At 43.5% G+C, this 72089-nt stretch overlaps 1 long non-coding RNA gene across 1 annotated transcript; it reads left to right on the top strand.

Moving 5' to 3' along the window:
• Positions 1-24224: 24224 nt before the first annotated feature.
• Positions 24225-60942, top strand: LOC123386576. The gene is made up of 3 exons (XR_006600653.1): positions 24225-25561; positions 59292-59349; positions 60308-60942. It is a non-coding gene; the product is annotated as an uncharacterized LOC123386576 (long non-coding RNA).
• Positions 60943-72089: the final 11147 nt, after the last annotated feature.

Below are 72089 nucleotides of genomic sequence, written 5' to 3'. Positions count from 1 at the left end.
ACATATATGTGTTCAGCTTGAATAATCCACTATGGCAGCTTAGACTAAGACTTGGTAGACTAAAGCTGATAAAATCAGAAACAGAGGCTAAGAGTGGCCCTTGGCATAGCAAGAAGGAGTCGGTCCGAAGGAGGAACTTGAGCTGGTGTTGATGTAGAGATGGGGTGTGGCCATCAGATCAGGCTCAAATGAGGGAAGATGAGTAGTCAGGTAAGGCCATAGCTTGGACACAACTGAAGACCATAACCAAGATCATTCCGTTTGCTTCCAAAGGGGCATATGATGCTGATGGAGGCTTCGCATTTACCAATATGTGGCTTAGAGTTTCTCTTGCCATCTCCACTATAGGGCAATCAATCTGTTTCTCTCTAAAAACCAGTTCAAGGTGCACCAAGACAGGGAAATGAGGATTTTGATTCCAGTGGGACAAAAGCTGAATATTCTTCGGGCCAGGGCCACTGCAACTTTTCAGATAAGCAGTTCTGTTCCCTGAGCTGAAATATGATGCAAAGACTAGGATTTTCTCTGTGTTCATAGGGCATGGATAAAATGGAGAAATGTATATGCTTTAGGCAAAGTGTTTTTTAACTTCTATCTGTGTCCATGTAAAAGTGATATCTTTGGTGACTTTCAAGAAATACATCATTTGGCTAGTTCTCCCGTCAAGGAAACCCATCTATTGCGTGAATGCTTACTTGACTGTAAGCATTTCTATTTATGATACCCCAGAAATGACACAAATTTTGGTTAACAAAAGTAGGTATCACTGCCACAGATTATAAATAATTGTAAAACCCCTTGAGATGCCTTAAATAATTTGTCAGCCCAGACCTGGAGTGTTTTTGTTTTTGTTTTTGTTTTTTGACCTGTGCTTGGTCCCTCAACCTGGTCAGGAGCTTATAAAACCCTAGGGATTGGCATACAGTGGGGTAGGGATAGGAGAGGAGGTGAATGATGAGGAGCTACTCCCATGAGATCTCTGGTCCTCTTTTGCTGGGGTATCTGTCTCTCAGGGCTTTCTATACCTTTCAGAACTTTTTCCAGAACTCCTGCAAGTGTCCTACATCTTCTAGTGAAATATCCTTGGGCTAGACAGCCAGTGAGGTCCTGCCTTGTAGAAATATGAAATCAAGAAACTTTTATTACCTCTTTAGTAGTGATGTTCACACACAAAATGAGCACTGTGGGTCTGCAGGAATCAGGATCCCTCTGCCCTGGAAGAGTGCCATATCTTTCCTTAGAGCTTTCGTCTATCCCTACCCTACGGCAGCCATTACTGACCCAACACCCTGTGACCCAGCCTCGTTTTAACCAGGTGCCTTTCCAGAGGGAGAGGCAGCCTTCCCAAATGACCACACCCTATTTCTCTAAGGCTGCCATGCCACTTGGATTTTCCCTGATTAACTTTCATGAGACTCTAGAACACATTATATACACTAAGTACAGAAATTCAAAGTCTGCCTATGATAGTTTCTTCATTGGCAAATGAAGCCTCAGTCCTAGATACAGGAACAGTACCCCTGAAAGAAAGAAAGAAAGAAAGAAAGAAAGAAAGAAAGAAAGAAAGAAAGAAAGAAAGAAAGAAAGAAAGAAAGAAAGAACTAAAATAAACAAAAATCCTTGGCTTCTTCAGGGTTCACATATAAATACAGAGACCTTGAATTTTCAAGAGAAATGTCTTGGTACACATCAAAGCAAGGTAAAGTGCTTGAAGCTTGTAATGAATCCTGGAGTGTCTTCAGAATCTGAGGTAACATGCAGTGTAGGGTGAGGGGAAATTTTCACGTATCTCTAGCCCATGTGAAAATGATCTCATCTATCTGGATCCCGTCCACCTACAAAGCACTCCTTAGATTGAATTATCCAGGTGGTTGCTCTATCTCTCCAACATAGTATCCGTGCTTATAAATTAACACCAAGCATGATGCCGTTTTTAAAAATTGAACTTGAGCTTTTATAGTGTTTTGAAAATCTGCAGTTTGACTTCTATTTCCTGGAATTTTTCATTTTTGTAACATTGTTTTTTAAAAAAAATCTCTCAGTCGATTTGTGCGGCTAAGCTCCCCCGGGAATAGGCTGACCTCCAGCAACATCTCACTCCACCCCCAGTAGGAGCTTGAATAATGACTGAGTGACAAAGTGTCTCATTCAGTTATTATTCAACTATATTAAATTGCTAAAGTTGGTAATTGGAGCATATCTTATTACAAAGGCAAAAGTTCAACATTTTTCCCCAGGCACAATAGGCTTGCACATTTAAAAACTTCTGGTCTGGTAAGGAATAGATGTTAGGACATGGAGCATGCACAGATTAAAGAGGGAAAGATATATTAACCAAACCTGGGCAAAATTACCAGGCATTACCTTGAACATAGCATTCTCAAGCCTCATCTCAAGGGGTGAGAGAGGGAACGTAGAGGGGAATCTTGAAAATACATCAGTATTCTCAAGCTCTGTTAGGCTTACACAACTGAAAAGCTATCATTTAAAATAGTAGAGACTGAGGGGCGCCTGGGTGGCTCAGTCGGTTGAGCTTCCAACTCTTGATTTCAGCTCAGGTCATGATCCCAAGGTCGTGGGATTGAGCCTCATGTTGGGCTCTGTGCTGAGGTACTACTGGAAGTAGTAGTGTCTGGAGTCTGGCTGATAGGTCTAATTTGCACTAAAATGGTCCTCCAGTGAAGGAGCCATTTCCGTAAGACAATAAGAGCTCGGATGCGGTCACCCCAAGTCTCTGCTTCAAAGGACAAACAGTAAGTGTTGGGGACATGACAGAATTCATAGTATATGATAGTATTCCTCAAAGGGGCCTCATCAGAAGATTCATTTGGGGCACCTATTTAAGAATCTAGATTCCCAGAAGCCTTCTCTGGAAATCGTGAATACTAGGTCTGGGGTAGGCCTAGGAATCAGTATTTTTAATGAGTATCCCCATAATTCTTCTGGCAAGGCAAATGTGAGAGACACTATTCAACCAGTGATACTCATTCAAGATATATTTTTTCTTTTATTCAGTTATTTAGCACTTGCTATGTTATTTCTGAGAGCACTATCCTAGATCCCCTACATCAAAATCATCTGGAGTGTTTGATTAGAATCCAGATATTGGGTCCCATCCCAAGCCTACTAAATCAGAATCTCCAGGGATAGGACCTAGAAATCTGCATTTGAAATGGGCATTCCAGGGACGCCTGGGTGGCTCAGTCGGTTAAGAGTCCGACTTCAGCTCAGGTCATGATCTCTTGGTCCGTGAGTTTGAGTCCCACATCAGGCTCTGTACTGACAGCTCAGAGCCTAGAGCTTGCTTTGTATCTGTGTCTCCCTCTCTGACTCTTCCCTGGTCACACTCTGTCTCTCTCTCTCAAAAATGAACGTTAAAAAAAAAGAAGAAGAACATTCCAAGTGATTGTTATGTAATACAATTTGAGAATATCTACTGTGTGTCAGGTACATAGCCTGTCTCTTCAAGTTACCTAAGTCATCTATTCCCAGGTAAGAGGTATCGAATGCAAAATCAAAGATTTACTTAGACAGGGTTCAGTAAACAATGGATGTAGGAGCAGTGGAAAGGGTGAGGGGAGACAGGCAGCTCTTCCTGCTTTAAATTACAGGTGTGCAAGTCCTGTAGGAGCAAGAAAGGAAACTGCCCTGCAGACGGAGTGGCCAGGTTTTGGGGAACATGGGAAATGTAAGGGAGGCCCAGGCCCCTCCAGCCTCTGGAGCCTGTGGGCTAACCACATGCCTGGTTGGAGTTGACCGTGCAAAGGTTCCACAATCCCAGGGTCAACTGGTAGAGCACTGACGAGAACTCTCGCTTGGAATTTCCTGCCAAAGCTCCAGCCCTGCAGGACATAAATATACTTTACTTTTCTCCTTTCTTCTCCCATTTCCTTGGTTTTGTTTGTGCAACAGTAATGGAACTTGCCCAGGCATTGTTTCATTTCGACAGCATATCAAGGTCTGTTCTGAATTCACTTTCTCCACCAGAAGTCTATGGAGTGTTCATTGTTCCTATGGACTTTTACTGATGCACAATTGTTTTAAAAATAACTTGTCCAAAGCGTATCTGGAGAATAATAAATAAACTTATTTTAAGTGAATTTTGGCCAATGATACCAATTCTGATTTCTTTGCTTGCTCGTGAGCATGAAAGGTCAGGCAAATGCCCTTCTGATTTCGAAGGGTAAGAGTCATAAAAAAGAACACTAATAATGAAGTCCTCAGGAGTCTTGTGTAACTATAGCTCTAGCACAGAATTTGAAGTAAAAAAAATCTGAATGAACCTCATTTTCCTCATTTATGAAATGGGAATCATGAGACCTGCCTGCTTTAGCTACCTCACGAGGTTTGCTTAAAGTCCCATGACTTTTAGCTTTGCAACTTGGTAAACTATAAAACTTTATACCAACGTTGATTGTCGGTTTTAATAAATTTTTTTTCTTGTCACTGCGCCCTCCTCTAGCTTCAGATTTTATTGAAACATTTTTAGATAGTATGGATCAGCCTAAAATAAAGCACTAAAAAGACATAGGAGTTTGGGGAAAGGGTGCTTGCCGTTGAAATTGTCTTTATTACAGGCACAATTATTTGGACCAAAGTATTATATTTGCTAAGGTCTGGGAAGGAGGAAGTATAATCCAAATAGCAAAGGTCCCAGGGACAAATGAAAGGTACTTGGAAACTATGGTGCATTGTTTTATTCTTCTGGAAGGCAAAACATTGCCAGGGTGAAGACAGAGCCCTTCCAAGTGCGTGATGAAATTTACTTTATTGACATTATCAATAAGGATGTATTTATGGGAAACAAACATGAAATACAGCTCACACTTACAGACTTGGCAGGTAAACACAGGGAAGTGGGGTGTCTGATCATGAGGCTTAAACCTTTGGGCTTATTTGGCATGGGTCTCATGCCTGATTAGCTGTGTGATTTTTAGGTAATTATCTTCCCTCATAGGTCCTCAACTTCCTCATGCATAAAATGGGCATAAAACTGTCCATTAAACATAAGAGCATAGAGTATGTTTTTTACTGGAAGTAAAACAGTGTACGCAGTTAATTACCAGATAACGAACATTACTTCTTACATGTGGGTTGAAATCAAGAAAGATCTATGACAGAGTTTGCAAACCACAGAGTTGCACACAGTCCTCTGTTTAATATTTTGACTTGTGTGATACGAATATCTTACTTTTGATTTTCTGGGCTTTTTCTTCTTTCAAATACGGGCATGTATATCTACCGTGTTGTCAGATCATCAAAAGTTAAAATATGCCTCCCCCCCCCCCCCCCCCCCCCGTTCGGGACAGCAGATGGAAATGGAGCTTCATCATTCCGTATCACCTCCTCCTCACACTTCCTAGAATCTTGTGAGAAGAAAAGAGGAGTTCTGGTACATGTGATGCAAGTTCATAAAATTAATGGTCATGCCCTAAATTCATGCGTCTTACAAGCTGATGAATCATTGCTGGTGCCTGCAGAAGTTTTGTAACTGAGCAAAAAGATTAGTATATTGATTGTTAAAGTTGCCAAGTTGACAAATCCAGATGACGACGAACTTTTCTTTTAGGATTACTTAGGAGTCCTCGTGTGTTTGAAACCAGAAGGAACCTTCAAAACCAGCACCTGATGGATGAGATAGCTGGTGCACAGAGGTAAGTTGTGGCAGCAGTAGTAAGAAATGTTTATTGAGTGTTTGTACTCAATGCGTACCAGACATGATATGCATGTATTATTTCATTTCATGCCCAAAACAATCCTCAGAAGTGGGTGCTATTTTATCAATGCCATGGTAGAGAGGTTATGGGTCGTTTATACCACAATGAAATGAAACTGAGGTTTGGAGAAATTAAGCCATGTGCTCAAAACTACACAGCTTGTTGTCTGTCCTGAGCTGCCTTGCTGTCTTAGTTCAAGCTGCTCTAACAGAATGCCATAGACTGGATGGCTTAACCAACAGAAATTTATTTCTCACGGTTCCAGAGGTTGGGAAATCTGAAATCAAAGTGCCGGCCAATTTGGTGTCCAGTGAGAGGCCTCTTCCTGGTTTGCAGACAGATGCCTTCTTGCTATCACTTCACATGGTGGAGACAGATCTTTTCTTAAAAGGATATTCATCCCATTGCTGAAGGCTCCACCTTCATGACTTAATTGTCTCCCGGAGGCCTCACCTGTAAATACCATCATACTGGGGATGAGGCTTCAACATACAAATTTTGTGGGGAACACAAACATTCGGTTCATAGCACATGGTGAGAAAAAGTTTTGATTATTAACATTTATGGAGTACACGTTATGTGCCAAACACTGTACATGGCCCTGGGAACACAAAGGTAAAATAATGAGATACGGCCCATCTTTGTGGTACATACAGAGCAGTAGGGGACACAGGCACGAGTTAACGGTCACACGAACACATAATTACAAAGTAGGAAAAGTGGTTTTGGAGGGAAAGAGGAGGAGTTGTGAAAACAGAAAATTTTGTCTAGTCTGAGGAATCACGCTGGCTTCTCAGAGGATAGAACCACTGAGCTGCGCTTTGAAGGGTGAGCAAGAATTCACTAGAACAGTCGGGGGAATGTAAGAGTATTTCAGACTTGGAGAGTGCAAGTGTAAAGACCCTTGGCTGGAGCACAAAGAGCTGGGGTGAGGGTGGGAGGTGATGCAGAGACATGAGAAGTTGGCAGGGGCCAGATTACCCAGGGCCTTGAGATGTTTGGTCTTTACCATGAGAACAATGGCTTCTGGAATTCTCCTCAATAAAGGTCACCAGTGTCGTGGTAGTCACCTAGTTTTACAGCCTTTTGCCAGGTTCCTTCCTCCCCAAATGTATGGAGCACCTGAGAGCAGTAGACTTAGGTCCCATGGTCTTCTAGTTTTTGGTCCTCCAGGAACCTCTGGGATCTTTCTCTGCTCTACTCCTTTTCCATCCCCTTAATGTAAGACTGCATAGTAAACTCTTTAAAAATTTTTTTTTAATGTTTATTTATTTTTAAGACAGAGAGAGAGAGACAGAGCTTAAATGGGGAAGGGTCAGAGAGAGGGAGACACAGAATCCAAAGCAGGCTCCAGGCTCCGAGCTGTCAGCACAGAGCCCGACCCGGGGCTCGAACTCACAGACTGTGAGATCATGACCTGAGCCGAAGTCGGACGCTCAACCGACTGAGCCACCCAGGCGCCCCTATATAGTAAACTCTTTAAAAATGTGTGTGGGGAGCAGGTTCTCAGTATGTATTCTTGCTAATTTTTCCAAAACCCAAATGTCACATACTGTATTGACTACATTTAGTGAGGCCACTTACATTTTTGGAACACAACTATATTTTTAAAACTGGACTTGTCAAATATTTTGTTTTCTTCCACGTACATTAGTAGCTCCAAAACTTCTGTGCTATTAAGATCTCACTTGGGTTGAGGAGGCATTCCTCTATTGCTACTACGCTTATTGGCAAAAATCATTTTTCACCCATGGTCTGGCTGCTGAGTTTCCCATTAGGGCTTATTTCTTTAGACTAAAACGTTACACAGTATGTTAAAATAAGTGAATAATCTGAAAACATGTAACACTTAAATTATCAGTCATGTACACTGTAATGAAAATGACTTTCCAGATCTTTTCCAGTGGGCAGGTTTCCACGGGGAGAAATGGAGGGAAAGTTCAGAAGGTGGTTGAGTTCCTGGGTAAGGTGGGAAGAGGAGCTAAGAGGGGTCTGGAGGACGGAGGGAAGCCGTGGGGTAGAGATTCTGTTCTTGGAAGTTGGCAACTTCGAACAATGTCAACTCTTCTTTCTTCCCCCTTCATAAATGCTATTTATTTATTCTTTGGTAATTATCCAATACAGTGAGTACATTTCTGGTTAAAATGTTTACTGCGGTTTCCTTTAGGCTGTAATTATTTGAGAACTTTTGATTAAAAATAGTAACGTGAAATACAAACATTTAACCCTGGCTATATAGCCAATTGTCCAAATAGACTTAACATTTTTCCACATCTATTTTCTACTCAAATACGGTAGAGCATTTTAAAGGAACACTGTGCCTGAAGGCATCATTTGGCTTAATGGGAGACGCTACTTTGAAAAGCACATTAGCTAAATTCGACAGCAGCATGATTCAAGATGATTGACACTTGAGAGTCAGCATCCAAGTTTCTTTCATGAAGAGTAGGGGGAATTCGGCTTCAACCGAACATTTACTTATCAGTGTTTGTGCTACTGGTTTCCAGGCAGTGTATAAATTACTGCTTGCTTGCATGTGGTACAGAGAATCAAGGCAAATCCATCTTTTAGGAGGCAGCCGGGCTCTACCTGATTTATTAGTTATGGTACCATTAGGCCGACTAATGGGAGGACTCAAATGGAGACATGACAAAATGGCAGCTTTGTGCTAAGTCAGGAAGTCTCTGGAATTCCGCTGTACCGTGGGCTTATTGCTTGGCTGGAAGGAAATATGCTGAAGTGGTTAGAGCGACCCGGTCTTTCTGTTCGAAACTTGTATCTCCAGTGGCTCTGAGGTAGTTTCTCAAGTTTTCTATTTCGGGTTGGGCAGCATCATCCCAGGTGTTGAGCCAGAGGTAACTGCTTTGTGGAGTTTCCTTCAAAGCCTGTTCGAGGACTTTGAACAGTAAAAAGTGTCTGATGTTTGGGGATCGCTTGCATTGTTATGGATACAAAGTGATTCATCCCTCTCCCCGCCACAACAGCCACTTCTGAACAGACAGAGGTAAAATGGGTCACTATGTCACAGATAGCCTAGGAACAGAGAAAAACTCAGGGCAGAACTAGCCAGATGGAGGGCAGCTGGAACACAATGGTGGTCAGAAACTCACTTGAGCTCCGCTTGGTGGGTGCACAGGGCATCTAACGGAAAGTGGATAAGAGTCATGGGCACATGCAGGACGACCGGTGGAAACAGGCAACACGGATGCTTCTTTCTTAAATGGGAAATGGTAGCTACGAGGGAAGAGCGTGTCCTTCCTTTCTGCGGGAAGCTGACCAGTTGTCATATGTCTCGTGGAATGCAGAAGGGCAGCACCTAGCTCATGTGGTGCAGGGTGAGGTAGAGGAGGAATTGAGAGTAATTTCATGAGATAGTTATTTGGAAAGAAAGGTCACTTGGTTTATTTGATCAGATTGTAATGATGCCATTTCGAAATCATCTTGCTGTTTCCCCCGCTTATCAGCCTCCTTTTTCTCAACCCAAACCATATGATTCAACCAGAAATTCTACTCCACAAGCATTTGAAGAGGCCAGAGGTGAATGGCAGGGGAATGGTCTGAGGGCCCTCGGCGCCACCACTGCCCCTCTCCCTCTGCACTTTACAAAGCACAGAGTCCTCGGAGGGAAATCAGACTCCCATAAATCACCAACAACTTTTCTGAATTTGTTATACATACTGCTGTTTTCCAAGTACATCGGGTGTTTGCGGTGAGGGGAAGTAGTCCAGCACTGGCGGGGGCGAGTGGGGTGGGGAGGGCAGCCCACTGGGCTGCACAGGGTACAGTCACAGGAAGTAAGACAACTTCCGGCCCCACTTGCTCTCTAAGTACCACACTATGTTATGCCTGGGTAGCACGATTTCCCTCATGACTCTCAGTATCATGGCTTTCCTGCGTTGACTTACCCCTCTTCCCTGGAAGAAGAAAAAGGAGGTAAAATTTGGGGAAGAGGTGGAGGGAGATTCCCAGAAGTTCAGCGAAGCACCTCAGTAAAGAGGAGAGAGGGGGCAAGGTCAACATCAGGAGGGGCTTCCTGACTCCCTTCCCCCATGACCCTTAATGCTCTAGCTCAGTGCGCTCCAGCCTCCAAAGCTCCTTCTTCCTTCCTCTCGCACTTCCCCCTAGAGATCTCCTGTTGGCAGGAGCCAACTGTTAGATTTTACCCCGTTCTCATGATTTAAGGAGCCTGAATTCCTGCTTGGAATGAGACAGCTGAAGTTCAACCTCCCCTTCCTACTGTTAGGGAATTGGAAGTCTAGCCAACAGACAGAGCTGCCTTCAGATCAGTGTGGAAAGAAAGGCAACTGATTTGTCGTTTGAATATGCACAACGGAGCACATGCAGATAAGTAGCTCGCAAGACACCACAGCACATATGATTCGCGCAGCACGGCAGAAGCAGTAGCAATGGAATATCTGTCTCTTCAAGGGGCAGATAGGTGTATCTTGAGGTAGGCTCCCGGCTTAACTCCAGAGGCATGTGGTCACCCTTGAGGGATCGCGAGGGCCCTGACCTTGAAGAAATCTCTGCACTGTAAGACTGGAGACTGGGCTTATCTAGTCCCCCGAGAGACCCGTTTGCCTTCCAGAAGGTTAGCGCAAGGGTTCAGGCCCATTCCCTTTTCAAGGAGACCCTTACTACTACTAGTAACAGCACAAGGGCACTGACCCGCGGAGTAAACCTCTAATATGGCGCCTCTCACAATTAAAGATCATCCTCTTCTTTCCATACCTCCATCCCCGAGGCTGCATGCTGCCATTCATTGCTTTTCTCCTTCCACCTCACCCTTTATCTGAGTGCTTTATGTGGGGAGTCGGGCCACAGAGTAGTTTTGTCAAGGGACACCACTCTTGGGCAGAAACAGTTCCCGTAGACATGAAGATGCCCGTTTTCTGGGGGCCAGGGGCAGGAAAGCCATCAGATTAAAGGACCCCATACTACACTGACTGACTTTAATCTGCTCACTAGAGCTTCCAACGCGAAGAGGTAGGCAAAGATTCCCTTTTGTCCCTTAAACCAAATGTAAATCAGCTCCACAAACTTGGAGATCGAGAGCAAGAAGCAGGCGAGGCCTCTTTATCACTGCCAGCTTAAATTTAACTCCTAACACCTACCAGTGCATCTCAAACTTGAGTTGATGCTTGCAGTGCCTATTTAAAGTGCACACTTCTGACCCATTTGTCTAATTCAGCTTTGGGGTGGATCCAAGGAAGCTACATTTTTATAAAGCACTCTGGATGATTCTGATGCCAGTGGTACCCAGGAACACCGACTTCCATTGTGCTGGTAAAAGAAATATGCATAGAACTAACTATCTACCCAGCCTAGGGCTCCTAGAAGGTAGGGTAACACATGCCAACAGTGACCTAGACTCTCAAAAATTGCGCGCTTTGGGAATATTTATGAAGGTAATGGCTCTGGGAACCTTGTCTAATACTAGTAAGTATTAGAGGATATAACATGTCCCAGGTTAAACAGGTATTTTTACTGCAGGAATTCTTTTTTTTTTTTTTTAATTTTTTTTTCAACGTTTATTTATTTTTGGGACAGAGAGAGACAGAGCATGAACGGGGGAGGGTCAGAGAGAGAGGGAGACACAGAATCGGAAACAGGCTCCAGGCTCTGAGCCATCAGCCCAGAGCCTGACACGGGGCTCGAACTCACGGACCGCGAGATCATGACCTGGCTGAAGTCGGACGCTTAACCGACTGCGCCACCCAGGCGCCCCTACTGCAGGAATTCTTAAATCCTCTAATGTGTCAATATACTCTGACTCTCAAGGAGAAGCATAGAACATACAGAATGTTCCAAATTTATGACTATAGAATCCTCTGCTGAATTGGAACTCATATTAGGAAAACATGATCTAGGAGTCTTTTGAGATGCATCAGAGCAGTTTCCTTCGGTGTATGAATGGCTACTAAAGTGCTTGATTTGGCTGTCAAACAGTAATGCTAGATATGCCAGTGTATGTGGGCTGTACCGTGTAGACATCAAATAAATCATACACTGAGTGATACGCAGTCCTGGGTCCCTTAGTAACATACACTGTATGGTAGAGTCATATGTACTATTTCATTTAATCTCCATAATATACCGGTGAGGTGGGTATTATTATTGATTCCTACTTGACAATGAAGAAACTGGGGTCAGGAGAACTTAAGGAACTTGTCCAAGATGTCATCTAATGATAGCATCGCTGAGATTCAAATGCAGGATTCAAACCCAAATGAATCTGACTCCAAACCCACGTTCTTTTCCTTATACCCTCTGCACATTCTAGCAACATAATAATTTCAGTGGAATCTCATCTTCTGTGGGATTAGGTTCTAAAGCCAAGAGCAATCAGAGGTAAATTAGACAAGTATTTAAACCTCCCATAAAGTACAGTTATACAAAGTTCTGGGCATATAACCCTGTCCCGTATCGTGTTGGTATAAATATATAATGCATATGTGTAGGCAAAATATAATTTTACAGCATTTTTATTTTAAGTATGCAAGAGAAAACTTACATAATTGAATTAATGTAAATGCCTATGTGATAGGTCTCTGCATACACACACGTCAAAATGTGTGCCAAACCAACAATGGAGACATCTTATAGAATCATACAACTTAAGAACCAGAAAGGAATTCTATGATCAACTCATTTGTTTTAGAATTGACGGAACTGAGGCCCCAGGAGGCTGTCCTTTCCCAGCCTCACCATCTACCTTGGCTTCCCACATGCTTTGTGACCCTGAGTGTCTGCCCCCTGGGCGTCAGCTAAGAGGAAAGGAGCAGGGACGCCCCTTTCTTACGGGTGCCTGTTGTGGCCCTGCTGACTTGATGAACGGAATGCAGGGAGCTGCCAGGTGGTTTGAGGTGGCTGCGCCCTGGCCTTCCCATCTGACGGGGAGGCAGCTCCTTTCACAGGGCAAATGGCTGGAGCTTTGGCTCCGCCTTGGAATCATCTCCCCATAAGAGACAGGTTCCTGGCCTCTGCCTCTTATCTGTGCAGTTCCTAGGATGGTCCAAACTGGTGGACCCATGAAAGGGGCTAGGGGGCGTATAAAGGGAAGAAGTCTGTAATACACCTCCCGCATGCATGTACACACACACACACACACACACACACACACACACACACTCACACACACCATACACTTGCCTCACTTCTTTGAAAAAGGAAGAAGCCAGAATATGTGATGCGGTCAACTGTTTGGACTCTTTAATTAGAGTATTGAATCTAAGGAATGGGGCAATCTGGAGAGAGAGAGCTCATGGTTTTTGGTGGGAAGGATAGGGATAGTTCCACCTGTAATCATATGGATGAAGGGAGTGAACAAAACTGGCCTTTGTCATGGGAGAGCACACATACCCCCTTGAGGTGGCCTGTCTGGTCTCATTCACCCTCTCCCGTCCCATTGTCCATCTGATCCTTCCTTACCTGCCTTCATTCTCTCAGCTAACTGCCAGGGTATGTAAGCAATCCCTACCAAGATGGCAGATGACAAAGGGGGTAAGGCGTTTCTTCTCAGGCACTTTCATGTGGGTGATCTTACAGTTCCCAATGCCTCCAGAAGCAAAGGGAAACCATATATGGATAACGTGTCAGGCAGGTTGGAGAGAAATTTCTGGGCCACATGCCTTCATGATGTTTTTCATATCACAGCCCAGGTCAAGCCTGTTACTTCTGTAAGCAGGAGGGAGGCTGGGTGGGAAATTAAAGGAAGCACTTCCCCCTCTACCCTGAAAACCCCCCCATTTCTGAACTTGGATGTAGAAGCCACCCTCTGAGGCATAAATCCTTATAGGCCCTCCTTTTCCAGAGACTTGTTTTTATACCTGAAAATCTTTAGTTTTGCAGCACCATTGGGAAACGGCTCACCACAGCCCCCCCTCCAAAATGCAGCCCAGGCCACTCATACTTCCATATTCTTTTCCTGTGATTTTTCTTCAAAGCAACTGATGGCATCGCAGGTTGTTGCCCCACCCCCACTCCCTCTAAGAACGCTCACCTGCACTGGTTGTGAGCAAAGCATTTCAGTTCTGTTTCAAAAATAAAATGCCCTAGAAAGATACGGTGTTTAGCCAAGACACCAAAGCTGTTGGCTCTCGTTTGGCAGGGAAACTTTCAGTGTCCACTTTGCATGTTCTGTTTAACTGGGAAGACGACCTACATCGTGTGGCATGTAAGGCCCGAAGTGATGTTTCATGAAGAATAGTGTTAAGAGCTACTTACATCAAAACAGCCTGGGGAAATTGCTAGCATGCCAATTCCTGGGCTGCCAGTTTGATTTTAAGGGCACTGGTGCTTCAGACCTTTTGGACTAAAAGTTGCTGTCTCTCTTGAGAGCAACACCTCCAATGACAGGCTATCCTATCTGTCATTTCCTGGAGAGTTCTGTAGAAATGCCCTGCATAGCCGGAAGGTCCACCACGTTCAGGGCATTGAGGGAACAGAGCAGGTCTGTGTTCATCAAGTCTGTGTTCATCAAGAGGGCCCCTTGCCCTGTGCTACCTGGGGACTTCCACCCAGACCTGCTACTCAGCCAGGGACACTTTAACCGCATCCTACCCTGAGGGTGGGCCTTGGGACAGCCTGCCCTAGATGGATGGAGCCAATGTCTCTAAGCATTTAAGAGTCCACCATTTCCTGTTCACCCAACGGCCACATTAGGCTGACCAAGAGACTCCTGAGAACACAGCCTCAAAAGACATCCTCACTCCCCAAGACTTAAGTCGCCACCATCATCATCATCATGGTCAGGACTGAACAAAATCATACCAGGAGGGAGCAGGGCCTGTGTTCAAATTCCAAACGTGACACAAATAGCTGTATGTGGTGAGAGCAGATTGATCTACTCCTCTGTGCTTCCGTTTCCCCATCCACAAAACAAAGATACTAAAAGAATCTGCCTCTTAGGATTGTTGTAAAAATGAATTGTGACGATGTGCACCAGATTCTTAACACAGAGTTTGCCATATAGCCAGGGCTCAGCGAACAGACCACAGCTAGCGTGTAGGAGGTCTTTGTGTTAAAAAAAAAAAAAAAAAGCTGTCTTCCTTTGGGTAGACACATTGAGAACATATGCCTCTTCCTCTGGCCTGGCTCAGGCTGGTGCCTGGGTTCTTATCTTGGGGAGCAGAGTGTCTCCCTCAGCTGGCCACCACGCTTTGGCAGATCACAGCCCATAAAACTGACTGGGGAAGCTGTCACCAGATGTCAGCTCTAGTGATCACACGGGAGGGGGGGGGGATGATGTTGGCGGTGGGAGCTAGGCTGAACCAGGGTTCTCCCTCCCTGCAGGCCCTGCAGACGTTTGACTGCGGGGACCCAGGAACAGGGGGCGGCTGCATCTGGCTTCTCAGAATCGCCAGTGCTACGCTCAGCAGAGGCGCATCTTGATAAATTTCAGCGACAACAAAGGCATGAAGTCGCGCTGAATTTTCCTTTTCTGAGCTTGGTTCCAGCTGATCATGCTTCCTGTCTCTCTAAGAGCCTCCCTGACACAGGCGACTTGCTTCTTTCACATTTGGTCATCGCCCTCTTGCTTTCCTTTGTGAGTCAGCGTGGCTGCCCTTGTGCAGGAGTCAGTGCTCCCGGCCCCAGTGCCTGACCTCCCCAGGTGATCCCCGCCCCCCTCCCAGGGTGAGCGTCCCCGCCCACTCCGTGCCGCTTAGGAGACGTGCGCTGGGGACATGAGTCACAGCCCCATCCTCCCCAGCTGAAACTATTCGGGGAATGCCTCTGCACGCAGTGCACGCTCGCTTCCTGGAGCTCACAGTCCTGTGCTTAGGGATCAGCCGCTCATACTCCTCTGCCAGAGGTTCCACTTGGGTGATCACAAGGTGGTTGCGTCAAGTCAGGAAGCTTCCAAGAAAGGTGTGTTTAGGTCAGGCATCACGCATCCTAGGCTGAGCATCAACCGCGTGCACCTGGGGGGGGTTCAACCTGGAAGGAAGGAGGCAAAAGACTAAAAGAAGAGCCAAGGAGATGTACAGTTCCTGTGTCACTGTGACAGATGAGGACAGCGAGCGGGAGGAAGGTGAAGTCCTGAGCTCATGGTCTGTAGCCAGAAGACAGTGAAGTACATACCCAAGCCGGCTGCCTCGTTAGCATTAACTTCTGTGGCTGAGAGTCGATTTGATTTTTTATTTTTCAGGAGGATATTAGAAGGAAAGGGAGATTAATTTAGTTCATTGATCCTTCTGTGACGTCCTGATGTAGATCTCGCCTCGTATATGCTAGATCGTGACTTAGGCCATCTGGCAGGGATCTCAGGAAAGTTCTGGTGCTGGATGCAGGTTGGATAAGCTTGCAGACAAAGCATGGGTCTTGAGTTCAGGAGTTCTAATTCCATGTTGGTGTGGCACTGGCTGAGTTCCAGACAGAGGGAGAGAGAGCAGTTGACTTCCTGATGTTCCTTATTTGACAAAAACATGAGACCTTGAGCACGACAAAATAAACCTTTTGCTAGAGAATTTTCACATTCTGAGAAATAGAAACAGAAAGGAAAAAAGCAGCTCCAGGGACGACATGGCAGAGGATCCTGGAAGAGGTTTTGGGTGGGTTGTGTCAGAGATGCCTTGGCAGCAGGCGTACAAAACGAGAACAAGAGGGGCGCCTGGGTGGCGCAGTCGGTTAAGCGTCCGACTTCAGCCAGGTCACGATCTCGCGGTCCGTGAGTTCGAGCCCAGCGTCGGGCTCTGGGCTGATGGCTCAGAGCCTGGAGCCTGTTTCCGATTCTGTGTCTCCCTCTCTCTCTGCCCCTCCCCCGTTCATGCTCTGTCTCTCTCTCTGTCCCCAAAATAAATAAAAACGTTGAAAAAAAAATATTAAAAAAAAATTAAAAAAAAAAAAAAAAAAAAAAAACGAGAACAAGAGAGAGATGAGAAATCCCGTCTCAAGTTGCAAACACACACAGCATCCCAAGATGCCTGGCAGATCCCTGTCACTTCCTTCCCCTGATGACAAGGGGTGGGAAGGGGGCCTGTGACTCCCTTTACGTGGCAAGATTGGGCTGGTACAGGATGCTTCCATAAATAATGGCCAATTCATCTTATTCTGTTTCTAGATGCCAATCTTTTTTTTTTTTTTTATTAATGTTTATCTATTTATGCTGAGAGAAAAAGCACCCAAGTAGGGAAAGGGCAGAGAGAGAGAGAGAGCCAGAGAATCCCCAGCAGGCTCCACACTGTCATTGCAGAGCCTGATGCAGGGCTTGAACCCATGAACCATGAGATCATGACCTGAGCTGAAACCGAGTCCGAAGCTTAACCACCTGAGGCAGCCAGGGGCCCCTCTTGGTGCAAATCTTATCCCGAGCCTCTGACCTTCCCCATGAATGGCGACCTTATCAAAGTGAAAAGCCTGCTTTTTGTGTGCTGCTTTAATGCAGCTATTTGAATTAACATGGAGGAGGAGGCTTACGTTTCCCCCTCACGCTTTGGGCCAGTCTGGAGCTTGGGATTGGCAGAGAAGTGGAACATCGTTTTATTCCTCGATCTGAAAGGGAAAGCTTATCCTTTTCCAGTGAGGTCAAACCGAGGGAAACTGGAAGATACCCCGAAGGGTAGGTAACCATAAACTGGGTGACTGAATGCTGTCCCTGCCTCCTCTCAGAGTTGTCCAAGGAAGCACATCTCAGCATCTTCACGTACCCTCAACCTTAGTCCAGCAAGATCTTGGTCCAAAGAATGAAAGATGCCTGGCTGAATTTAGAACAGTCGCATCAGATAGTTTTTGAGCACCTAATAAGGGCTTTCCTGGAATCTTCTCATTATATTCTCTCAGCCTCCTTTGAGAGAGCTCTTGTTACTATCCCCATATTTTTTAGATGAGGAAACTGAGGCATAGAGAAGCCTTTGAAATCCATTCGATTTAAAAGCTATTTTAACAGGCTTCTAATGAATATACATCTTAAATGATTACATGAAATAATTTTAACAAAAATGAGGCAATTCAGTTAATGACAGTATCCAAACAACCAGCGCTAGTGGGGTGAAGACTAAAAGGAAAGGGAAGTTTCCCAGTAGGAGTGAGTGAGTGTGTGTGTGTGTGTGTGTGTGTGTGTGTGTGTGTTGAGGAAAGGCAAGAACCAAAGAGAAATACTGAACTGAGCGGGGTGGGGGGTGGGGGGGTGCGGGAAGATATTTAAAACCACCAGCAACAGTAAAAGAACTCAAAATTATCACACTTTTTTGCCAAGGTAATATCACCAGATAACTGTGCTAAAAAAATGACCATTTGGTCAAAGGTAGGGACACCCTGAAACAGAATCTCCTGTTTGCACATCTTTTCATTCTGCTCTTGAGGTTATCTGTCTCCAAGTTACGGAAGAAGTTTTGCTCACCTATGCTGGGGTATGTCAAACTTTTCGATGTGACCACCCTGGAATATTCCCTCACCAATCCCTCCAAAATAGAGAACCAGAAACTGCTTCGGCCGTATCAGTATGAAGTTTAGTTCACATCAGGTCAGAGGCCTTCAGAGAATGAAATGCTGTCATTTGGGCATAAAAACCATTGTAAAAAAAAAAATGATTTAGAAAACTAAAAAAAAAAAAAAAGGATCTGCAAGTTTTCAATACAAAGTGGACTGATAAACATTTCAGCTCATCTTGTTTAAATAATGTGAGAAGCCCTTTGTTTAGTATTTTTCACAAAAAAATTCTAGCATTCCTGAGGTTTTTTTTTTTTCTTTTGTTTTGCTTTTCTAAGACCTCCTTTATACTCTGAATATTTGTAGACCTTTTCAGAGCCTCAATAAAAAAGCACCATGAAAAAAAAATCCTTGACATGAACCCCAAATAAAACTGGGCAGCAATATATTTAACTGAATTTTGAAACAAATCACAATAGGTCCCTCCCCATAAAACTACCAGTACATTGTGCACAGTCAGAGCTGAAACTATATTTTTTCCCTAAATTGTTGAATTCGTTGAATTAGAATAAATGAGAACATCACTCTATTTCCTAAATTCATATTCTTGTTACTTCAAGTTTGTAAGTTTTTCTCCATTTCACATTAAACATGAAAAGTTGTCATTAGTTGGTAGCAAGAGTTTTGACATTTATACATCTGCTAAAGGACACAAGGCAAGGAAGATGATGAAATTGTACGGAGATGTCCCACCCAGTGTCCTACCCCATGAATGCTGTAGCTTATCATTTCAGACAAAAGAAAGGTGACCCGTGTGTTGGATTCTGCCCGCATACTTTTGGTCAGCTACATGTGAGAAAAGGAACGATAGTTTTTGTGATTATGGGCTTCTACAAATCCTGGAAGCAGAAGCAGCGTCTGAGCACAGCCGGGCAAGGGTCAAATTGTTTTGAGAAGAGTTTTAACCCTGAGCTGACCTCTTTTTCCCTTTCCTTCAACTTTCACCCAACTTTCAATCCAGGAACAGGTGAGCAGAGAAGGTAAAACAGGTGATCTTTCTTTCAGAAAGATCATCCATATTTTAAACAGTGCTGTGGATACAAGTTTAAGAATCAGAAGCCTTGGAAGTCTTCACTCACCATTCATTCATTCATTCATTTATTTTATTTAAAAAATTTTTTTTTATAAACAACGTTTATTTATTTTTTGGGGGACAGAGAGAGACAGAGCATGAACGGGGGAGGGGCAGAGAGAGAGGGAGACACAGAATCGGAAACAGGCTCCAGGCTCTGAGCCATCAGCCCAGAGCCCGACGCGGGGCTCGAACTCACGGACCGCGAGATCGTGACCTGGCTGAAGTCGGACGCTTAACCGACTGCGCCACCCAGGCGCCCCTCATTCATTTATTTTAGAGAGAGAGTGTACAAGTTGGGCAGAAGGAGAGAGAAAGAGAGGATCTTAAGCAGTCTCCATGCTTAGTGCAGAGTCCTACGTGGAGCTCAGTCCCATGACCTTGGGAACATGACCTGAGCTGAAAGCAAGAGTCAGACAGATACTCAACCAAATGCAGGTGCCCCTTCATTCACCCTTTAAATTGCCTTGACAGTTTGGGCAACTCAATCGTCTCACTAAGTCAGCATTCACGTCTGTAACGTGGGAATAATTGACATGTAGCCTGTCCATACAGAGCTCTACAAGGAACAAAAGGAGAGATGGCACAGTGAGAGATTGTGATTATCTGGACATAGCAGTCACCCCTCCAAATCTGGCGCCACCTACTTCAGGGCACAGGAGACCATATTAAATTGTATTTACTATTTCCTAAATTAATCTCTCATTCAGTTATGTAAAATTAATTAGTCTTGCTCCTCCCTTCATTATTGTTGTTAAGCCTTGAAACTCCAAACAAACTGTAATGCATCTATTTAGGAGTTGGATTTGGCTGTGCCACGGTATGAATATTAATAGAAAGTCCATATGTTTCATGTCTCTCTGTAAAATACGAAGAAAAGTCCTCTTAGCATTCTGTGTAAAGCTGTATTGTTAAATATATGTGTGCTAGCATTTAAAAAATGGGTGCAGAGATGAAAGACAGAGAGGGCATTTAAAGCAAGCACCACCCCCACTCCCAGTGGGACAGGGCTGACTCAAGAGAGAAATGAGAAAGACAAGTTGGGGTGGGGGAAGGGAGAGCGGCTGTAGTTTAAGCTCAGTTATATTTGGAAAGGTGAGCAGAGACATTTTCAGGATTTCAGAGGGCAGGATGGAGAAATGGGTAAACCACCAGAGTCAGACCTTTTGTTGTGTGCGTCTCCATGATTCAGGACATGCACATTCCAACTCAAGAAATGATATTCTAGAGGCGCCTGGGTGGCTCCTTCTGTTAAGTGTCGGACTCTTGGTTTCAGCTCAGGTCATGATCTCACAGTTTGTGGGTTTCAGCCCTGTGTCAGGCTCTACGCTGTCAGCGTGGAGCCTGCTTGGGATATTCTCTCTCTCCCCATCTCTGTGCCCCTCCCCTGCTCGTTCTCTCCCTCTCTCTCCGTCTCTCTCTCTGTGTCTCTTTCTCTCAAAATAAATAAACTTAAAAAAAAGAAAAGCATGATATTCTAAGGTGAAAAAATTTAGATCTGGGGGTTTTCCATTCTTCTGGATTTTTCAGGTCTCTGCTGGTCTCAGTCATCCCTGATAATGAGGAGGTCATGGGATCAGAGGAGGTCAGAGCAGTAAGGAGACCCTCCAGCCCAGCCTTTTCATTTCACTTATGAAGGGCTGAGGCCCAGAGACTTGGGAGAAGGGCCCGGATTAGGGAACGTACACTTTGGAAAATCTAAAAGGAATGTCTTCCCTGTAAATGACTGATAGGCCAGCTTGAAACCTGCCTGTCACTATCCTTTCCCCACCGCCCCCTCCAAGTCTCATTAAGGGTAACTGTTCTGTACCTTAGGGCAGAACCCCTAGAAGCTACTGCCCCAGAGCAGATATCCCCCCCTTCCCTGCCTACAGACTGGAAGGGAGCCTGGAGGTGAACTGTCAGCACCTTTGGAGGGAGCTGGGCTGTTGCTTCCTAGCCATAGTGAGTCCAGAGTTTGCTCGTATAAAAAGGACCAGAGATTGATGGGCCGTGTAGCTCTAGTTTTTGCATTTGGGGAAGAAAAATGTCTTGGTGAAAACAATACGAACAGGAGCTTGAAATGAAAGGAACAAACGGCCTCTAGTCAGTGGCGAGGTTCCCTTCCAGCCCCCAAGCCGCACACACAACCCTGCACACATTTCTTGCTTCTCAGCACTTGCCTGACGCACTGCCTCCAGCGCTTATTTCGAAATAGGGACTAAGAAAGTTCCATAGGACTCTGTCAAGTAGGCAAGCACTCCCTTCTGAAGCTTGAGGGGAGCCAGAAAGAAACCATGTTAAATTAGACAAGAGGAGAGAGGAAGAGGCCCCCCCCTAGGCCTTCACTCAGGTCCCTGAGGTATGCATCATGTCTGGCAGCCAGAAGCACAGGCATTGCCCCAAGGGAGGCCCTGGGCGGCCCACAGGCTTTCTGGGGTTCTCCTGCCCCATTAACAGTTTCTCCTTGCTCTTGCTGAAGCTGTCACAGGCTTCTGCAGCCTAGACATCTGGGTTCTGCACAATGTAGCTTCATGTTGGATTAAAAAGGAAGCTGGCCTCCTTCTCTCCTTCTTTTCTTCTGAGGCCTGTTTGGAGATAATCCTGGCACAGAAATGCACTACAGATCACAAGGGATGATTAAAAATCCTTTGACCCTTGCTCATTGCCTTAAGACCCACCGTCTTCTGTTTCCACACCCCCACATATTTTTTTTTTTGTAAAGATTAGAAGGAAATTAATTTGTACTTATAACTAAGAGGATAGAGTACTTATAAGTGTGCTGTCCAATCTCTTTTTGTTTCTTCTTTACCTTCTATTTGATACCTTTGAGGATGATCTGAGTTTTGTTTTTGTATTATAGAAAGCACATATTTATGTGTCTCAGAATTTCTTGATAAGTAATTGTGAAGCAAAGTGTACATTTCCACTTGGATAGGTAAATGTAAGGGGCCAGCATTTAGTATAACAAACATTTATTAAGCACCTGCTATTTGCTGGCATCTGTGCTCGAACTCTGAGGACACAGAGATGAAAAGGCATGCATAAGCTTAGATTATTCTTTCTTCCACTCTGTGAGAGAACACAAAGAATTGTCATCAGTGTTTAATTCCCAAACGACTTTTTAAAAAATAATGCTTACTATTTATTTTTGAGACAGAGTGTGAGCAGGGGAGGGGCAGAGGGAGAGGGAGACACAGAATCAGAAACAGACTCCAAGCTCTGAGCTGTCAGCACAGAGCCCGATGTGGGGCTGGAACTCATGGACCGTTGAGATCATGACCTGAATTTAAGTCAGATGCTTAACCAACTGAGCCACCGAGGCACCCCCCAAATGACTTTTTTTTTAATTAAAAAAAAATTTTTTTTTAATGTTTATTTATTTTTGAGAGAGAGACAGAGTGTGAGTGGGGAAGGGGCAGAGAGAGGGAAACACAGAATCTGAAGCAGGCTCCAGGCTGTCGGCACAGAGCCTGATGCGGGGCTTGAACTCATGAACTGTGAGATCATGACCTGAGCCAAAGTCAGACACTTAACCGACTGAGCCACCCGGGTGCCCCTGACTTTTTTTTTTAAAGATGGATGAGAGTACCTGAGATCTACTTAAAAACAGAAAAACAACAACAAAGCTACTTTACCCCACTATAAATCTTAAGCTTTGGCAATGCTCAGCTTTGGTACATACTGTATATATAATTTATATATTTATTTCTTAGAATACCTACTGTGAAATGTGGAACAAAGTCAAGCTGTATTAGATATCTGATACATCTCAGCAAATAAAGAGGATAAAAGAAGAAGCCAGATCTTGAAGTCATCTTGCAGGTACGTAGAAGAGGCCTGGATAGGGAATTAATGAGGAAACTCAAGAAAGCCATGATGAGACTAAAATGGAAGAATGATCTTCAGAGTGAAGCGTAAAAACATAGCGTAAGATCTCTGTTCATATTTTTGTTTATTAAAACTAAAAAGAAGACATTAAACTTAGCTAATATTTAACAAATAGATTGGAATGGAACATGCGTGTACTATATTTGCATATATATGTACATATATCTGAATTACTTGCTCAAGCATTTATTATTAATAGGCTACATAAGCAAAAAGAGGCCACTGATGGATAAGAAGAAACAGGATGAAAGTTAAGGCTCAGAACAGCATGCTCCTAACTGTGAGGTAAGGATAGCATCTAAGAGAGTAAGAATCGAAGTTAGTAGTTAGGAGAATAGAATCAAGTCAGTGTGCAAGGATGGCCACCAATCAATTCCTTCCCTCTCTGTGCACACTTCCTGTTCTCCCCTTCAAGAGGTACAGCCCATGTTTCCTCCTCTCCAATGCAACTTTCTCTGACCCGTAAAATATGGCAGAAGTGACATTCTGGGATTTGTTCCCTGGCAGGTTCTGCTTTCTCCCTCTGGGAAACCAGCCACAATGTGTGAGGTCCAACTACCTGAGACCGAACTGTGGGGAAGTCTAGGTTAGCGCATGGACAGAGAGATGCCATATGGAGAGGCACCAAAGTACCAGACGTAAGTGAAGTCCTTTGGAAGTCTGCCAGCCACTTACTGAATGTAGCTGAGTGACTCCACTGACACCACGGAGAGGAGAACATCCCAGCCCTTCCCTGAATTCCATGCCCACACAACTGAAAAAAAGGTAACGATTGTTCAAGTCACTAAGTTTTAGCGTGCAGCTTGTTCCACAGCAATAGATGATAAAAGTCAGGAATTAGTCCTGGAAATAAACATATTTACCGAGATTCCTCTTTTTACAGTTACCACCTTAGACAGGAAAAACAAAATTCTGATGGCCAAGAGTATGTAGTCAGTGAAATCCTAGGGGAAGGACAACCCAGAAGACAATGGGACAGCCACAGCAAATGAACAAAATATTGTTTTAAAAGAAAAAGTTGGGGGGGCCTGGGTGGCTCATTCGGTTAAGCATCTGACTGTTGATTTCAAATCAGGTCATGATGTCACGTTCATGAGATCAAGCCCCTCACTGGGGTCAGCACAGAGTGTAGAGCCTGCTTGGGATTCTCTCTCTCTCTTCCTCTTTGCCCCTCCGCCCTGCGTGAAGGCTTGCTTGCTCTCTCTCAAAATCAAGAAATAAAAAATAAAAACTTAAAAAAAAATTTTTTTTCACGTTGCAGCTGGGTATACATACTTAAGGATTCGGGTATCTTACGATAATAAAATCATGATTTTTCCTTTTCCGTTGGCAAAAGCTTTCTGCTTTCAATTCTTTTGAGTTCTGTTTCTTTAACTGTATCTGCTGTGCACTTCTTATTGTTAGGGCTGGAAGCCTGGGAACTACATTTCCCAGTGTCCCTTATGGGTAGTTTTCAAGCCCTATGCTGATGACCAGAAGTATTGGCAGGAGATTTTGAAGGGAGAAGAGAGGTAGAAGCCACGTTATTGCTCTTCGGTCAGGAGCGGGCAGGTGTGTGGGTGTCAGGAGATATCAGAGTTTGTATAGAATCCCACTCTCCTGTGAATCATCCTCCTCAGAGCTGGAAGCAGATGACATCACCAGCAGCAGTTTCCTTTAGTCCCTGAAACTTCCTGTCTCTTGAAGCTAGCCACATATTTGAAAGCTTGTGGCTTTCCCCACCCTTGCCTCTTCCAGCCCTCCCAGGAATTTTGTACGCATCCAATTCCTTGTATTAAATTTTTCCTCCCGCTTGAAATACCTAGAACAGCTTCTATTTTTCTTTACTAAATCCTATTATGTAAACCAGAACCTCATTTTGTAATGAAAGTTGAAATAAAGTAGAATTTCTCTTTACATAATTTTTGTTTTCAATTTGTCCCCGAATAGCTACAGACTTCTTTCATAAAATTTTGAACACAAACCCACCTACATAACACAGCGTGGAGGGAGATGCCTATGGAAGATTGCAAAATGGCAAGAATGCAAGGTGTAGTTGGGATTCTAGGGCTGGAGGAACTAAGCCATTCTTTCCCCAATCAATGAAAGGAAGTTTTACAGGTAGGGTCACGGTCACCAGATTTAGCAAACAACAGGACACCTAGCTAAATTAGAATTTCAGATCAACGATGTGGTAGGCGGAGCAAAGTCTACCCCCAAAAAGGTACATCTCCTAATCCTTGGAACCTGTGAGTGTATTACATGGCAGAAAGACTCTCAGCTGTGATTAAGCTTAGGCGCCTGGAAAGAGGAGTCTTCTCCATCATGCAGCTGGGCCCAATTATTCAGAGTCTTTAAAAGTGGAGAGACTGCCAGCTGTAATCAGAGCGAGCTATGACTAAGGGAGGCCGGGGCTGCAACGTTGCTGCCTTTCAAGATGGAGGAAGAAGGCGGCTTGCCAAGGAATGTGGGTGGGCCTCAGTTGCTGGAAAAGGTAAGAAAATGGATTGTTCCCTAGAGCCTGCGGCAGGAATGTAGCCTTGCTGATAGAGATTTTAGCCCAGCGAGAACCATGTCAGACTGCTGACCTTTGTAACTGTAAGATAATAAATTTGTGTTGTTCTAATCCACTCACTGTGGTGATTTGCTACAGCAGCAGAAGATTGATGCCAACAATAGGTAGGTTGTTAGTGTAAGAATGGCCTTGCAATATTTAAGACATGCTTATATTTAAAAGTGGGGGTTTTTTTGAAATTAAAATTTAGCTGTGAGTCTTGTATCTTACCTGGCAAACCTGTTGATAAGAAAGTGGGGTTCCAGATCTCTTCTGTAATACCAATGTTTGGCACTTCCAATGTGCCAGACGGTTAAAATAAGCGAGTTACCTACTCTCTTTCATTTGATTGTTGCAACTCTTTGGTGTAGGTGTAATTGTGGTATCTATTTATATGTTTATTTTTTTTTTAATGTTTATTAGAGAGAGAGAGAGATTGAGACCGTGCAAATGGGGGAGGGACAGAGAGAGGGCGACACAGAATCCGAAGCAGTCTCCAGGCTCTGAGCCGTCAGCACAGAGCCCGGACACGGGACTTGAACCCATGAACTGTGAGATCATGACCTGAACCAAAGTTGGACGCTTGACCGACTGAGCCACTCAGGCGCCCCTTTGTGTTTGTGTATTTTTGAGAGAGAGAGTGGGAGCAGCAGACAGAGGATCTGAAGCAGGCTCTGCGCGGACAGCACGGAGCCCAAAGCGGGGCTTGAATCCACGAACCTCGAGGTCGTGACCTGAGCCGAAGTCCGCCGCTCATCAGACTGAGCCACCCAGGTGCCCCTTGTGGCTATTTTTAAATGAGGTAACTGAGTCTACACAGAAGTAAACAATTTGCTTAATGCAGGTTTTAGGCAGTGGAGGAGCTGGGGTGGGGGCCGCCAGGTCTGTGTGACCCCGGAGTCCACTATGCAAAGTTACCTCCATCTGCTTTGCTAGGCTGTAACTCCATTTTTGGGCTTGCTGTCCTTGCCAGAGCCCCCAAAGCCAGCCTCTACTGCCGCTTGCACATCCTCTCACCCACTCCTTCCTGTAGCCCAGGAATCTGCTGCTCCCACCTCTTCTATACCATTGAAACTGCCTTCTCAAAGGTCACTGATAGATAACCTTTAACCAGCCATCATTTCTTAGTCTTCCTTCTCTTTGCCGTCTGTGCACCACGTGATGATGATGTGTTCTCCACCTTCCAAGCATGCTTTGCTTCCTCTACCCTCACGCTACCCCACCACCATGCTTTTATGTTACAATCCGGAAGCTCCTTCTACCACTCTGACTTTACCTTCTAGTGATGGCTAATTTTGTGTACAACTTGACTAAGAGATGCCTAGATACCCAGTAAACCATTATTTCGAGGTGTGCCTGGGAGGATATTTCTGGAAGAGGGGAGCGTTTGAATCCGAAAACTGAGCAAAGAAGGTAGCCGTCACTGATGCAGGCGGGCATCACCCAATCTGTTGGGGGGCCTGAGTGGAACAAAAACGAGAGAGGAGGGGTGAATTTGCTCTCTGCTTGGGCCAGGATCTCCATGGTCTTCTGCTCTTGGACGTGGGCTCCTCTGGTGCTCGGGCCTTTGGGTTTGGACTGGAGGCACACCACCCGCTTTCTGGGGCCTCCAGCTTGCAGACAGCCGGTCAGGGGACTTCTCAGCCTCCATAACTGTGTAAGCCAATGCTTTGTAATAAATATTTCTGTGTGTGTATATATCCTATTAGTTCTACTGGTCTAGAGAACCTAATGAATACACTTCTGTCTCCTCACTCTTCCCACTCTTGACGATTGTATGGGAGAGGCATGGTTCTGTTCTTCCACACTCCCATTTTTTTTCTTCTATTCAAAACTCCCTTGGAAATGTCTCTGTTGAACCTTCAACTTCCACCTCTGCTGATCATTGCCAAATCCTGTCTCCAGCCCTGCTTTCTCCTCAGTTCTCACTGCACATTTGTATGAGTACCTGAGCACAAGCCCACCCCGGTCACAGCCTGCCTGCCCTTCTTCCCCAGCCTCGGAAAGGCCTGGGTGCTCTGTGTACATAGGTTCTAAAGCTGACCCGTTTTTGATTCTTGCCTCTTTCCCTCCGTGTGGTAGCTCCATAGCCTATTAGATCCCAGCTGTTTTGTTCTTCACAATATCTTGAGCATTTCTTTCTTCCTCGCTCCAGCATGGTTCCTGCTCCAGGTCTTGGATACTGCCTCCTATTGCCTCAGAGGCTCTCAACTTAGCAGCCCACCAGGGAGATGCTAGCAATGCCTGGACCACCCTCAGGTTCAGTGGCTCTGGAAAAAGGCCCAGATATCAAACTTGCATAAATTTTCCCCAGGTATATTCATTTTCTATGACTGCTGTAACAAGCTTACCGCCAACTTAGTGGCTTAAAAGAACACAAGTTTATTTTCCTATAGTTCTGGATGCCAGAAGTCTAAAATGAGTCTCACTGGGCCAAACTTAAAACTGTCTCTCCCTCTGGAAGCACTAGGGGATAATTTGTTTCCTTGGCTTTTCCATCTTCTAGAAGCTGTTCGGTTGCTTCTTAAGTGGTCCCATCATGTGGCCTTTTCTCCCCCTGCTTCAGATGTCACATCGCCTGCTTCTTGTTCTAGGTTGCATCTCGCGTTTCTCCCGCAGGGATACTGGTGATCACATTTAGCCCCCGACGCTACCCCCCAGACAAGTTGGGATAATCTCCCCAGGTCAAGATCCTCAAGCAAGTCAGCAAAGTCTTTTGTGCCACACGAGGTACATGACAAGTTCCCAGAGTGATGCCACGGGTATCCGGGGGTGGGTCCATCAGTCAGGCAATTGCACCAGGTGATTCTAATTTGCAGTCAAGCTTAGGAACCACTCTTAGAACTGAGCAACCCTCTTCTAGGCTTCTTTTTCTAATCCTTCTTGCTCTCCGACCTGCTAACACACCATGGCTATTAGGACATGACCCCCGATGAAATGCCACCAAACGTCTCCTCTGCCTTTAGAATACATTCCAAATTCCTTAGTGTGGAACACAGACCTGAAGACTCCTTAACCTGACCAGCTGTGTTCTGCCACTCTCCTACGTGAACATTTTGCTTTAGGTAAATTGCTTGTCTCAGATTATGCCTAGCGTTCTGATTGGCTTACTTCGTTTTTGCTGTTTCACTCACATGTAAGGCTTTCCTCATCCTCCTGTGCTTACTCAGAACTGACCCATGTGTCAAGTGGTATTCTTTTCACTTGAAAAGACTTCCATAAGAGAGTTCTACAGCCCGGGTGTAGAACGGTCTTCCATAAGAGAGTTCTACAGCCCCGGTGGCTTAAAAAGCAATCTAGCATCTCACATCTCCGGAGGCTAGAAGTCCAAAATCGAGGTGGGAGCAGTGTTGCTTCCTTCTGAAGGCTGTGAGGGACATGTCTGTTTGAGGGCACTCTCTGTGGCTTGCAGATGGGCATCTTGTGTCTCTTCATATTGTCTTTTCTCTCTGAGCTTCTGTCTACAAATTTCCCTTTCTTTTAAGAATACAAATCCTACTGATAAATTCAGGCCCATACTCATGACCTCATCTTAACTTAATTACCTCTTTAAAGACCTTGTCTCCAAATAAGGGCACATTCTGAGGGCCTCAGGTTAGGATTTCAACACAGGAATTTTGGGAGGGGGACACAATTTAACCTATGCCATATGCTATCACAGTCCTATTTGGTTCCTGAAGTCTTTAGCCTTCTTTGCAACTTGGGCTGAAGGTCCCTCCTTCATCTAAATAATACAACAGTTTTTGTCCACGCTTTTGGAAAAATAACAAATGAAACCTTGATGGTGTCTTCTCAATTGTTGTCTTTGAACAGTTACTTTGTGTGTGTGTGTGTCCTCCCCAGATAGAACATGAGCTCCTCGAAGATAGCCATTGTATCTTCCTGATCTCATGATTACACTCAGGATACCGAGGAGAGGTACTCAATAAATATTTGCTGATTTCATTTCAGAAAATTTGAGAGTGTGCCGTTTGGGGTGGAGAGTGAGCAGATATATTATTTCAGTAGGAAATGATCTAATACTCCAGGATCTTGTCAGTCTGTGGGTTGGAGAGAATCTAAGAGCATGCTTTCAGGTGGTGTGGTGCTTAAAAGCTCCAAAAGCTGACCAAAGGGAAAGAGGGGGAGAGAGACAGAAGAAAAGCAAGTCTCTTGATATTCAAACTGATGAATCTAAAAACTGGGTGAGTCAAGGTTACCAGCATTTTGCATCATCAGCATCGTCCCTACCTCTCTCCCCACCCTGCAGTTCTCACTCTGCAACGATAGTATGGTGCTTTGGAGGACTTATCAAGCTGACACAGGCATCCTGAGTCGGGCACTTTGCCAATACTTTGCTGGGTGCCCTTGCACTTCCGTCTGCTTGTTCTAGTTACTATTCTGCCTACCAGGCAGAGAGAGACGCTGGTCACTTTCACAGAAGCGACGTACAAATTAATGGGAGACCGTCAGGTTGAGAAATGGAAAGGGCTGTCTCTGTAGGAGGTATTTACCTTCTTAGCCTGAGTGTCTAGAAAGCTACATACAAGAGGGGAAGTCTCCATATTCAAAGGAGGCCCTGGAGCCCAGAAGTGTGTCTTCCCTTCAGAGAGGATTATGTCTGAGCTCTATTAAGAAAGTGATGAAGCAGGGTCTTGAACCAACTGTTAAAAATGAACTCCTTGGGGCGCCTGGGTGGCGCAGTCGGTTAAGCGTCAGACTTCAGCCAGGTCACGATCTCGCGGTCCGTGAGTTCGAGCCCCGCGTCGGGCTCTGGGCTGATGGCTCAGAGCCTGGAGCCTGTTTCCGATTCTGTGTCTCCCTCTCTCTCTGCCCCTCCCCCGTTCATGCTCTGTCTCTCTCTGTCCCAAAAATAAATAAACGTTGAAAAAAAAATTAAAAGAAAAATGAACTCCTTTACCTTGAAATAGTGTGGAACTTAAAAACCTGCATCTTGGGGCACCTGGGCGGCTCAGTCAGTTGGTTAAGCATCTGACTCTTGGTTTCTGCTCAGGTCATGATCTCTCAGTTGGTAGGATCAAGCCCTGCGTTGGGCTCTGTGGTGATGGTGCACAGCCTGCTTGGGATTCTCTCTCTCCTTCTGTCTCATTCTCTCCCTCTCCTCCCCGCTCCTTCCGTCCCTCCCCCCGCCCCACTCATGCTCTCTCTCAAAATAAATAAGTAAACTGAAAAACAGCAGCATCTTTCCTGGCTTATCTGGGCAATTCCCTCGTCTCTCCTGCCCCCGCCCCATTCTTAAAGAGGGACCCCGTGCCTTTCACATCTATTGGACATTGCTGGGCTCCAGTTCCTGCAACTTTTGTTCTGGCTTGTTTCCTTGGTATCATGTCCAGGTCACAGCAGCTGTCCCTTCCTGGGGTTGACGCTGGGGCAGACAGGAGCCTGTTCAGTTTCCCTCTGACTTCCCCACAGGTGGGGGCTTTCCGTGGACTTTTTTTTTTTTTTTTTTAGCAGCTCTCTGTCCCTGACTTTGCATTCCCTCTCGAGGGGAGCCTGGGCACCCAGGAATGGCTACCTCCTCTGCTGTAATTCCTGTGTGCTTACCAAGTATTTGGGACTGCAAGCGTGATCTGGGTCTCCTTCTGGCTGCAGCTGCCACACTCGGAGAAGGAAGGGGAAGCTTCAGGCATCCGATGCTCGCTTGAGTGGGTTGCCCTTTGCTCTCAGCACTCCAGTGTGAAGTGTAAAGTCGGGCTGGTCCCCATGCCCTCCAGCACTACTGGAGCAGCTGGGGGTTATTTTTGCAGTGGGGGCATTAGAGGAACAAGAGTGCAGTTGCCCAGTCCTTTCCTCCATGTGGGGCTGTGCAGGGGGTCAAAGGTTAGAGCAAGCAGCGCCAGCTTCAAGGAGCGGGAGCTGGGCTGGTGTAAGCCTGACCCACATATCTTCTCAAAGTCCCTTCCAGCCAGGCTTCCCTTCCAGCCTCTGAGCTTATTACCACAAGGCCATGGGTGGGCCTGGATTACCTCCTTTTAGCCCACCAGGCTTTTCAAACAGCTCTGGACATTTGATCCACCCTCGTCCTATCCTGTGTGGACTTGAGGCAGATCCTCTCTCTATTTTCCATCTAAATGGTCACCCTCGCCTTAACAGGCACCTGTTCAAAATTCTTTATTGTTCCTAGTAGATTTAGTGCCTCCTTGTGTGTCTTTCTATATCTTTCTGGTCTGTCAGATGGGAACTTAGCAGTCTGCTTCATACCAAGTCACATCCTATAACTTTAGGTGTGTGTACGAGCAACAGAAAAGTTGCTCGCCCAAGTTACAGAAACTCAAAAGAGCTCAAGAGACCTGCATGAATTTCTCTCATGGAAAAGGGTAGAATAAAACAGTGTGGGGCTGGTAGGGTGGCTCTGCTCCAGGAAATCCTTAGAAAACAGCTCACCGGGCTGTTTCCTGTGCAGCGTGACCTCGTGTTCATGCTCCAAGGTGGCATCTGTTCCCAGGCAGCAGGAGGGGTGAAGGGGTGAGAAAAAAAGGCAAAGGGCATGTGTGCGCCGACCGTCTCGCAAGGTTCCGCGAGCTGCTCTCTGGCATTTTTGTTTACTTCTCACTGACCAGACCTTCCTCACAGGACCATGCTCAGCTGCAAGGGAGGCTGGGTAACAGGGCGTCTATTAGGGCAGCCATGTGCCTGTTAAAAATCGCATTGCTCAAAAAAGAAGGTGAGAACACAGAGTAGAGAGCAACTAGCAGCCCCTGGCGCAAGAATCTCTTCTCAAAACAGATTTTGGTAAAAAGAAAAATGCGTGTTTCTACAAAGTAAACCAAATGATTTGTTCTTGGAGTGCACATCCTTACCTATCCTGATACATATACAAACACGCCAAGTTATATAGGTCAATACTTCCATAATAGAGTTCTTCTTTAAGTCAAGTAGACACAGTTACATATTGGAAACATTTTTAAGCTATTACTGTAAATACCGGTGACTTGTTCTGGAATGTTTTCCCCAATATTGCAGTAATCCTCTGAGCTATTGTGTTGGTCTTTGCTCTTAGGCAACTCGGCCAGCCACTCAGATGGTGAAATCTCTGAAATCTCTCTGGGGTCACGGTTGCCAGAATTATTTCAACTTAGTGCCAGGAAACAATACCCCGTGGCTATCACGTCTACATATTTTGTTACAGAGAAGTAGAGTACTGGGGGAGACGATGACACTTAAGCTACAGCAAGATGGGGGGACGGTGTGTATGTTTATGGGGTACTTGCATAGGCTAGACATTTGTGGGAGAATAAATGGAGCACCAGGTGAAATAAGGTGCTTAACACAGAATTTTTATTGCCCTGGTGGGCAAACACCCATCCCATGACAATCTCCATCTAACAGGACTGAAACCAGTCTTTTGGATTTTTAAGTTAACTTTTTAAAGGGGACATAAAATATTTTTGCTTAGTTTTGTGATTTTCTTATTTCTCTATGAAACAAAGGATTTTTCCCCTCAAGAGATGCTAAAATTCCACGAGGGAGCAGGCTTTGTCTTGATCAGAGATATATGAACTTGAAAATAGTCTTTGGATGTTGGTTCGCAGATGCAAAGCATTTGAATTATTGTTTCTTACAGTAGCTACATTTTGAACTTTTTAGTTTTGTGTTATCTAAGGCAGAAAAGTAAATCGAAATCAGGCGCCCTTTTGAACAAGAAAATCTTTTTAACTTCAGTTAGCAGCTGCCTTTATGTAACTCCTCCTTCCTCAGTCACACTGGATGAGTGAGTTCTCTGTATTACATTTCTAAATTTCAAAAACTTATTACCAGTGTTTAAATAGCAGATTTTTAGCAAGGCCAGGTAGTCCCAGGCAAAACAATAAACTAGGAAGTTGTTTTGCAAACATGGATGTGTTCTCTGAGCTATAGGATTTCTATGAAAATTGTTGCTCTGTGTGTTCACCCACGTTACTGTAAACAATTCTGGATGTTGAACAATTACTTTGTAATTGAGTGCTGCTAGTCAGTTTCCATGTCTGAAGTTGCATTTGTGTTTGCCAAAATTGAATACTCTGAGCAAATGGCAGCCAAGACAAGCCTAGGTCAACAAGGCCCGAGTCACAGCCGTCCACACCATGATTATTCTGCTAACAAGCCTGGCAGTGGGTGCCCATCTTTGTATTCATGCCCATGGAGCAGTTCATAGGCAGAATGGGGAGTTATAAAAATGCATGCAAATCTTTTTAATTAAATGAAATTTAGGGGTATCAGGCTGGCCCATTCCATTGTGTCTGACTCTTAAGTTCAGCTTAGGTCATGATCCCAGCGTCGTGGGATCGAGCCACACATCAGGCTCTGTACTGAGCATGGAACCTGCTTAAGATTCTCTCTTCCTCTGCCCCTCTCCCCTGCTTATGCGTTCTCTCTCTAAAAAGAAAAAGAAAAAAGAAATTTAATATTTCTCCCCAGTATTGGTTTTGGGTACACAGTTTTAAATGGCTCATCGACCTAATAAATTGATGACTGAAAATTAAATTTTGGGTGGCTCCTGTGTGGCTCAGTTTGTTAAGCGTCTGCCTCTTGATTTGGGCTCAGGGCATGATCTCACGCTTCATGAGATCAAGCCCTGCTTTGGGTTCCATGCTGAGCGCAGAGCTTGCTTGGGATTCTCTCTCTCTCCCACCCCTTCCCCCACTCATGTGTTCTCTCTCTCTCTCTCTCCCCCTTCCAATAAATAAACATTTGTTAAATTGTTTAACAAAAATAAAAATAACGACTTGATAGCTTTCGAAAGTGAAAGATTTAAGTCAGAGATATTGCCTGTAATTCTCTTTTTTAGTGGGGTTTTTGTCTGGTTTTGGAATCAAAGTAATGCTGGCTTGTTGAATGACTTTAGAAGTTTTCTTTCCATTTCTATTTTTTGGAACAGTTTGAGAATAATAGGTATTAACTCTTTAAATGGTAGAATTCCCCCCCCCCCCCCGGAAATTCATCTGGCCCTGAACTTGAATTTTTTGGGAGATGTTTGGTGACTGATTCAATTTCTTTCTTTTTTTTTTTATTAATGTTTATTTATTTTTGAAAAAGAGACAAAAAGAGTGTGAGTGCGGAAGGGGCAGAGAGAGAGAGAGAGAGAGAGAGAGAGACAGAGACAGAATCAGAAGCGGGCTCCAGGCTCTAAGCTGTCAGCACAGAGCCCTACGTGGGGTTCAATCCCATGAACTGCAAGATCATGACCTGAGCTGAAGTTGGACGCTTAACCAACTGAGCTATCCAGGCACTCCACTGATTCAATTTCATTACTGGCCATGAGTCTGTTCAGATTTTCTGTTTGTTCCTGTTTCAGTTTTGGTAATTTATATGTTTCTAGGAATCTATCCATCGTCTTTCTAGGTTGCCCAATTTATCAGCTTATAATTTTCATAATATTCTCTTATAATTATTTGTATGTCTGCAATGTTGATTACGATCTCTCTTCTTTCATTTGCGATTTTATTTGATTCCTTTCTTTTTTATTTTTGATGAGTCTGGCTAGGGGTTTGTTAATTTTATTCTTCCAAAGAACCAGCTCCTAGTTTCATTGCTCTTTTCTACTATTTTTTGTTGTTGTTTCTGTATCATTTATTTCTGCTCTAATCTTTATTATTGTCTTCTTCTGCTGGCTTTAGTCTTTATTTGCTGTTCATTTTCTAGCTCCTTTAGGGGTAAGGTTCAGTTGTGTTCAAGACTTTTCTTGCTTCTTGAGGTAGACCTGTATTTCTCTGTACTTCCCTATAATGACAGCTTTTGCTGCATCACAAAAGTTTTAAGCTGTTGCATTTTCACTTCTATGTATTTTTTTTTATTCTTTAATTTCCTGGCTCATTCATTCATTCTTCAGTAGGATGCTTTTTAACATCTATGTATTCATGGTCTAAATTTTTTTCTTGTGGTTGACTTCAAGTTTCATAGCATTGTGGTCTGAAAATAGGTGTGGTATGATCTCAGTCTTTTTGTACCTGTTGAGGCCTTATTTGTGACCCAGTATGTGATCTATTCTGGAGAATATCCCTGATGAACATGGATGCAAAAATTCTTAACAAGATACTAGCAGAATGAATACAACAACCGCACATTAAAAGAATTATTCACCACGATCAAGTGAGATTTATTCCTTGACTGCAAGGGTGGTTCAATATTCATAAATCAATCAATGTGATAAACAACATTCATAAAGAATAATAACTGTATGACCCTCTCAATACATGCAGAAACAGCCTTTGTCCACATACAGCATCCATTCTTGATAAAAACCTCAACAAAGCAGGGATAGACAGTGCATACCTCAACACCATAAAGGGCATGTATGAAATACTCACAGTTAAGGGGCAACTGGGTGGCTCAGACAGTTAAATGTCTGACTTTGGCTCAGGTTGTGATCTTACAGTTCGTGGGTTTGAGCCCCGCTTCAGGCTCTGTGCTGGCAGCTCAGAGCCTGGAGCCTGCTTCGGATTCTGTGTTTTCCTCTCTCTCTGCCCTTCCCCTGCTCGCACTCTGTCTCTCTCTCTCTCAAAAATAAAAAATAAACATTAAAAAAACCCCATAGTTAATATCATCCAATCGGAAAAACTGAGAGCTTTTCCGTAACAGTCATATAGGAGAACATAGGAAGCAAACTTTTTGACCTTGGCCACAGGAACTTCTTACTAGGCATGTCTCCAGAGGCAAGGGAAACAAAAGCAAAATTGAACTATTGGGACCTCATCAAGACAAAAAGCTTCTGCACAGCAAAGGAAGCAATCAACAAAACTAAAAGGCAACTGGCGGAATGGGAGAAGATATTTGCCAGTGACATGTCAGATCAAGGGTTAGTGTCCAGAATCTATAAAGAATATATCAAACTCAACACCCAAAACACAAATCATCCAGTGAAGAAATCAGTAGAAGACATGAACAGACATTTCTCCAAAGAAGACATCCAGATGGCTAACAGACAGATGAAAAGATGCTCAACATCACTTCTCATCAGGGAAATGCAAATCAAAACAATCAGTTACCACCTCACACCTGTCAGAATGGCTAAAATTAACACAGGAAGCAACAAATGTTGGCATGGATGTGGAGAAAGGGGAGCCCTCTTACACTGTTGGTGGGAATGCAAACTGGTGCAGTCACTCTGCACAATACGGTGGTTCCCCCAAAAAGTTAAACACAGAACTATTTTACAACTCAGCAATTGCACTACTAGCTATTTACCTGAAGGGTTGCAAAAACACTCGTTTGAAGAGATACATACCCCCTGATGTTGATAGCAACATTATAAACAATAGCCAAATTATGGAAAGAGCCCAAATGTCGATTGATAAATGGATAAAGAAGATGTGGTGTGTGTGTGTGTGTGTGTGTGTATGTACACACACACACACACACACACACACACACACACACACACACTGGAATATTACTATATTACCCATCAAAAAGAAGGAAATGTTGCCATTTGTACTGACACGGAAGGAGCTAGAGTATATTAGGCTAAGTGAAATAAGTCAGAGAAAGACAAATACCATATTATTTCACCCATGTGAAATTTAGGAAACAAAATGGATGAACATAAGGGAAGGGAAAAAAAAAAGAGGTAAACCCTAAGAGATTATAGAGAACAAACTGAGGGTTGATGGAGGGAAGTGGGTGGGGGATGGGCTAAAGGGGTGCAGGGCATTAAGGAGGGCACTTGTTAGGAAGATCACTGGGTGTTACATGTAAGTAATGAATCATTGAATTCTCCTGAAACCAATATCACACTATATGTTAACTAACCAGAATTTAAATGAAGACTTAAAAAGTAAAAGATTCAAATAAAAAAAAATGAGTTTAAGCATGCACTTGCATCCTTGTATTAATAGATCCAACATGGATGATTTAGTTTCAGCAAAACCAAAATCTTCCATTTCATTAAATTATAAAAAATGTATAAATACAATTTTGTAAAAATAAAATTCAATAATGCATTTCTTTGGATTTTAGGATAGTATTAAAACAATATATAAACATATTATAATTAAATACATACTTTTTATAATTAAATAAAATAATAAAATATTTGTTACCACTAACAATTGTGAGAATTTTTTCCTTTAGCAAGACACCATACAACAAGTTAACAAGATATAAAAGCAGGAGGCTAATTTCTGGTATTTGCCTTTCTCCACATTCCAGTACCATCTCTCCTCTGAATTTCCAGGGTCACTTGCCCTTTCCCTATTCGTCACGAGCACCACAGTGGAACCCTCAGTTGAAGCACTCAGTTATCGTAGGAGGCTGACACACTCTTACCTTAATGAGTGTTAGTGAAATGCCACAAGGTTAGTCTGATATGGCACAATAGGTGAAGAATATAAATTTATATTCAATACTGAAAAAGTAGAGATGGTAGGGTGGATTAGCTGGCAGAGGGCCAATCCTAGAGAGCTCTTAGTTAATTAATTGACTTAGAACTGTCACAGTAGGAAGTGAGATGTAAGGACGGTTCTTTTGAAAATTTGTGACAATCAAATTTAACGTGGCGCATCATAACTGAGTCCTTCCTAAGTTTCATAAATTGAATTTGTTATTCAATTGGGTATATTGTTATATCATATGGCTTTTACTGTTCTTAGACTTACGCGAGTTCCTCCCCCTTATTCTCTGGGTCCATCCATTCCTGCCTCCCTTGTCCCTAAAGCCCATTGCTCCATGTGTGTATACCCAGATGCGCACGCATGCGCACACACCCACACACATACACGCACACACACGGAGTCCTTGGAAGAAGGAAGGGGTTGATAGAGTAGATAAAATACTCAGAAACTATAACAGGAAGCAAAGTGAGAACCAGAGGCAGAATGGATGTGAGAAAACAATGGAATACATCTTTTTTCCTTTGGGTATCGAGTAGAAATATTTAATTATTGCTGATTTTAGTTGATGAATTTGTACTTGCCCTTCTGAGTACGGATGTGATTACTGAGCAACATTCTGTTCTCTCTCAGCTTATTTCATCCTTACATAACATAACCTTCAGCCAGCCACTGGAATGCCTAACCTGTCTCTTTTGCTGGAGGAGATCTTGAGTCTTACAGGTTATACATTGCAGAGCCAACATGAAAGGACACTGGTTTTTTTTTTCAATCCCTCATGAAGTTGTTAGACTCTGGCACTGGGAGGCTGATTTATGTCTGTTCATTGAGGAGGGGATGCTTGGTGGACAAAGACAAGGAGAATAAACAGAATTTGGCCTGTGATTTGGTACTGAGTTTTGTAGTCAGGAAAACAGAATGTTCATTTGGGTACCTTCAAAGACATTCTCAAGACGTATCATCCCATAAATTTCCAAGTGAGTAATTTGTATTCTCCAAGGCCCTCTAAGGAGTGATCTACAGAGTACCCTTCAGGGATGTTCAGGCAACCAAGAACAGGCTGCATTCTTGAGAGGGCACATGGCTTCCAGTGTACTTAATCAAAGTCTGTCAGGAGATGGGCAAAACCTCCCCTGATAAGTCAGCCCTTCTGTGTAACTTGACTTTGTTTTTTCCTTTCAATGTTCTAAGGTTACCTTTGAAGCAAAAACAAGAAAGATTTATACAAGTTTTTGAAGCTTCATATATATATAGATATATATATATATATTTATTTTTGGTCTGCTTAATTGGAGGTCAAATGGGAAAGTACATAAGTGAAATAGTAGAAAATCTAAAGCTTGTGGCTAAGGAGCTTGAACTAACATTTCCTGTAGTTGTAATTCAATAAGTCAATCTATTTTACTCTAGGAGAAGAAAGGTGACTCACTAAACTTCTGTAAGGATCAGCTGTAAAATGAAGTCTATATCAAAACTCAAGACACCTGGGATTATGTAAGCAAATTACTTATTGCAGTGTTAGCACATATGTGCTAATGGGTATTATGAGTATAGGTTTAACAGGTAGTATGGCTTCTTTAGTTAAGAAAACAACCATTTATTTAGCTTAGTTAGGCTGGGCTCAGCTGGATAGTTCTTCTGGTTTTAGCTGGACACCCTTACCAATCTGGTGTGAGTGACAGATCATCTAGGTGTTTGTTTCTGGGATGTGGCTGGCTATTGATTGGGACAATGGAACCAGTGGTCTTTATGTATCTCATCCTCCAGAAAGGCAGACTGGGCTTATTCATGTGGCTGTCTCAAGGATCCAAGAGAAAGAAAAAGCATTTAAGGCCTCAAGGCTTGAGTTCAGAACTGGCATACTCTCATTGCTGCTATATTCTCTTGGCTAAAGCAAGTCCCAAAACGAGCCCACATTTAAGGGATGGGAAAATAGATTCTACTGCCTCCTGGGAGGAGTTAAGAAGGCATTTGGCAAAGGCCATGATAAAAGGAGGCATGAAAATTTATGGGCTTTTTTGTTATCTACCACAATAAGTATATACTGTATAATTTATTATTTATACTTAGCTTAATTTCGCAATGACTTTGAGGTGGCTTATATAAAAAATGAATAGAGTGATATAGTAACATATCATAAAAATAAAAGCTAGTCATAATATACGTGAAAACAGGCCAAATCCAGGATTTTTATAATTGAGAACATGCTGTTGGGAACAGTGAAGCTGTCCTCATAGACCATTCAAACCATTGAGGTGACAAGTTTGGGCCAAAAACCTATTAAATAAAATGGTGACATAGGTTAATAGTAATGGAACCCTTGAGCCATTATCTGTATAGCGTATATTAGGCTGATTCAAGAACTAAGAGATTGGTAGTATAATTGTCTGTGTCCCTCTCTTGAATTGTATTGCTGTGATTCAAGGACCTCATGAGAAACTTGATGAGGCAGAAGAGAGGGCTTCAGAGCACGGAAGACTGTCCTAAGTGACGAACTGGGAGTTTAATCCAGTTCTGTGCGGCCTTTCTTGACAGTCTTCTCAAATTTGTGCTAATGATGCCTATGGGACAGAATCTGTGAAGTCATGTGAGAAAGGTGTTGTAGATGTCAAAAATGTCACTTTCCTCTGATTCTTTATTTTATCTTGTCTCCCAGAAAACCTGCATAACTACTTTTTGCCAGTGGTATTGTTTCTCCTTAGTCATCCTCAGGTACATCCAGGAATAGAGGATATTTATGGAAGGGAATTGGTGGACGTTCTGAATCTTGCCCTCAAATAAAATTTCCAAGAATAGTTCCCCAAGCCAAAGCAAAGGCCCTTCCCAATAGATTGAGGGGAGTTTTCTGTGCCTTGAAGCCTCTAATCTGTTCAGCTCTCCAGATTCTAAACCCTAAGGCCATTGGGAGCATTCTGTGGCACAGTAGCTCCATTCCAAGTGTTGGGTGTGCCTTTTGCTCAAGCCAGTCTGTGGTCTCCTGAAGCTACATCATTTGCTTCTTTATCTCAGAAAGGAGAGGGGATAATGTGGCTAGAAATATCTCTGTGTCTTGATTGAGTCATTTATTTGTATTTCTTATGCTCCTACTATGTGCTTTCTTGGGTCAGCGGAATGTGAATAAGAAAGACAAAGTTCCTGCTCTTATCCACGGATCTTATCCATCCATGGTTCCATCTATGGAAACCAAGGGACAAAGAGATAATAAAGTACTAGATGAGAGCAGATAATGATAAATGGTATTTTTTAAAAAGTAAGATGTTGTGGTAGGGCATCTAGGGGTAGGGACAGAGGTGGGCACTATTTCAATCTGGTGCCATGGATGACCTCACTGGTAAAGAAAATTTATCTGTACCAAGATACAAATAAAAAGGAGTCTGCCGGGAAGATCTTTCCATTCAGAGGTCCCATAAGTGCGAAGACTCTGAAGCAAGAATAAGCTTGATATGTATTTAAGACACAGCAAAGGCCATATGACTGGAAGTCTAGGGAGAGGGAGTGAATGGAAGGAAATAAGCCAGAGAGATGGGCAGGAGTCAGACCTTGGGAGTCTATGTAGACCCTTATAGACTTAGTAAGAAGCTGAGATTTTCTTAATATATATAAAAATATATATAAATTTCTCATTTTATGTAAATTTATGAATATATATATTTATAAAATTATGTAATATACTCTATATAATAGAATCTTTATATAGACTATATGTAAAATTTATATACAAATATGTATATAATTTTCTTATATAAATGTATAAAATATCATAATATTTTCAAATACATAAATACAGTTTCAAATCTAAAGGTAGCTTTTTGAGTGTAGCATCCATTGGTAACATACTCCTTGGTTCAAAGCCATAGACTATATGAAAATTTGGTCTGCTTGAATTACATTTCTAGTATGTATAGCCAACTCATTGATGCTGGAAACATTTTAAATAAAATATTCCTTGAAATATAATGAAACAGAGGACCAGAGGACCTAAGTGATAATAATGAGCAGCCCTGCCATGGACTAAATCCAGCATTAATGGTGAACTCTGAAGATCCATCTGTGCTTGGATGTGATCAGAGACTTCAGAAATGGTCCCTTTGCTATCAGCCTTCTTTCCCTTCCATTATTTATTAGGAAATAAATATTTTGTAGTTTAAGAATCCTGAGTGGGTAATTTCTGTTAGTGAGCTTGTGTGTACATATCTGTGTCATCTGTTAGACATTAGTTTGTAAATTTCTGAACTATTCATGATTCATTTGCTAATTTTCTACTCACACCAGTAAGCTCCTCTATAGAAAAACTGGTCTTCTGTGAAAATGTATACATGTAGGCATTATGGGGAAAAAAATCTATATAAAGTAATTGGTTTTTAATGAGCACCTACTATGAGCATTGCACGAAGTGTTGGGGATACAATAATAAACCAGAAATGCATAGCCTAATAAGAGAGACCAGAAAGGCTTCTTTCTCGCCCTCTTCTAAAAAAAAGTGACAGTAAAGTATAGCATGCAATGAACACTAAAACTCCCTCTTCAGAGATGACTGTTGGCCATTGTTTTCTGGAATTTCTTCTTTATATTTCCCAACATATCTCTTTGTATAAATGTTACTGAAGGCAGACTATTTCTTTTTTGTATTATTTTCACTTAATAGATCTTGAACATCTTTATGCGGGAATACTCAGAAGTCAACTCATCTCAGTGGTCATGTGCTGGCGTTTCTAATACAGAAATAAGAAATAGGAGGAAGGGAGAGGAGGCTACGTCAGGGACATGTAGAAAGGCACTTCCCCCCGACCCTGGATATTAGGAATGAGTTCCCAACTTGCCTGGACAGAGATCTGTGAAGTAAAACATGCTGGATTGGGTGGAGGCTGGGCTAGTAGGGAGCATGGCCAGCATGCTGGAGGAAAGAGCGCTCCAAATAGAAGAGTCGTGGGCAAAGTTAGTGAACAGGTATGAGGATGGGCATAGAGAACAAGGAACTGAAAGCAGTTCAAGTCTCTCAAAATTATCTATGTAATTCTTTTTTTTTTTTTTTTTTTTTTACTATTTCTTTTTCTTTTTTTTAAGTAACCTACACCCAACGTGGGGCTTGAACTGACAACCCAGAGATGGAGTCACACGTTCTACCTACTGAGCCAGTCAGGTGCCCCTAATTTTTAAATGTGGGATAAAATTTATATTTCAAATTTTTTTTTTAGTTTTTTTTTTTTAATGTTTATTTTTGAGACACAGTGTGAGCGAGGGAGGGGCAGAGAGAGAAGAGACACAGAATCCGAAACAGGCTCCAGGCTCCGAGCTGTCAGCACAGAACCCGATGCGGGGCTCGAACCCATGAACCACGAGACCGTGACCTGAGCCAAAGTTGGCTCAACCGACAGCCACCCAGGGCCCCATCAAATGTTTTTCTTTTTAAAACTTGGGCGCAAAATGAAGAAATTTATAATATGTGTTATGCAAGGGGATTGAAACTGAGACCGTCACTTCTTAGCCCGTGTTGTCCCAAAGGGAGCACCAATTTGTTTTCCTTGAGCACTTGGAGAAGAAATGAGTGGTGGCCAGAAGCATCAAGGGCTCACTATTCAGGTGGAGCCAACAGTTTAGAGATCAAAGGCATTATCAAGTAGTGGGAGAGGCAAATGTTAATACTATTTTTTGTAGTATTTTATGGCTTAACAAATAGTTCTACTTACTCTTCACAGCATTTGTGAGAATTGGAAAAAAATGTAAAGTCCTAATTTGCAGCATTTGCCAATTTCCATGGTATAAATACTCCTACTGTGGCCAATTTCAAGCTAATAACATTTTAACAGCTGGCTCACAAATTCCTGAATATTTAACAATCAGGTCTCCAGCACACAACTGTAAATAGTAGGGGGCACTCAGCTTCATTTTTCCCTCAGTCCAACTTTTACCTCCGAAGGCACCTCTGTCTTTGGTTTCTCGAATTCAATTTGGTCGCAAGATGAAGTCTGACAATGGGTTCTGTCTATTGACTAGGCAGTTTCTTTAGCAAAGCGATTCAAAGATAGTCTGTGTCTCTTTCATCCTTCAATTACTTAACACTTATCTATTAAGCACCTGGTAAGGGTTATAAATTACATCTCAAAAAACTTACAAGGCAGCTACTATTATTATCCAGTTTTACAGATGGCAATAAAAACACAGAGACTGAGGGATTTGCCCAGTGTCACACAGGTGTTAAATGCAGGAGCTGGGATTCAAACTCGGGCATCTGGCTTGAGTCCGTTCACAGCGCTTCTTCCGTGCTCGTGTCTGAAATACGCCTACAGCACATTAATATCGCAGCCCACGTCACCTAAAAAATGAGGCCTGAGTCAAAAACTTACATGTGTAGTAACACTTCGTTTAGAAGTGTAATCCTAAGGCGGCAGCAGTGGGGGGAAAAGTGAGGAAGTCAGGACAAAGGAAAAGCACGTGGAAGGGGATGCCGCTCATGGTTTCCAGGACAGCTATGCTGTGGTCTCAGGGGTTGTCTACAGAGAAGCCACACAAAGCTACTGTACCTCTTGACAGTGCATTCCACAGATGGCAAGAGAAATTCATCCCAAGGGATGGTAACTCCCTCCCCTGTACTTTTGGGTTGTCCGTACGAGGGTGCCAAGTGGGTCCTGGGATGTCTCACGTCTCAGCAGCAGCAGAAAATCCTGGGACGTGAGGTTGGAGGGCTGTGGCGTAGGCTGTAGTAAGGTGCCCTTGGGTTGTGCCTGTGAGGGGTCTGGGGGTCAGAGTCAGCAGCCACCTAGTCAGCACACCCTTGAGTCAGTGGTTGTGGCCGAGGCAGCAGGGACCTGGTTGCCTCAGCACAGGTGTTGATCCTCTAAAAGCCAAATCGACATAAGTGGACAGATCTGGGACTATGCCTCAGTTAGAAGCATGACTTTGAATGGGAGGGTGTCAGTATACCGTACATTGAAACATTGCAGCGCGGAGTAGACCGGCTGCCGACTCGTCCCGCAGCTCATAACAGTGCTGCTGTTAATGGAGGGTAAGGACCGCATTTCTCCTTCTCACAGAATCCCCATACACTTGCGACTTGTAGGGGATCAATGGTAAAGTGACACTGGAGACCCAGGCCTAAGCCTCCTGAAGAAGATAGAAATCAAGTTAGGTTGTAAACATCGAAGATGTCCCCTAAAGCTACTTGGCAATCCTAGGAGGTCATCCGGAAAAGGATTAATTCAATCTCCCACTATACTCTCATAATACTTTTGTTCTTTATATGACGTATTTCGCCCTAGATTAACATTATTGGACTCACAATCCTAGACTGTAAGTTCCTTGAAGACGTGTATCTCATTTTTTGTCTTGATCACTCCTTTTATCGGTTCATGTAATCACCAACTCAATTTTTTGACCTGAATGTAATGTTGTATGATATATCATGTATATGTATATGTATCATACATGTATGATGTATATATCGTGAAGGGCTTTGTGCAAAATGAAAATGCAGGGTCTGTTTTCAAAAAAGAGAAAGTGCTGGGATGCCTGACTGGTTCAGTTGGAAGAGTGTGCGACTCTTGCTCTCAGGGCTGTGATTTCAAACCCCATGTTGGGTGTAGAGATTACTTAAATAAATAACTTAAAGGTGCCATTAAACCTACAAAAATAAAAGATTTAAAAAGTTATTATAAAACACAATGTGGATAATATTGGAGTAACAACACAAACTTACAAATTATGAAAAAAAATATTTCTGATGCTGTCATTTTATACAATAAATACAACACACGTGATCTTCATCACAAATTATTTATTGCCTCATTTCTCTAAATTCATTTATTAGATCATTAAACACACTTTGAGCAATATTGAAATATTTTAAGCAATATTGAAAGTGAGGTCAGTTTTTGAAAAATGTTTACTTTGGAGAGAGAGGGTACCAGAGGGGCAGGTGCAGAGAGAGAGGGGGACAGAGGATCCCAAGCAGGCTCTGCACTGACAGCAGAGAACCAATGTGGGGCTCGAACCCACAAACTGTGAGATCATGACCTGAGCCGAATTTGGAGGCATAACCCATGGAGCCAATAGTGCAGAGACATCAGTCATTCATAAACTTAGGATTGAAAATATTTCTTGTAATTTTTACTGTGCTGGGGCACCTGGGTGGCTCAGTTGGTTAAGCTTCCGACTTCAGCTCAGGTCATGATCTTGTGGTCTGTGAGTTCGAGCCCCACGTCGGGCTCTGTGCTGACAGTTCAGAGCCTGCTTCGGATTCTGTGTCTCCCTCTCTCTTTGCCCTCCTCTGCTCATGCTCTGTCTCTCTCACTCTCAAAAATAAACAAACATTAAAAAAAATTTTTTTTGAAAGTATTTCTTGTAATTTTTAATTGTGAGGAAAATCTGAAATAGCTGTTAGTCTGGTTAGGAGTATTTTATACACCATGACAACGTTAGGATAAATTTCTGATATCAAAATAGAAGTTTATAGCACATCTAGAACTGATTCCTGTGGAACAATTTTTCTAAAAGGATTTAATTTTTCACAAAAAAACCGTTTTGAGTTGGTCTGAATTTAATTTTATGTGTAAATTTATACAGTGGCCTTTTAATGTTTCCTCTGACAATTCTTGTAAACCTGTAGAGGTTGTACAAGATGCTACAAGTGACTTGGTGATCTGCATATAAATCAAAACATGTTTATGCATAATATTGCCATGTATTCAGTTACAGTAAAATTTGAATTTAAAAAAATTGTTTTGTCATTAATCAGTTCGTCTCAAGCTTCATACGAAAATAGCGTGGGGGGAGTGTTTATTCAATGCTACGATATTTCCATTAACTTGTGTTGATAAGCCTGTGGGTATTTAATTTGCAGTATTGTAAGCGCTTTCCAAAGCTGGAGATTCTAAACTCCTTTAAGAATTCTAAGAACTCCCTAATGTTCTTTATTTCCGTGTCCCTGCATATGCTTTTGTTGTGTAATAACAGACTGACAAAGTTTAGTGCCCTAGCACAACAAAACGATCGCCTTCTAAATGGGTCTCACACCCAACAAGTTGACCCTGGCTGTATCTTAATTTTAGCAAGACATCCGTGGACTGTGGAAAAATAAGACCTAGATCAATGGCACCAAAATGCTTTTGATTCCAAATGTAAAAAGAACGACGTATGACATCATGACTCAGATTACACACATATCTCTATGTTCCTGAGACAGACGTTTTCTGCAAAAATACTTAAAATTAATAGGAGAGGCCCTCTGATCATTTCTGTCCAACTTTTAAGGACTAACAATCCACCCAGTTATTTCACAACGTGTTATCAGTTGTAACCCTACAATTGGAAAAATGGTGGTCTGGATAGGGATACAAGTCAGTAGCTTGACTGGAGTGACAGTGTGCAATTCTATATTTTAAAACTTTGAAGTAAGGTATATTATCTAACTGGAAAATCTTGCTCAAAGGTAGCTCCTTAGAAGGAATGGTCAGAAATGGAGACAAATGTTTTGCAATGAAAGGCAAGGCTCAATACTCAGTCCTGCTTGGTTGAACATTTCCATCGGTGGCTTGGATAAAACGGGTTTTATTCCCATTCAGTGCAGCGTGCACAACTCTGGGGCTTAGTGCTGTGCTCTGGCTGGGGTTGCCTACCTCAAGTGAAGGACCCAAACACACGAATCCAGTACAATAAGGTGAAGTCCTATGACCGAAGTCAGCACCTGGGGATTCAGGAGCACACAGAAAGGAAGGAGTCCTCGCCTAACAGTGCAGGCTGGTCAGGCACGAGAATACCATCCCCAAGCTGTGAATTACAAATACAGTAAAAAAATGGGGGACAAACAGACCTCACATGCTTTTAGTCATCCCCAACACTTAAGGGCATTAATGCCCATCAAGTAAAACAATGTTCTAAAACAAGGGACAACTTTTTTTTTAATTTTTTTTTTTTTTTTTTTTTTTGAGAGAGAGAGAGAGAGAGAGAGAGAGACAGAATGAGCAGGGGAGGGTCAGAGAGGGAGACACAGAATCTGAAGCAGGCTCCAGGCTCTGAGCTGTCAGCACAGAGCCTGACGTGGGGCTCGAACTTACAAACTGTAAGATCATGACCTGAGCTGAAGTTGGACGCTCAACTGACTGAGCTACCCAAGTACCTCAAGGGGCAACTTTTTGACAAATAATTCAAGAGGCTCGTAAAAGACTAAATTCTGAATCTCTCTTGATTTCTCCTTTTTCTCAACTGGGGTTTACACGGAATTATTTTTTCCTGTTAAGGCTAACGTTACTTGTCGACTGGGCCATGGGGGTGCTGGGATCTTTGGTGAAACGTTATTCTGGGTGTGTCTGTGAGAGCGTCTCTGGATGAGCTTAACATTTGACTCTGTAGATGGAGTTAAACTGATTGTCCTCCTTAACATGAGTGGGCCACATCCAATCATTTGAAGGCCTGAATAGAACAAAAAGGCTGCCTTCTAAGCAAGGGAGAATTTCTCCTGCCTAGTTAGGACATGTCTTGGGACATCCAATGTCCCAATTGGGGACCTCAGATTTTTTCTGCTTTCTGACTCAAACTGAAACAACTACTTTTCTTAAGTCTCAAGCAAACCAGCCTTTGGATGGAAACTACACCCTTGGTCCTTCTGGCTCTCAGATCTTCAGACTGGGACTGTAACTACACCCCTTGTCTCCTGGGTCGCTAGCTTAACCCAGGAGCTGGTCAGCTTCCATAATCCATGAGCCAATTCTTTAAAATAAATGTCTTCACCCCCCCACACACATCCTATTGGTTCATTGTGTTGGTTCTGTTCTCTGGAGAACCTTAATACATAGTTGTAACAAATTTTTTCAAGTTATTTTCAAGTTCTTTTTATTATCAAATCAATGGAACTTTAAGTGAAAAATTCAGATAAGCTGAAAAGAAGAGCAAGGGAAAGGAGGGGAGGGAAAGAGAAGGGAGGGAAGTAAGGAACAAAATCCATAATCCTACCAATTTTAGTTAATCCCTGTTACAACCTTGGTGTATATCCTTCCAGATCTGTGAGTGTTTATGCACATATATATTTAGTATAGTGAAAATGGGATTACATGCTTTTATAAACAGTTTGATTTTTTCAGATGCTGACATATTTTCAACCTGTTTCCATGTCTAAATCTCCATCCTCTACATCTTCTATAGCCAAATAATATTCCGGAACTTACTACCCAAGGCTATGTTGTTAGATTGTGTTCAATATTTTAATAAACATTATACACATCTTTGCATCTATTCTTAGCATGTATCCATTATCATTTCCTCATGATAAATTCCTGAAGTGGAATTTCTGGGACAAAGAAATGTACATTTTAAGAGACTTTGACCTCCCTTTTCTGGTGGGGAAGGGGGAAGATAGGAATTTTCTTCCAGGAAATGTGTCCCAATTTGTACTTCTGCCAACATGGTCTCAGATGTGTAACATCAACAGAAAACATGAACTGAGAGACGTAATACATTAATTGGATAACAATTAAACTTCACGAAAATCTCAATGGTTTTCACTCTAAATAGCATGAGCATTCACAGAAATACATAAAAGGTCTTTAAGTTCATAAAAATATTTTTTGTGTATTACTGGCTGTGAAAAACTTGCGTCGTTCTGATAATCTCTTGCTGCATAACAGACCACCTTAAAACTTGGAGGCTTACAGCATTGACAATATTTGTTTTGTTTGTAAATATGAATCTGAGGTTTGGTCAGGGCTTGGTGGGGTCACCTCAGCTAGTGTTGATGCTGCCTGCTGCTGGGACTCCTGGTGGGTCTGTCACCCAGAATATCGGCATGTCTGTGCCCTTTGCCTGGGTTTCTCACAGCAGGATGGCTGGGTGTTCAGGGCAAAGGTCCTCATGGGGTCCAGGTGGAAGTTCTATTGCCCTATGACTTAGCCTGAGAGATCCTGTAGTGTCACTTCCTCCTTTCCTAGACCCACCTGGATTCGAGGGAATGTGAATTTCCCACTTCTCTATAGAAGGTTGTCAATATTCTATCATCAGAGTAAGCGGAATGGTATATACTGGGGCAGCCACCTCTGGAACATACAATACACTACATATGTTCTGTGAAGATGGTGTTTTAGTTTCAAGAACAGTACAAATAAGGGTGCCTGTGTGGCTCAGTTGGTTAAGCAACCAACTTTGGCTCAGGTCATGATCTCACTGTGGGTTCGAGCCCAGCATCGGGCTCTGTACTGACAGCTCAGAGCCTGGAGCCTGCTTCAGATTCTGTGTGTGTGTGTGTGTGTGTGTGTGTGTGTGTGTGTGTGTCTGTTCCTACCCTGCTTGCACTCTGTCTCTCTCTCAAAAATGAATAAATGTTTTAAAAAATTTTAAAAGAACAGTACAAGTCAGTTACATATCCTTCATGCCAAATAGAATCTTGTTTTATACTGTTAAGAACCTGGACATTAAAAAGCATTTTTCCCTATAATTATTCCCCAGGACTTAGGGACTGGCCTCATATTTGAGAATCCCCTGTAAAACTTGCACACAACTAAATACTATTGGCGTAAGATATGTAGCCTAAAACAAATTCAGTGTGTGTTTGTTTGGAGATAGTTTTAAAGGTCATATGATAAGATCTATGAGAGAGAAGTGAAGAAATTTTAAGAAGTTTTAGTCATCATTCAGGGTATGTGACTTCACGGGTGAGTACTGTAGGTGACTAAAAATAATATTATTTTATAAATCACTTAAAAAAGTGAAAGAGTAAGTTGTAGATAGACCCACAGAACAAAGGGGTACAGCAATCAGTACCTGTGGTATGGGATAGAATTTCCTGTGTCAGCATTACACGTTTGTCTCAATTTGGACAGAGTTGAACATGATATTTTCCAGAAGCTGTATAAGATCATCAGGATTGGCTTGAATGATGACAAAGTCAGTGATGTCAAGAGTGAATATATAAAGTTTGAGCAAAATTATTTCATGAGATATGAGTAAGGAAAAACACTGTTTCTAAATTGAGATTACTTTATACAATTTGCAGTTGGAAAAGCTGTTACAAAATTCATAAATTCATAAACAGCTGACTGTATCATCTCCATTTTTCTATAAATATTTGCCTCATGTTTCAATAGAGTTTATATTTTCATTTTATTTTTAGAACAGTATTAAATGAATTTTTGAAGTATTCTCGTTTTTAGTTTATTAAGGTTATTTTTCTTGAGGGTGATCAATTAGTCAAGCGATTTAAAATGTTCCAAATGGCTTAATAGTAACCAAATCTGTGTTTCAACTAACCTGATCTGTGTGTTCCAGTGCCTGGGACATACTGGGCCCCCAGTGAACGTTCCTTGAAGTGAATGCATGTCTTAGATCCTCTCTGCTGTTTTATATTAGCCTGTAGGGCCCGGGGAGGAAGGAGAATAAGGCCTGTCAGCTGGCTTGCGATTGCTTTTGCTCCAAAGGGACCCCCTGCCCTGTACCTGCCTACTCTCACACAAGTATTTAAAATGCAGGAGGAGGGGGGCTTCTGGGTGGCTCAGTCAGTTGAGCGACCGACTTTGGCTCAGGTCATGATCTCACGGCTTGTGAGTTTGAGCCCCACGTGGGGCTCTGTGCTGACAGCTCAGAGCCTGGAGCCTGCTTCGGATCCTGTGTCTCCCTCTCTCTCTGCCCCTCCCCGCTCATGCTCTGTCTCTCTCTCTGTCAAAAATAAATGAAACATTTGAAAAATAAACAAAATAAAATAAAATGCAGGAGGAGGAAGAATTCCAAAGAAAGTCTCTCTTAACCATTTTGAATGTTACCTGCCATGGGAAAAAAGAGGACATAAAACATAAATATTATGACAACCTTTCGGGGCTTGGCCAAACTCTCTGCCAGGTCATCCCTTGCCTGGAGGAATATTCTGAGGGCCTAGGTCACACAGGCCAGTCCAAAGAACACATTTATGCTGCTTCCTGTATTGTGCTTTTTTTTTTTTTTTTTTTAAAGGGAGAGAGCCTCTGTGAGCAGGGAGAAGGGCAGAGGGAGGGAGGGAGAGAGGGAGAGGCAGAGAGGGAAAGAGAGAGAGAGAGCGAGAATCTTAAGCAGACTCCAAGCAGACTCAGCATGGAGCCCAACGTGGGACTTGACACCACGACCCTGGGATCATGACCTGAGCCCAAGTCAGGAATCGGATGCTCAGCGCACTGAGCCTCCCAGGCACCCTCTGAATTGGGCTTTTTGAGTGACAGAATCTCAGTGCAGCAGGTGGTACCCACCTAACATGGGCAGTACACTGTGGGGTTAAGCTTGTGTTTGAATTACCCGAGTTAATAGAGTCTCATTTCTTGGACTTGTGGGGCTGCTGCAGGGGCCGTGGGCTAGCCCTGAACTGGAGGCACTAACAAGTAATACTGACCAATGCAGAATGTGGAGGAGACCCCAGAGTCTGAAATATTATAAACCTTCCAGGATTGTCTTTTTATCCACGCATGGAACCTCTTGGTTTCTCTTTAGGATCCAGTCCATCATCGTTCCCTCTCCCACAGTCTTTTTTCCTGCAAATTCCAGTTTTTAGAAACCCTCTTTATTATCTGGATATTGATGGGTTTGGGGACGTGTGAGCTTAGGAAAATGAAAACTTTTTCTGAATGGCAGTATAGATACTGATTTCTCTTACAGATTGGTCACCTGTAGGCATAGTAATTTAATGTACATATTAAGAAAGAGTGTTTCGTAGAACATTTTCTGAGATGCTTCCTCTAGTTGGAAAAAAGTGCCTGGTAAAAGGAGAATAAATCTTCTATAAGGTTTTTGATGGAGAGAGAGTTCTCTGAGGTAGTTACGGATGCTTTGGCAACAGTATAACTACTGGGGTAGCTCCTAAAGGTGTTAATTAGCACCTTATTCTTGAGATTATTTATCTATTGATTTTTTTTCTTTTTTTAAATTTTAAAATATTTATTTTTGAAAAAGAGAGAGCGCGAGCGCACATGCACAAGCAGGGGAGGGGCCAAGAGAGAGGAGAACATAAAATCGGAAACAGGCTCCAGGTTCTGAGCTGTCAGCACAGAGCCTGACGTGGGGCTTGAACTCAAACCGTGAGATCATGACCTGAGACAAAGTCAGATGCTCAACCGACTGAGCCACTCAGGCACCTCCCCAGCCCCCCCACCCCCCCGCCATTGATTGCTTTTTAAACTACAAAGCAATATACAACAAAATGTGTGCAAGGAGAAATTTAGTGATAACATTTGTGATACCTCCATACTACTTCACAAAGTAACCAATATTAACAGTATAGTGTGAATAATTCCATATAGGTCTATATGTTAATTAGTTTATTTAACAAATTTTACCAAAACACGTTCAATCTGATTGGTCTCATTTAGCAGTATACCACGGTTGTGGTCAATATTCTATGCCAATGCATAAAGCTTTAACTCATTCTTTTTATTATCCATATCTAGAGTATGCCTGTACTGCACCTGAAACCATTTTGTTGTCAACTTTTTAACCCTTTGAGCCATGTTTCCACAAATATTTTTGTAGCTACATCCTTATGTATGGTGTAGCACACTCAAAGGGTAAAAAACCTACTCCTAAAGGGGGAACCCTCTTATACTGTTGGTGGGAATGCAAAGTGGTACAGCCATTCTGGAAAACAGTATGGAGGTTCCTCAGAAAGTTAAAAATAGAACTCCCCTATGACCTAGCAATTGTACTACTGAGTATTTACCCAAAGAATACAAAAATACTAAATCAAAGGGATACATGCACCCCGATGTTTATAGCAGCATTATCTATAATAGCCAAATTACGGAAAAAGCCCAAGTGTCCGTCTACTGATGAATGGATAAAAAGATGAGGGGGCACCTGGCGGGCTCAGTTGGTTTAGCTTCTGACTCTTGATTTCAGCTCAGGTCACGATCTCATGGTTTGTAAGTTTGAACCCTGCGCTAACAGTGTGGAGCCTGCTTGGGATTCTCTCCCTCCCGCTCTCTTTGCCCCTCCCCTGCTCTCATGCACTCTCTTTCAAAATAAACTTTATTTTTTTTAATTTTTTTTTTAACGTTTATTTATTTTTGAGACAGAGACAGAGCATGAACAGGGGAGGGGCAGAGAGAGAGGGAGACACAGAATCAGAAGCAGGCTCCAGGCTCTGAGCCATCAGCCCAGAGCCCGACGCGGGGCTCGAACTCACGGACCGCGAGATCGTGACCTGGGCTGAAGTCCGACGTCTGACTGAGTCACCCAGGCGCCCCTCAAAATAAACTTTAAAAAAGAAGAATGAAGTCTTGCCATTTGCAGTGACATGGATGGAGCTAGAGAGTATAATGCTAAGTTATTATATATTATTAAATAAGCCAGAGAAAGACAAATACTATGTGATTTCACTTATACGTGGAATCTAAAAAGCAAAACAACTGAAAAAGGGGCAGGGGGAGGGAGAGGCAAACCAAGAAACAGTCTCTTAACTGTGAAGAGCAAACCAATGACTACTAGAGGTTAGGTTGGTGGGGGGTTGGGTGAAATAGGTGATGGGGATTAAGGAACGCACTTGTCTTGAGCACTGGGTGATGTATGGAAGTGTTAAATCACTATATTGGAGACCTGAAAGTAATATAATACTGTATGTTAACTAACCAGACTTTAAATAATAATAAAAAAAACCTTACTCCTTACCCCTATTGGATGCTATAGATTCACATCCACCACGTCCAATGCAGTAGCGATGAGCTACAGGTGGCAATTAAGCATATGAAACATGGCTCGTCTGAGTGAAGATGTGCTAGAAGTTTAAAATATACATCAGATTTCAAAGATTTAGTGAGGAAAAAAGGAAAATATCTCTTAAAATTTTTTACTCCTTACAGATGGAAATACTATATTGGATATAATAGGCTAAACAAAACTTATTACTGAATTGAATTATATGTGTTTGGTTTTCCTTTTTTAAATGCTGCTCTCAAAAAACTTTTAATTACTTACATGGCTCACATTTGTGGCTGGTATTCTGTTTCTATGAAGACGAGTGTTACAGGTGTTTAAATTTTTTCCCAGATGACTCAAGCCATCGTAAATAGGTTTCCTACTTTGTTTTGATTTAAATTTTGAATGGGTAATATGTGTACACAGTGCAAAATTCAAAAGGGATAAAATGGTGTAAGAAGTGCTTATAATGGTCTTCTATGACTACTATAACAAATTAGCCCAAACTTCATGGCTTCAAACAACACAAATTTATTCTTCTAGAGGTCAGAAGTCTTTTTTATTTTTTAATTTTTTTTTTCAACGTTTATTTATTTTTGGGACAGAGAGAGACAGAGCATGAACGGGGGAGGGGCAGAGAGAGAGGGAGACACAGAATCGGAAACAGGCTCCAGGCTCCGAGCCATCAGCCCAGAGCCTGACGCGGGGCTCGAACTCCCGGACCGCGAGATCGTGACCTGGCTGAAGTCGGACGCTTAACTGACTGCGCCACCCAGGCGCCCCGAGAGGTCAGAAGTCTTAACTGGATCTCACTGGCCTAAAGCCAAGGTGTCTTTTTTGCTGGCTTGCCTTTTCCCACTCTTAGAGATTGCTTGCATTTCTTGGTTCGTGGTCCTGTACCATCTTCATGGCCATCAATGATGGGTCACATCATCTGCTCTGACTCTGGATCCCCTTCTGGTTGCCTTTTTCCCCTTTTTTTCAGGCAGCTTTGTTGAGATATAAATCACATAGCGTCCAATTTACCCATTTAAATGTGTAACTCGGCGGATGTTAGTGTATTCGTAGACTTGGGCATCCGTGATGACAATCACTTTTAGAACATTTTCATCACCTCCAAAAAAACCCTGTAGCCTGTAGCCATCAACTCCCCTCCAGTCACTCTAGCCCCTAGAAACCACTAATAGATTCCCCATCTGTCTAGATTTGCCTATTCTGGACTTTTCATATAAATAGAATCACAATACATAGTCCCTGGTGACTGGCCACTTTCACTTAGCATGATGCTTTCCAGATTCATCCATATTGTACTGTGTATCAGCACTTTCTTTTTATTGCCAAATAATATAGCATTGCATCCCCTTTTCCACCACTGAGGACTCTTGTGATTCCTGGACCTACCAGACAGTCTGGGATAATCTTCCTATCTAAATTCAACTGTTCAGCAACCTTTGTTCCACGTGCAATCTAAATTTCCTCCTGCTATTTAACATTTATATTCACATGTTCCAGGGATTAGGATGTGGAGGTCTTTGTTGGGGGGGGGGGGGTGGGCATCACTCTGCCTATCTGCGTGCCCAGCTTCAGGAGGTACCTTTTACAGCAGAACACAAGAAACTCTCTTCCCAGAGGCAGCACTGTTGCTGATGTCTTTCATATTCTTAAGTTATATTCTATGCATATGCAGACATAGACTTTTTTTTCTCATGTCATAGTAACATCTACACTATACTACAAACTGTATATACTATCTTTAGCCTTGTTTTTTTGTTTTTGGTTTTCTAGTCTTAAATCTGTCTTGGAATTTGTATTCATTCCCTAGGAGTGCTGTAACAAATTACTACAAATCGGGTGACTTAAAACAACAGAAATGTCTTCTTTTACAGCTCTGGAGGGCAGAAGTCCCTCCAGAGTGAAGAATCTGTTCCTTGCTTCTTCCACCTTCTTGTGCATCCAGACATTACTTGTCTTAGGGCTGCATCATTCTTATCTCTGCCTCTGTCTTCACATAGCTTTCTGTCCTTCTCTCTTGGTGTGTTCACCTATCTCTTAGAAAGATACTTGTCACTGGATTTAGGGCCCACCCAGATTGTCTAGGGTGATCTCATTTGAAATCCTAACTTAATTACATCAATAAAGGCCTTTTCCCAATTAAGGTCCCATTCACAGATTCTGGGGATTAGGACATGGGCATACCTTTTGACACATCAACATTCAACCTACTAGAGCCATCATTCCACATAACGTGTAGCGTAGCCTTACTCGCTAAGCAATTGCATGGTATTTCATGGTGAGATTTGGCTTAGATAAGTGTCCTATGGTGACACCTATGTTGTTCTATTTGTGGCTTTTCTTTTAAATTAGCGGTCACAATATTTTGAAACGGCCTGTAAATTTACATAAAGGGGCGCATCTTAAGAAAAAGAATGGCTGATTTAGACTGTCTTGTGGAATCGTGCTGGGAGTGGAATTAAGCAAAGGCACTTAAAAGAGGGTATCAGGCGTGCCCATTGCTCTTGAATTTGGAGGTTCTTTCACATTGAAGGAGATATAGAAATCCAGTTGAAATATTTCAGGCTTGTGAAGGGACCTGAGGTCATTCTGACCAGGGAGTAGGGTAGAGCCCTTGTTGGCTCTTTCCCGGTACTCCTTACCCTCCCAGGGAGCTGTGAGCTTGCTTCAACAGTGAGCTCATATTTACCGACTGCCTGAGGATCCTTGGAGAGAGACGTGCAAGCAGACAGCTCTGCCAGGTTCGGGAGCAGCCTCTTCTCCTCTGGGAAGAACGAACGTCCCAGAGCCTGTTTACTGGTTAACCAAGTGCTTGCCAGAATGGCAGCTGTCCTGCCCAAACCCCATACGGTCTCTAACTTGTGTGGCAGCATCTGGTTAAGTCGCCCTCCCCATATGATTTCAAAAGCTGCATTTTGTGCCCACAACTTCATTTCCCACAAACTGTGCAAGTGAGAATTTCAAGTTTGACTTGTAGTTTTGTTCTTCTACTCACTTCCCTTCCCCCTCCACACACACACACACACACACACACACACCTTCAAAAGAAATCACATCAGGTAAACTCGGGTTATTGTGTTTCTTAGGTAAGGCTTTTAGATAAAACCTGAGGTGCGGCACTGCTGGCTTCCAGTGGCCTCCAGCCCAGAAGCAGTTTGCATAGATTATATTACACAAAGGCACGATTCAGGGAGGGCTCCAAACAAGGGTGTATTGTATCACTGTCGCTTTGTTGGGAGTCCTGTTAATGGTTTACATGCACTGTGTCCTCCAACTTAAACATATACGTCCTATATAACAGGAGCAACCTGAGGACTTCTATGATAACTTTTGCCGACTGACTGTATTTGAGGGAGACCCTAAACCTGGGGTGCCAAGGACCTTCCTTCTCCCCCCTCTCCATCCTGCCAGCTTCCCTCATTATGCCACTCTCTGGCCCCTCCCTCTGGAGCCACTGCTGACTTATGACTCCAAACCCTCAGGGCCCTCTCTGGGACTCAGGTCTAGCAGGGGTGGGGGTGGGCAGTAGGCACCCCAAACTTGACAGAGCAGCGCCTTCTCCCACCCCCAAAGGAAGTAACTGCTTCAGTGCCTGGTAGGGGTGATTCTAGCTCTTTGTGAGCCAGGATGGATTGCTGTCTCCTCTCCACAGATTGCTCAATCAGACCATCAGATAATAACACAATGTCCAATTCTCCATGCTGCCCTTAGGAGGATCCAAGCAATCTGTCTCCCTAAACAGAGGTAGGAGAAGCCCTCTCACCTCTCTGTACAACATGGATCTCTGATAAGGCTAATGCTAATATAATGCCAGCTGACATTCACCGAAGGCTCACTCTATGGCCCTTTTCAATTTTTTTTTAACGTTTTTATTTTTTATTTTTGAGACAGAGACAGAGCATGAACAGGGGAGGGGCAGAGAGAGAGGGAGACACAGAATCTGAAACAGGCTCCAGGCTCTGAGCGGTCAGCACAGAGCCCGACGTGGGGCTAGAACTCACGGACCGTGAGATCATGACCTGAGCCAAAGTCGGTCGCTCAACCAACTGAGCCACCCAGGGGCCCCCATCTGGCCCTTTTCAAGATTATTCCTATCAGGGCTGCCTGGGTGGTTCAGATGGTTAAGCGCTGGTTGAGCATCCAACTCTTGATACTGGCTCAGCTTGATCTTTCACTGTTGTGGGATCGAGTCCTGTGTCATGCTCCACGCTGAGCATGGAGCCTGTTTGGGATTCTATCTCAAAAAAAATAAACTTAAAAAAAAAAAGATATTCCTATCAGTCTTCACAAGAACCCCAGGAGGCAGGCACTATGACTGACACCATTTAAGCAGATGGGGAAACCCAAAGCACAGATAAGAGAAGTGACCAAGGTTACATCTTAAAGAGAATTTCAGGGCTGGTGCTCACTGGGGAGGTGAGCTCACCACAAGTACGGACAGGGTTCCCACTGGCCCAACCTGGTCCTGTTTGGGTTACACTGACAAGGGCCGGGGATGGGGGGGCAAAAAATGTGGGTGTGAATCCGGCATGAACGGCCATTTTTCTGATTGTCTATAATGGAAGGATGACGTAATACCTGATTTCAGGCTCAGTTCTGCAAAAGATATGAGGGATGGCTTATATTCTTTTTGTAAACATGCCATTTATATTAAGGATGGACTTACCTTCATCATAAACTTTCCCTCTACTAGAGATGAAAAAACAGTAAATGTCCTGTGTCAGTTTTCAGGAGGATCCAAGACCACCTCGTTTTGGAGCCTTGTTGCCCATGTTCTCTCAGGTCAGTACAATCAAAAGCATCTTCTTGTTCTAGGTTTGAGAGATATGGTGGTAACAAAAGCTGGTCAGTTCCTCTTTGCATGGAGACTCCTGGGTGCCCTCCCTGTAATCAATTATCTCCTTGGAATTTTATCCTCTGTTTGTGGCATTGACTGACACCATTAATAGTCAGCCAAGTGCTTATCTAATCAATTCCTTGGGTCGGAACGAGGGCAGCCACCTATGTGCAGAAGAGCCTACATCATGTGAGGGAGGGAGCAGGGGGACGTCCCCCATGCCTAAAGACTTTCTCTCTCCTTAGGAGTCCCGAGGCTCCTGGCATCTCACCATTAGATTCCATGCTTCCCTTAGACATCCCCCCACCATGCCAGGCTTTTATGTCAGTTAAGACTGAGTTGATTTGCATGTAACAGGAACCGAGCTTGCATAGTTTAACCAAGTTGTTTATTTTTCTCACATAACAAGAAGTCTGGAGATAACTAATGCAGAGTGGTGCGTACCTGAGGAGGCCGCCCGGTGCTCACGCCCCTCACTGTGGCCTCCTGCTCAAGTACCTTCCGTGTGTGTGGCTTTTGCCTTCACACTTGTAAGATGGCTCCTGCTTTCCTCTGCTATCCCATCCCATTTGCATTCCAGGTGAGAAGAGGGAAAAGAACAAATGGAACAAAGCTCAGGGCCAGCTAAGTCTGCTCACTGTTATTAGGCAAGCAGTCTCCTTCCCAAACCTCCACCCGTAGACTTCCTAGTCCATTTCAGATCCACCTGTATCTGGGAGGAAGTTTGAGGGGGGTCATTGTTTTTACTTGGGCACATTGCTTCCTTGGACAAAGTTGTGAGATCTTGAAGGAAAAAAAAAAGATGGACCCTTTGAAATAGGGTACATCTCTTGAACAGGAATATGTCTTGAACAGTCAGCATGTGAAGTCATTAACACTCTAATACAAATTGGGGTATTGTAGCCAGATACTGTCTTCCCACAACTCAAGGAATCAACGGCCACACAGGGACACCAGGCTAAAAGATCAGGACCAAAGGACAACAACTTTGTCCCCTTCACACATCTGCTTGCTTGCTTGCCTGCTTCTCGGATGTGGTCAACTTCCCTCCAGTCCGGGGTTTCTGAACCTTGGCGCTACTGACATTTTGGACTGGGCAATTCTTGGATCTGAGAGCTGTCCCGCGTGCTGTAGGATGTTTATCCTGGCCTCTACCCACTAGATGCCAGTAATACTGGGCCTCACCCCCAGCTGTGATAACCAAAACAGTCTCCAGACGCTGCCAGACTGCCCCTGGTTCGGAATCACTGATCTAGTCTGTTCCCCTCCACAAAAAATTGCTGACAAAACCCCTCTTTTTCCTGGTTTTTGAAACGAGAGGTGTGGACTTGACCTCCTCCCCAGCAGTGGACCTCGGCCAAGGAGGACCTCCGGGCAAGATCTGTCCTGCACATCTGCACAGCAGCGGCAGTGGGCTGCTTCTGGCCCACGTGGCACCTGCAGGGTGGCCCCTTGTATTCAAAGCCCAGCACCCCGTGGGCAAAACTGAGGGCTGTCAGATTGTGAATAAAAATAAAAACGTGGAATGCCGGGTAAAATTTCAATTTCAGATGAGCAACAAAGAATTTTTTGATATGCGTGGGTCCCATACAGCCCTAAATGGGAGCAACGGGTCTGCGTTTTCAGTCCGGATAATTCCTGAGATCCTCTTTTACTGCCACGTTTCATGACGGTGTGCACAGCCACTTCCTCTTACTAGTATACCTAGTATGCTGGCAGCCAAAGGCTCTGATAGAAAGGCATCACACATAGAGGCGGTGCCCTTACCCTGACCTTGAACCCCATGTGGTGCCAAGCAAAGTCACCAGGCACTCAAATGGCAGTTCTCATTTCTGCCCCTTCATATCTCAAGTGCATCAGGCCCATTCGTCTTCACCGAAGAAGGGATCCTCTGGCTCTGCTTCTCCCCTTGTTCTCCATAGCTAGGGGGCAGGGGGAGTGTTCCCTGGGCAAGGGACGGGACTGTGTTACCCAGGTCGGCCCCAGACTCTCCAGGAGTCTGCCAGCTGCCAGCACTGGGAAAGTAGGACGCTTGCCTCCTTCACATGGGAGCCCTGAAGTTCCACCTGACACACTCAGAAGAGTGGTTCCCAGAGTGCGTCCCCAGGGTAGGCTCCCTGGCACGCTGCAGGAGGGAAGTGCCTGGGCACCTTGTGTACCCCAGAAAGCTGCCTTAGGGAGCCACGGGATACATTAGCAGGTTAAAATCTGGGGAGGTCCTGCATTAAGGAAGCCCGTTTGACTTTGTCTAAGCCAAGGTTCCTTCAAATTATCTGACAGTCTTTTTCTTGCCCCGTACCTATTCCCAGAATGTACTTGGGCATTTACTGCCAATGCAGATAACCTGTGCAACAGCAGACAATCGACAAATATTTATTATGCATATATATATATAGTGCTGGGCCGGGTGCTTGGGATCTAGAGGTTTGTCCTTCTCTTTGTAGTTCTTAAATCAGCTGTAAATATTTAATTAACTATAATTATTTGTTTAGTGTCTGACTCCCCCCATAAAAGTTTGATGAGGCAAGGATGATACCCCTCTTACTCACTATCATGTGGCCAGCCCCTAACAGGTCCTGGCCCATCATAGACGCTCAATAATTATTACTTGAATATGTAGAGAAAAATACAATCTTTGTCCTTTGAGAACTTCCTGTCTAATACAGTGGTTCTCATGGGACTGCAGAACCGAATCATGGCAGGAAGTTTTTTTTAAAATACAGGTGTCTGGGGCTCCTGGGTGGCGCAGTCGGTTAAGCGTCCGACTTCAGCCAGGTCACGATCTCGCGGTCCGTGAGTTCGAGCCCCGCGTCAGGCTCTGGGCTGATGGCTCGGAGCCTGGAGCCTGTTTCCGATTCTGTGTCTCCCTCTCTCTCTGCCCCTCCCCCGTTCATGCTCTGTCTCTCTCTGTCCCAAAAATAAATAAATGTTGGAAAAAAAATTAAAAGAAATAAAATAAAATACAGGTGTCTGGTCCTCACCACTGGGCATGGTGTAAAAAAGATGGGGAGATAGCATTCTATAGACAAAGCTGAGGTTTGAGACAATGCCCCTGATTCTTCAGGAAACGCATACATACCACACTTTGAATTAGTCTGCCTCGCGGACTTCTCTCTTTTGTCTCTCAAGGCCGGCAAGTCTGGGCCTAGCTTATGCTGCTAAGAGGCCCCAGAAGAAAAGCCTCTTGGAAGCTAAGTGCTCACCAGAGGGCAACAAACTTTTCTTTTCAAGGGACAAGCATGAAGCATATTTAAAACAAAAACAAAACTCCTAGAAAATGTCGTGGCGGTGGCCGTGGAGTAGACTGCTCATTCATTTCCAGAAGGCATTTAACTTTGCTTTTTGAGCCATAGCCTGTGCTCCAGCATTCAAGTCTGGCCCTAACCTCCCACTTCTGAGCTCCTGGCTGCTCACACATTCTCCTCGCATGAGGCTTTGAGATAATTTGTCAGAGTGCACTTTGAGTCCCTGGATTTCTTCAGGACAGAATAAGTCCCAGTTTTAGCCCCAGGTAGGTGTTTGCCTTCCCAAGTTTCACTGCCCATCACTGCCCCTCAGTTTAGTTGGGGTAAACCATCTTCCCAGGGAAGACTTTACACACACACACACACACACACACACACACACACACACACACACCCCACATAGAACTCCCATTTATATGGGGTTATTATAAAAGTCGACTTTTCCATTTCTGCACAACGCTTTAAACATTGATGGAATCTAAATATAACTGTGTCTTATCAAGAATCTTGGATACAGAGGCACCTGGGTGGCTCAGTCACTTAAGCGTCCGACTTTGGCTTAGGTCATGATCTCCCAGTTCGTGAGTTTGAGCCCCGCATCAGGCTCTGTGCTGACAGCTCAGAACCTGGAGCCTGCTTCGGATTCTGTGTCTCCTCCTCTCTCTGTCCCTTCCCCGCTCATGCTCTGTGTCTCCTTCTCAAAAAATGAATAAACATTAAAAAAAATTTTTTTTTAAATCTTGGATGTAAGGAAATTTGAACTCCTTTCGTATATCAGGATCTGGTTTGCTATTACGTATATGTGTACATACATACACACATATATATATTTATATAGTGTCTAGCAACATGGTTTTTAGGGGTTTTAAGTGTCTTTTTTGTACTGAGTTTTGGTGGAGGTGTGTAACTTCTTTGTTTACTAATGTGTGTATTCCATTATGCAAGTATCCATTTACCATTCTTCCGAAACATAATGAATTATCATCTTAACTTGGCTTCTGAATCGTTATCCTCAGTAGCCCCTTCCTTAGAAATGGTTAATTCTTGTTCGTTATTTTTATCTCTTTCTTACATGAATGCCAAAAGAACAGAAACATTAAATAGATTTGAATCAGTTGCTAAAAAGCCAGCATTCACAAAATTCTAAAGCATAGGACTCTAGCAGTAGCTTCAGTGAATAATGCAATATGCTGCTTACAGAATTTGGAGCAGGCCTTTGATATAAACTGAAAGATTTTTCAGTTCACTGTGTTTTATTCCAGTAATATTAAACATGAAAATGATCTCTGTTCTATGTGGATCCTTCTCCTCCTTCTTTTCATGCCGATGCATTGGCATGAATCTCAGAGTTTAACTGTGCTGTCCTCTGGTCCAGCTGAGATGCTTCCTCGGCGCTCACAATCTATGCTGGTGTCGATCATAGCACACGGCTGTGTCATCGCGGCATTGTTTGCTGGTCTCCTGTGGTTGACTGTCAGCTCCTCGAGGATGGGCATATTTAGTTTAGGATTGTTGTGGTGGTCCTCTTCAGCTGTTCTGGCTAAGACCTGCATTGCCGGCTACCAGAGGTCAGTGCCAACCCCAGATGCTGACCTCCAAATCCTTCTTTCCTAGCTGACTTCAGGAGATCAGTTGCCTAGGAACCTATTGGCCCCTTTGAGGAAATTAGCTCTGAATTCTTCATGGTATTTTAGAATGGTAAGATCTATATAGCACAGTAAATGCTGAGATGGGGGAGGCACTCTTCCGTTGTTTTTCTACTTCAATTGTACTGATTGCTGTTCATTATTATTTCCGGCCGTCTTTCCTGCTTTGGATTTAATTTGGTCTTCCTTTTCTGATTTCTTAAGGTAGAAGTTTTGATGGCCGCTTAGAAAACTTTCTCCTTTTCGAATATAAGTATTGACTGCCATAAATTTCCCTCTACGTACTACCTTAACTGTATTCCATACATTGTGTTATGTTTTTATTTCCATTCTGCTAAAATATCTTTAATTGCTCTTGAGAATTTCTCTTGGAGCCCTGGGTAGTTGAGAAGCACATTGCTTAATTTGCAAATATTTGCGGATTTTCCAGATATCTTTCTCTTATTTATTTCTGGTTTAATTCTGGTTATGGCCAGAGAACATACTTTGCGTGATTTCCTAGTCTTTTTAATTTGTTCAGGTTTGTTCTATGGCCTGGAATATGGCCATGTCTTGGTGAATGGTCCATGTACACTTAGAAAGAATGTGTACTTTGCTCATTAATTGGAGGATTCTATAGACGTCAGTTAAGACGAGTTGGTTGATAATGTTTTTTAGGTCGTCTTTATTCTTTGTGTTGATAACAGAGAAGGAAGAGGGAAGCCTCCATGTATCATGCTCATTGTTTCCTTTTATTTCTGTCTCTTTCTGATTCAAGTATTTTTAATGCTCTTCTGTTAGGTGTTTTGGATGGTTGTCTTTCTGGATCACTAACCCCATTATCATCATGCAGTGTTCTTCTTTATCCCAGAGGTGGAGGGGTCTTGCCACATCCGTGCTGCATTGGGCTGTGGGTGTTGGTTGCCTCCTCCCCGCTCCCCCCAGCAGTTTACAGCTTTTGTTCTGCAGAGGAGATGCAGGGAAGAATCTGGGCAAAATTTCAAGCCTCTCTGGCAGTGGCGGCCCTTCCCCTTTTCCCAAACTGTACCCCCAGGATGCTTTCCCGTGACTCTTTCCTGTCCTTCCGTGAGTGCCCTCTGGGTCCATGCAGAAGGGCCTTCGTGACATTCCCATATGTCTGTGGCTCCTGGGATTCCCATGTCTTGTTTGCTTACATTTGGCCACTGCCAGCAAGTTCTCTCGTAGTTTCAGCTGAGTCCTTCTTGTGAGGGCCTGTCAATCAGCCCCAGGTGAGGAAGTGCTCACCTCCCATCCCTGCTCATGATCATCTGTCTAAAACTAATTAGTGTTGGTTGGTTGGTTGGTTGGTTGGTTGCCCTGTGACCTCCACTCTCCGATGTATTTATAAAAAGTTGCGAATATGCAAGTCTAGGTTTTTATTGTTTGAAGAGTAAGAATGAAGCTTTTTCAGCTTTCTACCTCTCATGTGTAAACGGAAGGTATGGATTATTATTTTATCCAATACCCCCATCCTTTCTAAAAAGGAATTTGAAATGGCAATCTTGAGAATAACTTTCTGGACCCAGCCCAATTTGTGATCCGTTTCCTTGACCTTAAAACTGGAGCCAGACTTTCTGAAGGGAGGGAAGGAACAAAGGATAATATGGCTAGGAATAGAATTCCCTGCTTGGCCTTTTCTTCTCTCCTTGATAGAGGTTGAATGAGATAGCATCACTATTGTTCTCTGACTCTCAAAACAACGGGTTTGGGCTAGGAAAGCTAAGTAATATCTGGAGGCCAGAGGAAAAAAAATAGAGGAAGTTTTTAGGTACTTCTCAATGAACTGAAATGAAGATTCTGTCAAAACTTCTCAAAGGAATGCAACCATTTGGGAGATTAACTCATAGTACACATTTTTCTTCCTTCTACGCCTCTCCCCCATCCCCCTGCCCACTGACAGTGGGAACCTCAGTTCGCTATACCCCTCTGGGAGAGGGCTGAGATGCTGGGCATGGGTGGAAGAGGAGACCCTGTTTGCTCCTGCTATTCACGTCTGTTACATGGTGGCATCCACCCCTTGGTCATGTTTGCATCACAACACACCTCATCAGCTTGCTTTGACCCTGACACCATTTTATAGGCTTAATAATAATAAATCTATGTCCTGAAATAGTTTCGCAGATTATAGCAATCAATCAAAATTCAGGGAGCCCAAGACCATTAATGTCATCAGCAGTGATGCAGCACCCCGGGAATCCATCTAAATCAGCCATTATGACGGAAAATACACCTTAAGAGCCTGAAGATAGAGAGAGTAGACGGAGGCATAAATTGCAATTCTATTTTTATCAGCCATCAAGTGATAATTTTCTTGGGAGGCTTTGTTCCTGGTAGGAGACGAAACTAGGACTTGCTGTCCATGGCTGATTCCCACTCCAAATTAACAACTGGAAAGATTTTGCTGGTCCTGGGACTCAGAGGCCTGAAATGCAGTCTATAGTTGCCTGCAAGCCTAAGCCCTGGGCATTTTCTTTTGAAACTCCCCAGTGAGCCCAGTCAAGGCCCTGTACTTTGCCTTTCTTTGTAGATGGCTTCAATTGCTCACACATTCCCTTCGTCAAGACAAATCCTAAATGAACACTCAGCAGAGAAGGACTTGAGATGCAGCCACACGGATATCCTAGATCCTCCACAAAGATGGCTTGTGGCTGATCATTAACTGAGGATGAGGGGTAGGGAGGAATGAGAAGATGCCTTCTCAGGTCCTCTGTGGTCTATATCTTCCCATAACCTCTGTGAGACTTATTTCTTGTAAGACAATATGGTATGGCCAAAGTAACTAAGATTTAAGAGGGAGGAAAAACGGATTCCTGGCTCTTCAGCTAATTAAAGGACCTTGGGCAAGTAATCTCACCTTTATGGATCTGATTTCACCGTCTATCTGTAAAGTGAACGGGTTGCTCTAAATCGGGCATTCTAAACCAGTGACCCATGGATCAGTTCCAGATGTGGGTTTGTTTGGTTTTGCGTTGGTCTCTGTATGTGCTAAATAATAACTTAAACATCAGTAAATTTCACGTACTACCGTTTCATCTTCTGAAAACTTGGAGGTGCTGGCTATACTGGGTCCTAGCCCCACATGGCTGCTGTATGGTCTTGCTGGCTAGTGAAGACTGCTTATGGCAGGGCCTGTCTCCTTGTCCAGGACTCTAGAATCCCATCTAATGTCCTACCTGCCCCTACCCCCATGACTTATTCACATGGTCCAACTGTTAGAAGCACAGCTCCTGGATTATATGATCTATATGAAGAGTGATATCTAACTTTGTCTAATAAAGCAGAACTGAGGTTGAAAGACGTTTAAGGCAGGGGTGCCTGAGCGGCTGGGTCGGTTAAGTGCCCAACTCTTGATCTTGGCTCAGGTCCTGATCTCACGGTTTGTGAGATCGAGCCCTGCTGCCAGCACAGAACCTGCTTGGGATTCTCTCTCTCCCTCTCTCTCTCTCTGCCCCTCTCCCACTCTCTCTCCCACTGTCTCTAAAAATCAATAAAATTTAAACAATAAAAAGACTTTTGAGATACAATCTTTAAAAAATATAATGGAAAGTGGAAGTCCCAAATAATGTTGTTTGTCTGGATCTCACATTTTTCATTCTTCACTTCAAATAAGCAGTAGGAGTACAAGCAGCCACAGATTAGTAACAAACTGCTGCCTTCTTAATTTGCAATAGAAAAACAAGAAATAGTTTATTTTTATAGCCTCTTTCATTTTAAGCTCCTTTTACAAGTACTAGAAGGCCTTCTCCTAGGCCTGGGGACACAGGCAAGAAAACTGGAATTTGGAACTTTTGCTAAGTATTAAGTTCTTGGGCCAGTAGTAGTGTGAAGTTAATCACGCTCTCATTCATCCTTCTCTTCTTCCTCCGCTGGTGGCATCTACTATTTAATATTAATCGGTCCATATCCTCAGGCCTCCTCTTGCTGTTTCATATGTCAAGTATAAACTCCTTGAGAGCAGGGATCAGAAACAATGCTTTTATAACTTCTTTCTTTCCAAGTGCAGTGCCAAGCAGAGCCTAGACCCATCCCAAGTGGTCCCTAAGCAAAGATCTGCTTTTGTAGTCTTGACCTTGGTGAGAATGTTCCTTCCAAAGAATCAGCCAAGTCCAGAGCTCTTGTCATAAGCCCATCCAAACAAAGATGAAGGGGCCCTGATTGCGGACAAGTTCTGAGATCCCAGGACCCGCATTTAAGCACTCAATGCCAGAATATTGGAGATTAACTGTGGGGTTGACGATTGATGTTCCTGGACTCACTGTGTTATTTCACTGCCCTCTCTGGCTAAGCTGTTTTCACTAGATGAGTCCCTGTTTGCCTCATTCCCTGCTTTACCCTCACAGCCTCCCCCTCCTTGGTCTGCACAGTGGATTGATAATAGCAAGATGCATGGAAATTTTCAACTAAATGCCCATAAAGATAAATCATCTGACACTTTCCCTTCTTTGCCCTCTTAGCCATTGTCTCAAATGGAGCTTGTGACCCTTTATGTGTTTTCTAATAAGAGAAAGATTGATTCCATGGCAGGGAGTGGTGGCCTCAGCAAAGCCAAATAATTGAATATGCCACGAGGTGCCAGGCCTGTCCATTGGGTTCATTTGCAGTCATCGCTGGTACTGTTTTCTCTGAACAATATGGCTGTTGAGTGGGACCGGAGTGGTGGTCGTCCATGCAGCAAGTTGCTGAAAGAGCCTTCCAATTTCATTGTTAATGGGAAAATAAAATCAGTTACTGTATCAGCCAAAGCTTTTCAGAGAAATCAGGTCACTCTCTGGTCCACAGCTCTTTTATTATGATTGGAATCATGTGACTACCTACACACATAATAAAATGCTGCCTCGTTGGTCTGGGGAGACAGGCGAGAAAGTCAGGTTTTCAAAAGTTTGATTACATTTTACTTTCTTGAGACAACAGACCTGTGGGAACTTTGGGAAGAAAGTAGCCTCAGCTTGGCCAGGAAGCAAGTTGAAGCTGTGGTGGTCCCTTATGCGGAAAAAAGAGAAATGAGTTTTTCTTGTGAATTTGCAGCCTACTCCCTTCATGGAGAGACCAGGCCATTGTACAGGACCTATCTCTGCCCCTTAAAATTACACTGGCCACCATCTCTTTACCCAGGCCTGAAATCAGGCACACTTGCTTTTACATGTGGGCTCTCCCACTTACGGGGTGATCTTGGGCAAGTTATTTAACCTTTGTTTCCTCGCTGTCTGAATTAAGTGAGATCGTGCTTAGAATGGACTCCTTGCTCTGAGCCAGGGGTTATTAAGTGGTAGTTGTATTCGTATCATTATTGCTACGGGGCTTGGCTGTTGGGTCCTTAATCACCTGTGGGCTCCACCCCATCAGTGTCTGTCTCCCGAAGGCCTTCTTTGTACCTGGGTTTCACTGCTGGATCATTGCCAGCTTCTCCCCCCAAAAGCACCGAGGGAATGGCGTCCTTTTCCTTTCTCTGGTTGGTAATGTGATAACCTCCAGGCACTTTCACATTCCTTGAAGCAGAGCTATAGTCTAACAATAGGCGCTCCCTGAACTATGGGCACCCAGAGCCTTGGGGCACAGCAGAGCCCAACCTGTCTGAGCTCTTTGGACCACCCAGGTAGGAAATTCTCTGAGCCTTCCACTACAGGGAAAATAGTGGCATAGTAATCCTTTGTTTCTGCGCAGAAATGTATTTCCAAGGTGCACACAGACTTTCTTTATACTCCTTCCAAGCACCTGCCAGCATCCTTTGGACACAGGGCTCCAGACCACCCTAGTTTCATAGTAGTCTGCTAGTGTCCTGTCAGTGCTGCTCACAACGGGGGATGGGGTATCGTCTCCATCCCCACACGTTCTGTTGTTGTTGACTGTTGAATTGCCGGCACTAAAAATCAAAACTTTTTCACATTTAAGTTTGGATTTGGGGCTTTTCCTGATAAAAAAAAAAAATTAGAGGTTCTGGCAACACTGGATCAGCACACTTCACTGTAGAAGGGAAGAATAGTCATCCTACGTGTTTAATGGCAACAAAAAAGTGCTTAATGTACAAATGTTCTACTTCTTTATGTCAACTCCCTGGCCCACCAAGTACCTGAGTTTGAAAATCTGATCTAAGGAGGTTGAACTTTCATCACAAGTCATAACCTCTTAAAACTGGGGGAGGCCCTAGGATTAAGTCATCCAGGAACTAGTCCCGGACAGATTAGAGATGTGTCTCAAGTTCACAGAAAATCTGTGGCCAAAGGGAAGCTGGGGTGCCTGGAGTCACTGTCCTTTCTCAGGGTGGCATGCTTTCCCTACATTCAAAAGAAACAACGTGAGAACCTCTGGTTTAGGAGGCCTCTGTCAATCCTTTTTGAGTTCTGAGGGTGTGATCCAAGGGGCTAAGAGAACCACTGAATCCATGGTCTCTCTTCCATCACTCAGGACCAGAATTCCTACGGTTCATATAGCACAGCATTCATCTGTGAAGCAGTGCCTTCTACTGGGTTAAGACCCCAGAGTGGCAACATTTATTGAGAAAATGCATCAATTAAAATTTTTCCCATAGTACTTTACCTCTGTCATGGCCAGCAGAAACAGGGAGTTCAGAGAATGGGTTCTGGATGATTTTGGGCTGAGACTGGGGCGGTAGAGTAGAGCCTGGTAAAGCAGAAAGGTCATAGTTGTGAGTCATGAACCCAGTGTAATTGATGGATCCCTTGTACTCAATTTCTACCCCTGGGAAGTGGGGGCATTTGGCATGATGGTGTTTGAGAGCCTCCCTAGGCCAGGTAGTCCATGATTTTACAAACAGAAATGTCTGGAGTGATGGTTGTCCCTGGTCTGAAAGAACAACATGAAGAAGGTCTTTTGGAAGCCAAACCCATGGGATTCCAGGACCCCAGGGCAAGAAGGTGGCTTGCCAATATGAAGTTGGAAAAACTTTTTGTAAGGGGTGGAGAAAGTTAGGCTCATAAAGAAGTGACTAACAAATGCACTCTGATTTAGTAAGGAATGTAAGGAGGAAGTTCGAATTTTGAAAGTGCTGTGATGTGGAAGAAAGAACACTGGCCATTGAGTTGTAAGACTTGGGCTCCAAATACCTCCTCTGATGATGCAAAAGATATGACACATGAGATTCTCAGAGACTTTTAGAAGTATCTTTCACACTTAGAGTCTAAGCAAAGTCAACCTGCTTCCTGTAGCAGATATCTTTTTGATGTCTACACCTATTGGAGGAAGTGTGCAGTCTTCAGAAGTAGCCACAAGAAAATTACAAGGCCACAGATAAACCTGACAGTTTCAAAGACAAGATTATTGTGGACAGACTCGCTGTTTTGAAGTATGATACGAGTGGATATCAGTCATAACTGGTCGGGAAAGCTGCCTAAGTGTGTTGCAGCTTAAGCTGCTTAAGCTTAAGCTAAGTGTGGAGTCAGATTCTCAAGGACTCCACTGCTCATTCGACTGTGTGTATGTGTTTGCCAGGACAAGGAAGACAGCAAGGGGATGCTTGGGTGGCTCAGTCTATTAAGTATCCAGCTCTTGATTTTGGCTCAGAGCATGATCTCATGGTTCATGAGATGGATCCCCTCAGTGGGCTCCATCTCTCTCTCTCTCTCTCTCTCTCTCTCTGGTCCCCACCCCTTGCTCATGTTTGTGCTTATGCTCCCTCTCTCTGTCTCTCTCAAATAAGTAAACTGAAAAAAAAAAGGTGGGGGTGTGACAGAAGGGATGAGAGAAGAGGATAAAGGCAAACACTTGACTGTTGTGCCTTTGGACATGGCTTCTACCTTGGCTCACAGCTCAACAGTGTCACTTCTGCCATCACAACCC

This window comes from Felis catus, chromosome A1 (genome assembly GCF_018350175.1).
Source record: "Felis catus isolate Fca126 chromosome A1, F.catus_Fca126_mat1.0, whole genome shotgun sequence".
NCBI lineage: Eukaryota > Metazoa > Chordata > Mammalia > Carnivora > Felidae > Felis > Felis catus.
The sequence above is the reverse complement of the archived record's forward strand: the minus strand, read 5'-3'. Positions and strand labels throughout refer to the sequence as shown.